Genomic DNA, 72,089 nt, shown 5'->3' on the forward strand with positions numbered 1-72,089 from the left:
CGGGGATGTGCTCCCCTGGCTGTTCCTCGTTGCCTTCGTCATAGGCTTCCGTTTGGTCCTGTGTTGTCAGGGGCCTCTCCGGGGCCGGAGGGGGCAAGCGCTGGAGTAGTTCTCGGCGGAGTTCATTGAACATCTCCATGGTGGGGACCATCTGCGGCGCGCTAGAGGAGGGCTGGCGTCGGCCCAAGGGCGGTGAGTTGGGTTCTTGGGAGCTTGAGGTGTTGGTTTGTGCGCGTTGAGCCTGGCTTCTGGTCATTACCCCTATCTCTTGTTGTTGGGTGTGGTTTCTCATCGCCATAAGGCGTTCAGTACTTGACGAGTCCCACGGATGGCGCCAATATGATGGCTTCTGAATCCGGGTCTGCGATCGCGCGGTCGGTAGAGGGCCTCCACGGGGTCTGCAATCACAAACAAAGGGGGTCAGGGGGGTCCGGGGTGGGTCCCGGACGACCGCTTCGACACCCAAGTCAGATCCTTCGACCAATCAATATAAAAAATAGCGAGAGGGGGGAAGGGGTTCCGATCAGGGTTACCAGGGGCAACGCGCGGAATTTTTCCTGGGTGCGTGAGTGAGTGGGTCGGAGGGGACTAGCAGGGAGAGTAGGATTGAGTTCCTAGCCTCCTCTGTTGTTGCCTCGCCTCTTTTTCCGGTGTGGCGGAGTGGAGAAAGGGTGAAAATCCTTTTCTTCAGAGGAAGGTCCTTTTTCGAGAGAAAAAGTTCATCCCTTTCTTCTTCCTTTCCCTTCCTTTTAAAGGGAGGTGTGCGGCCCTTTTCATCATTATGGAGAGAAAACCTTCCTTTGCAGGATTGGGCCGTTCCCCTGGCTTGCTGGCGCTCATGGCTTTGACGGCCTTTTCCTTCCATAATTGATGATGAGGCCTGGGCGGCGAGAGGGCGACACGTGTCATGATCGTGTGGTCTTTGCCGTTTTCCAACGCCTTTCTTCATGATGGTTGGGCTCTATTCGTGCATGGATGACATGTGGCGATTTCGGGGAGCGTAGCCGTACTTGCGCCCTATCAGCTCGTTAAAAGCTCAGCTCGGGCTCGTTTGTTTACTAAACGAGCCGAACCCGAGCCCAAAAATTAGGCTCGCCAAAATAAACGAGCCGAACTTGAGCTTTGTATAGTTCAACCCGAAAAGATCATGAGCTTTTTAAGGCGCGGTTCATAAACGAGCCGAGCTTTAAAGCTTGAATTATGTTTGTTTTTTATATATAAAATAAAAGAATGTGGGTTGTTTATCACAAATGAAGGTTTGGCCGAGTGGTTAAGGCGCTGGATTTAGAGGGGGCTTTGGTTCAAATCCTACAAACTCGGCTCGGCTCATTTGCAGCCCTACCTATAAATACACCCCTCCGAATCCACAACTCTCCTTTCGAGTCCATAACATACTTCCCAAAGGACATTTATGTATCTTCAACCAATCCTCATTTAATTCCTTCCCAACCAATTAATGTTCCCGTGCCCTTCACGGCTTCACCACCTCCTCTATCATCTTCTACCCATAACCTCAAACTCTCTCTCTCTCTCTCTCTCTCTCTCTCATGTCCACAAATTTCATTTCTACTCCTCCGCCGGGATCTGCCTCCGGCAGCGTCGGCCTCGGCTACGGCATCGCAATTGCGGTCGGAATCCTCGTCCTCGTCTCCACCATCATGCTCGCTTCTTACCTCTGCGTCCGCGTCAAAGGCGGAATCCCACCGGAATCTGACATTCCCGCCGGAATTCAGCCGGAATCTGACGTCTTCATACTCGTCACCGGCCTCGACGGCCCGACCATCGAGTCGTACCCCAAGTTCGTATACGGGAGAGGATCGCACGTGCAAATGGAGAATGGCACGTGCCCCATATGCTTGTCTGAGTATAAGGAGGGGGAGATGTTAAGGTGTATACCTGAATGTAAGCATTGTTTTCATGTTGGGTGTGTTGATGAGTGGCTTCGGATGAGTGCCACGTGTCCCATGTGCCGGAACTCTCCCGTGCCGACACCTGTCGCCACGCCGTTGTCTGAGTTGATACCACTCGCCGTTCACGGCAGATAATCCGGCCGTTTGCTGTTTTTTTTTATTTTTTTTGGGTTTTATATTTAGCAGATGATTTTTTCGCCCTCGGTAGGATGATGCGCCCCGCTATTAACGTCTTTAAAAGGGGGGCGAAAAATCATCTCCCTATTTTTTTTTCTTTTTCTTTTTCTTATAAATATTGGGTGGTGATTGGACATTGAGACGTGAGAGTGTGGCTTTTGTTCATTAATTAAGCCATGGAAGGATTATTTTTTTATTTAAATAACAATTTTTAAGAGTGGAAAAAGGTTTCTTCTGCTATGATCTTATTGTTAATTTGGTTTGGATGTACACCCAAGTTGAAATTTCTTTATTTTTTTTTTTCCTGGGTAGAAAACTATCAAAATTTCCTTGACTATAGCTAATTAACTTGAGTTTTCTTGATTTAAAAACCTTTTAAAGATCCTTTTGCTTGTTTTAGTCTTTATTTAGGCCATGTTAGGCAATCATGAAAAATTATTTCATGGAATAATCATGGTCGGCGCTGGGAAGATAGGAGTGGGAGAGAGCATCATCAATTCGTAAAAACTAGTGAAAACAAAATACTCTGGGCATGTTTGGTTACCATGAATTATTTTTCCCTTGTAATATAAGCTTACCCAATGGTGAGAGAGGGTGGGAGAGGGACAGACACGACTGAGCGAGGAGTGGGTAAGAAATGCTCGAAAAACATGAAAACAAAAGACTCCACTCAAAATTTGATTGACTTTTTCCTTGTTTTTTAACCACTTCATAGACTTCAATCCTCCTTGCCCTCTCAAGTCTCCCCTCATGCCACATCACCCTCCTTACTCATCAGTCATCTCTCACCATTTGAGAAACTAATTTACTACTCATCTCTCACCATTTGAGAAACTAACTTATCATGAACGAAAATTCATGGTTGCCAATCATGGCCCAACTTAAACTTGGATTTTACTTTCCTGAATTTTAGGAGCTTTACATGCCCCCTCACACTCCCACACTCAACTTTATCCCTTTCCTGCATCTGTTACAAGTGGCACAACAAATATTCCATGGAATATTTTTTTCAAGATTGTCAAACATGGCCTTGAAGTGGGTTTTGTGTTTTGGTCTCTCTTCCTTTTTTTTGTAGTTAACACATTTATGTCCCCATGTGAGTCCCAATGTTTGAGATTGATCCAAAAACCTACTTTCTGCAAGGTGGGGGCATGCATAAAGATTTACCCTCTTGTGGATTTTACCAATTGATGTTTCACACTACTATCCTTCCCCTATATTTTAACTGACACAGTGCATAGAACGTACGTAGGTCCAGGAAGATAGAAGAGTGTTCGGCAGAATTTTAATGGTTGATGTGGTTTACACAGAGAGAAGTAGTTGATACACAACAAGAAAATTGAAAGCAACCGAGTGGCATTTCCATCATTCCATGTGGGTTGGGTGGGCCTAATCGTACTAGTCTCAAATCCCACATTAGTCAATAAAAAAGAAGAAATTTTTTTAAAACAATCCTAAGGATATGTCATTCACCTCATGCATGATTGTTTTTTTACACCTCATGCATAGCATGGGGGAATCCATCATTCTACATCTTATCATTTTGCATAGCATGGGTGGGGTCCACCATTCTACGCATGATCAAGTTTTGATACAGAAAGGCCCACCATTTACACCCATGAATAGACGGCCCATCATCTCCACCCAAATTCATGTATAAGGCGGTAGGGTCACAGCAGCACTCAAACCATGCACCGAGTGGGACCCCCCATTTTACCCCGTGTTGATGGGCTGATCTCCACTGAAGCCCATGCATAGGTCGAAAGCACACCATTCTACACCTCATGTTTTCGTGGAGTAGGGCCCATTATTTTAGCATGGGCCAAAAAATGACTTATGGGCTCACTCAACACATAATTTTTTCACTCTTTACATTAGCCATCCCTACCCGTCTATGTTGTTTTTCTCTGTAGAATCTAGGACAATGTTCTCTCTTCCTCTCGGTTGCGTACAAGCTTTGTCTCGTCTCTCTCAATCATCAAACAAGGTTTTCCTCATAAAACTCATTTACTAATCGCCTCCTATATAGAGAGGGGTCTTCCTCATAAAACCCATTCACTAATTGCCTCCTATTTAGAGAGGGGTGACGACCCCCCAAAATAATCACTTAGATTTTGTTAGAGGCCTCCCTTTAGAGAGCCAAAAATTGAAACTGAGTTTTCTCTGTTCTTCAAAATATATTGGTGAAAAAAGTAACTGCACTTGGCACCCTGCAATTACATAATCCAATGAGACCCAACCAAACCCTAAAACAAGCAACAGAGATCCAAACCCTAAACGAAAAAATGCTCATGTTGAAGACAGGTCTTACCAAATTGACAATTCATATCCGCACCCCTTAACTGAGCAAAAAGAATCTCCCAGCAATGGCTCACCAAATCAATGGGATCGACAGTCACCGCAAATCTGTCACGAACTTTAACGATAAACCAATAATAAACAACATGTAGCCAAATCGAGAAAGATGTAAACCACCTATATTCTTGAGACTTAAAAGACCAATTGAAACAACAGAAATCAGTATAGTACAAACATTCTAGAAGAATTTGTATGAAAGCGTTTCATCTACTTCTCTTTCTTGGAAGTTTCATTTTCCCATAATGTATCCCAATTTTCGGCCTAATCTCTATTAAAAAAGATATACCTGTGTTATATTTAATCTCTTCAAGAAGTAATTTGGTGCACTGATTTTTAACATAGAAATGGCTCACGATTTTTTTAATTCACAAAATGTACTTGATACTCAATGTGGAACACCTACAACAGAATACAACTATAGGTCAAGCTGATCATCACGCAACATCACGGTTGGATACAGTGATAAAAGATTTTTTTTAATAGTACAGTGATAAAAGATTTATCCACAGCAAACCTTTATTATGGGTGTTTTATACTGGACTATTTATCTGATGCTGCGCATGATAAAAGATTCAGTGCATGTAGCATAGATTCCAGAGACTGCGGTTTGTATTTCCAATTCAGATGCAACTTCATTAACCATTTTTCAGCTCATGTTTGTATTTCCATTCTATTCAAATTTTATTCCCTAATTTTCTTTACCTGTGTTTTGGAGGCTGAAGTTTCCACAATTTTTACGTTCCTCTTGACGGATGTAGGGTCAATCCCCATGGCCAGAATTCATGTAACACCCCACGGTAAACAGGCATGATGGATCCCCTTCCATGACATGCAAGGATGCTGGGAGTGGCTCCATGTCAGCTGTCTATCATAAGCAAATGTCCCCACTTTTTCATGGCCACCCCCTTTTCTCTTTGTCAAATTAGTTGCGCAACGAAATGTACCTGAGGGCTTTTGCCAGTGTATTCACAACATCAAAGTTCCTCCAACCTACAAAGAACAAATACATGAGGGGAAAAAAATCAATCAAGAATCCAAACAGGCTTTCTGAAGAATTGATAAAAGAAAATTCAAAGTCGAACAAAACAATCACTCTTTTAAACAAAACAAAACAATCATTCTAACCAGCAAACAAAAAAAATCCCTCAATTGCAAACAAGTACAACATAAATCATAATGAAATACATAATAGAATGACTAGATAGAAGCATTAAGATATGTTATACATACTAGAAATCTAACACATGATACATTAGTAACTAGGATTGATCTTATTGGTCCCTAGTGAAGACTCGACCCAATTCATAGTCCGGCAAATTGCATTGTCAACCTTGGTTTGGCAATGTGAAAACTTTGGAGTCCAAAGGCAAGAAAATTTCACAAAAAATAACCAATCCATCCCAACCCCATACACATCCAAGAAACCTGATACATTTTCACATTTCAGCTTCCACTTCCTCACTTCGTACCCATGAATATTTCCACCAGCTAGATCGCTTTCTATTGTCTACTGTCTGTCTACTTCATTAGTCAATGGGACACACCACTACTCAACTAAGATCAATGTTGCAAATATCAGCATCAAACAGTATTGGGATGGTCCCAAGTTGCATGAAGTTAACAATCTGGGAGTTCTAATTCATCTTAGGTTTATGTTAAATAAACCACACCTCATGGACTCATCTTGTGTGAGACACTTATGATGAATCATAAGTATAGTCTGGACAAGATGAATCAGAAGTGTCGATTTTGCCACGAGTACCTGATAGCAAACTCAAAATCTACACACTGAGGTCCATCCATACATAGAACTGAAAAACCAATTAAAACTATAATAAAGAATGGTTTAGTAAATGAAAACTCTAGACAAGAAACAAGAGATTTTTCATTTAAAACAAAAAAGCTTGTAATTTAGAAACCTGCTTGATTAAGTGTGTAGTGGAAATTCATCCGGCAAAGTTCAAACAGCGAATCACCAGAAAAGCTACACTAGTAAATATGATACTCAGATCCTTCTAAACCTGGAGTGTTGTCTCAACCGGGAGTATCATCTCTCCCCCTCTCTCCCTTCCCCGCTTGCTACTTGCTTTTATTTAGTCTCAAATTTTTTTTTGAGTATACTATGTTACTAACTAAACAATCTATGTTTCGCTCCTGACCTGAACCAGTGATCCAATAACTGTCAACCTTAACAGTTGGGCTATATCTCACTTGCACTTTAGATGGAAATCATTGCTTACAAAACTAAATTTAAAATTAACATAGTTTAACCGCAATTCAATTTCCTTTCCTCTCTATTCAAATAGTAATAAGCTACAGTATTGTTTCTAATGCCTAATTAAATTAATACGATATTGCATATTGAGTGTTCTGGTTCTTCGTCACTATAACAGTTTGATAGGTTAAACTTTCGAATTGGAATCAGTAAGACGGAGAACTATTAATATAGTTGAAAAAAATACCCCACATGTTCTAGGGTTTAATAATATTTACACGTATGTTAAAAACGGGCACATGATCCTTGTTGTACCTGTATCCTAATATGTTAGGGTTCAAGAGAACCGCCATAACATGTTCCCTTTTCAAAATTGGATACAGGAATCCATACAAGGAAAAATGCTATGGAGATGAATATGTTCCCATGCAGTAGTCAGGAATTCTTGATGGTATTAACTCCCTCTTGCCTCCTAGAGATAAAAAGTAGCGGTCGTCTAACCGAATTCACGGATCAAACATGGCATTCCAGTTGCCATGACATTGACTTGCCGCTATGCCACTGCCTGTTTACTAAAGATCATCATAGATTATTAATGTGTGCATTCCATTATTGTGGAAACATTTCTCCAAACACTCACCTATTATCAATCTGACGTATAGTTTCTTCTACTTGTGGTGCTCAATTTGGATTCTCATGATTCCCATATGGTTTTTTTTTTCTTTTTTGAAAGATAATTATTCCTATATGTTTTGGGTCTTAAATAAATTAAATTCTAATTCTTTTGGTCAGTAGAAGCATACACAACAATCCAACTCTTGTTCTGCACTTGAACCAGTAAGAAAGAGATGGCATACCACTAGATTTGATTTAGTCAAGCAAAGAGAATTGGAGTTCTGGATTCAAAGAGATAGCAGCAAGGGGGTCTGCCAATTGAACCTCGCCGGTAGAGGCAAAACCCCAACTGAAGGCTGGTAATGGCCAAAGAATAGTATTCAAGAAACTCATAAGACAGAAAAAGCTATTATGAGACTCGTGAGGGAAAAGATGAAAATCAATTTTCCGAGTATGCTCTGAGGACTGTGGTTTAACGAAGAAGACGGCAGACTTGTTCAAACTTTCAAAAGAAATAATTATGGCAATAGTCTAGACTCTAGAGTTGGCAGATTTTCACGTTAAGCCACACCTTTTTTTGGGTTAAATTAATAGTGTAAAAATATATAATATTTGAAGTGAGAAGAACTTCTAGAAGCTTAAAAAAATCGTTAAAAGCCAAACTGCATGGAGGTGCTTCAATTTGAAGGCCAATGGACGTATGGTTGAAAAATGGAGACAAAAATATCAAATTCTTCAACAGAATGACAAATGGTAGAAGAAGGATTAATGCCATAAATTGCCTAGTGAAGGAGGGCGAAATAATGGAGGAAAAATAGAGCATCAAAAACCTATTGTAAGGCATTTTTCAAAGCTCTATTCCGAGGAATGCAGTTGAAAACCTCGAGGGGGTGGGGGGAGGGAGGTTGAATTTCAAGAAGCTAAACTAGAATAAAAAAAGCATGGTTGGAAAGAGAGTTCGATGAGGACGAGGTTAGAGGCACCACCTTCAATATGAAGAAGGATAAGGCGAATCGAACGGATAGGTTCCTAATGGCATTCTTCCAGCTCCACTGGGAGGTGATAGAAGAAGATGCCCAAGCTTTCATTGTGGAATTTGATAAAAGAGGAAGACTAGAAAAAAGAAAACAACTCTAGGCTCGTGATCCCGATCCCCATAAAAGAAGGTGCAATTGATCTTAAAGACTTCAGGCCTATCTGCTTAAAACATAGCATGTACAAAGTGCTGGCTAAGGTCCTTGCTAGAAGAGTTAAGGACGTAATGGAGAGTATAATCTCCCAATTTCAGGGCGCTTTTCTAAAGGGAAGGCAAATCCTAGATGGGATTTTGACGGTGAATGAAGTGATTGACACTTGGAGCCAAGACAAGGAGAAGGGTGTAATCCGTAAAATAGATCTGGAGAACGGATATGACCATGTCGATTGGAATTTCCATTGCTCAAACGGAATTAAACCAACCGGGCGCCGGGGGGGAGGCGGGGGATGGATTATTTTTCAACTTTGAGCTCAGCTCAAACCATAGATTGAAGGAGGGCAAAAATGCAAGACCGCCCATTCACATGCAATTCACAGACGCCACTCTGATATTCCTTCATGCATGCGTGGAGTAGGCAAGAAACTTAAAGAGAATCTTCAGAGGGTTTGAACTGAGCTCAGAGTTGAAAAATAATTTCTACAATAGCTGGCGGCAGGAATAAAACTTACAGGAAGAGGTAGTGGAACTTCATGCACAAACCATTGAATGTAGAAAGGGGAGCTTGCCCATAACCTACATCAGATTACCACTTGGATATGTCATTCCCAAAGCGGCTCTAGATGGGATTTTGACGGCAAATGAAGTGATTGACACTTGGAGCAGCGACAAGGAGAAGGGTACAATCCGTAAAATAGATTTGGAGAAGGTGTATATGGCTGTGTCGATTGGCATTTTCAAGAGTCCATACAGGAAAGGATGGGATTTGGATTCAAATGGAAAAATCAGATTAAGGCTTCCTTATCCTCTTGATCTTTTTTAGCAGCTCAAAAGGACCTAATTTCTCTGTACCTTCTCATCGTGGCAGCGGAAGCTTTGAGCCTCCTCTTATTTAAGTCGGAAGAGAAGGGATTCATTCACGGATTGGAGCCAAGCAAAAATACAAAAATGCCCACTCACTTGCAATTCAGAGACGTCACTGATATTTCTCTAGGCAAGCGTGGAGTGGGCAAGAATCTTAAAGAGAATCTACAGATGGTTTGAACTGAGCCCAGAGCTGAAAATTAATTTCTACAAAAGTCTGGCGGCAGGAATGAACTTACAGGAAGAGGAACTGGGGCTTTATGCACAGACCACTAGGTGTAGGAAAGAGAGCTTACCCATAACCTACCTCATAACCTACCTCAAATTACCACTTGGATGTCATTTCCAAAAGGCTCTACGGGAGGGGAAAGAGTTGAAAGGAAGTTGGCCACATGAGAAAAGCAATATTTATCGTATGTGATGAGGATCACACTTGCAAAAGGCGGCATCACAAAAAATGCCAATATACTACATGTCCTTCTACAAAATTCCGACAAAAGAGGCAAAGAGACTTCCTATCGTAGGGAGCAGAGAAAAACAAAAGGCTGATAGTTTGAACTGAGCTCAGCGCTGAAAATTAGAAAAAGGCAATAGTTATCCTTTGGGGGAGGATCACACTTGTAAAGGCGACATCGTGAAAAAATGCCAGTATACTTGATGTCACTCTACTCTACAAAATTCCGAAAGAAGTGGCAAAGAGGATAGAAAAAAATTCAAAGAGACTTCCTATGGGAGGGGACAGAGAAAAATAAAAGGCAGAGACATTTAATGAGGGGAAAAAGTACGCAGATTAAAATCAAAAGGTGGACTACGAATTGACAAATTAAAATTGAGAAACATAGGCTTGATGGGTAAAAAACTCTGGAGATTTGGAGAAGAAAAAGAAGCTTTGTGGCACAAAATCATTATAGGGGGTGTCAATTTCTCCCTACCTGTTCATCGTGGCGGCAGAAGCCTTGAGCCTCCCCTTATCTAAAAGGAGGAAGAGAAAGAATTCATCCATAGATTGAAGCCGAGCAAAAATGCAAGACCGCCCACTCACATGAAGACTTGGAGAGGAAAAACCATTGAATGTAGAAAAACCTACATCGGATTACCACTTGGATATGTCAATCCCAAAGCGGCTCTAGATGGGATTTTGACGGCAAATGAAGTCATTGACACTTGGAGCAGCGACAAGGAGTAGGGTATAATTCGTAAAATAGATTTTGAGAAGGTGTATATGGCCGTGTCGATCGGAATTTTCAAGAGTCCGTACAGGAAAAAATGGGATTTTGATTCAAATGGAAAAATTGGATTAAGGCTTCCTTATCCTCTTCATCTTTTTTAGCAGCTCAAAAGGACCTAATTTCTCCGTACCTGTTCATCTTGGTGGTCGAAGCTTTGAGCCTCCTCTTATCTAAGGTGGAAGAGAAGGGATTCATCAACAGATTGAAGCCAAGCAGAAATACAAAAATGCCCACTCACTTGCAATTCAGAGACGCCACTGATATTTTTCTAGGCAAGCGTGGAGTAGGCAAGAATCTTAAAGAGAATCTTCAGATGGTTTGAACTGAGCTCAGAGCAGAAAATTAATTTCTACCAGCAGGAATGAACTTACAGGAAGAGGAAGTGGGGCTTTATGCACAGACCACTGACTGGAGGGTCCAAGTGGGCCTTTGAATTATATAGCCTATCCGATGATAAGTCCAGTACAGTCAACGCCGATTGAAGCATACTATGGAGAAGACCGACTGGAGTTTAGCATTTCAACCTGTATGAAGGAGTCACCTGCTAGTAGAAGTCATCATGAAATGCTTGATAATATGGAGGGTATAGCTAGGACTCTCGATTTCAATTCTGAAATTAACGAGAGCCTACTTGTGAGAAGGAGCTTCTATCATCGTAGGCGATGGTGATTTAGATTCGGAAGTGGATCATCCATCTTTTCTGCATCGGGGTGAAGCTCTTACCATCAGTGGTGAAGTCGGATGGTTCTAGTCTTCCGAGTATTAAACAATCTAAGTATGAAACTAGTCGGAATTGTGCAGTTTATTCTCGGAGACTCAAAAGTTTGTATTGCTTTTCTTCTGGGATGAAATCATGCTCTACAAATAATTGTTACACTTTCTTCTGTCCACCCAGAATTTGCCTTGCCTTTGATCCTAAACCATATTTATCAGGGTTCTTTGAAGAATCGAAGGTAGATGCGAATGAACATATCGATGAAAATCAATGGGAAAGAGAAGAGGGTGTGAAAGATACAGAATCATGCAGGGAACTGATACCTTTTCTGGGAAATAATAATTTTGATGATGTATGGAGAGGATCAAGGGAGGATATATTGTTGAATTCTTGGTCAAGAAGACCTTGGAAACTAGTAAAAGATTGGGGCTGGTTTTTTATGGCTTGAAGACAACCTAAGAGCATCTATCAGAATAGCTGAGGAGAGGGAATTTGATAGCTGAAAATCATCATCATCAATTTCAGTAGGTCCGATAAAAGCACCGTGTGAGCTAGAAAGATTGAAATGTGGGATTAATTACGACGGGGAAGTGGAGAAATGGGCTTCATCAATTTCTGCTAGGGGGGGTGAATGAAGTGGGTGGAAGGGGAGGAGGGACTCGGAAACACAGTTCCTCATGAAGATTATTTCCTGGAATATCAATGGACTAGGCTCTTCGGAGAAAAGAGCTCAAGTGGAGTTCATTTTTTTTGTTTACAAGAAACTAAGGTGGGTTCAGTGGATAGGGCAGTAATTAGAAGTTTGGGTGTTAGTTCGAATTGGGACTTCTCGTTCTTGGAAGGATAGTGGTTGCATGGGATGACTCTAAGTGGGAGGTCAAAGAATCTTGGAAGGGTTCTTTTTCGGTGACGGTAGTTTTGCACAAGAATGGAGACAATTCACACTGGATGTTCACAGGTGTGTACGGTCCTACACAGAGGGAGGATAAGAACTTGCTCTGGAAGAGCTCTCTTTGATTAGAGAAAAAAAGGCCTTATCCGTGGTGCATTGGAGGAGATTTTAACGAGATTCGAGCGACTGGAGATAGAGTAGGCTATCTTAGAGCTAACCAAAACACGGCGGCTTTTGCAGACTTTATTGTTGAGTTTGAATTGATTGACTTACCGCTATCGGGAGCTAAGTTCACTCGGTCCAGAAATAGTATCCATAGAAGGATTAAACATTTCCTTATTTGCTCTAATTGGCTTGATTTGGTCCCTGAGGTGTTTCAGATAGCGCTATCTCATTCAGTGTCCGATCACTGTAGTCTTCTTCTTGATCCTCGGTTGGAGTCTTGGGGACCATCACCGTTCAGATTTGAGAATGCATGGCTGCAGATTCCAAAAATGGAAGACAAAATGGGGGAATGGTGGTTCGGTCAAAAGGTTGATGGACCGGCTGATGTGACCATTAGAGAAAAGTTGCGATTTATCAAGAAAAGACTGACAGAGTGGAATGCAGAAAGAAAGAAAGATGCTGGAGGCGAAGAGGAAAGTGTGGTTCGAAGATAGAATTACGGAGTTGTCCATGGAATGAGTCAAGGGCTGAAGAGGTTAGGGAAGAATTGGGTAAAACAAAAGAAGAAGATAAAAGAATCTTGCTTCAGGAGGAGATATCGTGAAGACAGAAATCAAGAGTCAAATGGCTGAAGGAGATAGAATTGATTCATTGGAGGTGGATGGTAGAACCATGAGAAACAAAGATGAAATTCTTAAAACCGTTATGGATTTCTACATATCTTTGTACTCTTCAGAAGGTATTGTGGGACCTGTTCCAGACGGGGTAGACTTCAGTAGATTGAGCATCGAGGAGAGTGCAGCCTTAGATAAACCTTTTCCGGAGGAACAGATAAAGGTGTATTCTCGCTTAATAATGATAGAGCCCCCAGTCCTGATAGCTTTTGCCTAGCCTTCTTTCAGGCTTGCTAGTCGTGGGTCAAAGAGGATCTCTTGCAGTTTTTTTTCAGAAGTTTCATGCAAGAATGGATTTGGATATAAGCAAGGTTTTAAATTTCAATTTCGGAATGAGTTTTGGTCCTCACCAAAAAACGAAATTTCAGCCGAAATTTTGAAATTTCGGACAAAATCTATCGAAACCAAATAATGTGATATTTCCCCCCGTACAAAATTTTGTTTCGGTAATTTCAGCTGAAATTTCGGGATAATATTAAATAATGACTAAAAATCAGATTTTTTTGGTGATATCCCTTAAATTTCGGCCCAAAATTTCGGTCGAAATTTTGTAACATTTCGATTTCACCCGATTTCAATTTCGGTCGACATTTAAAACCTTGGATATAAGTACAGGTGCGACATTCATTGCTTTAATCCCCAAGAAGAAGGGTGCTTCTAAGGTCTCTGATTATCGCCCTATTAGCCGTGTTGGATGTTTGTATAGAGTTCTGGTGAAGATACTCGTTGAACGGCTTAAGTTGGTCCTTCCTAAAATTATATCCGACAGTCAGAGTGCATTTGTTAGCAGTAGACAGATTCTTGATTGCTCTCTTATTGGAGATGAGGTTGTAGACTCTTATTTGAGAAATGGAAAGGGGGAATATTTTGTGTAAATTAGATATGGAGAAAGCATATGACAGAATAGAATGGGGATGTCTTGAATATTTACTTAGTAGAATGGGATTTGGTCATAGGTTGAGAGGGTGTATTAGAAGTTGTGTATCTTCAGCATGGTTTTCGATTGTTATTAATGAATCGCCAAAGGGTTTCTTCAAATCTTCCAGGGGGCTAAGGCAAGGAGACCCTCTCCTTTCTTATTTGTCATCATTGCCAAAACTCTGAGTTGACTCGTATTTAAAGGAAGGAATTATAATTTGTTTGAAAGCTTCATAATCGGAAGTAAGAATGTGAAGGTTTCTCATCTACAGTTTGCTGATGATACACTTTTTTTTTGTGCTTCTCAAATTCCAAAGATTTTAAACTTGAAGGCTTCCCTAAGGTGTTATGAACTGATAACGGGTCGGAGATAGAAACTTTCACAAGTCCAGAATGTATGTGTTGAACATTCCAATTCACGAGGCCTCATGTTTAGCCAATACTATCGGGTGTCAGCTAGATTATTTGCCCTCACCTTATTTAGGTTTTCCTTTGGGGGCGGGGAGACCTAAAAAACCTTTCTGGGACCCTATTGTGGAAAGAATTGAGAGAAGACTTGACACATGGAAGATAAACCTAGTTTCTAAAGGGGAAGACTTATTCTTGTGAAGGCAGTGCTGTCTAATATCCCTATATATTATCTCTCCCTTTTTAAATGCCCTATTAGTATTGTTAATCGTCTCGAGCAACTACAATGCAGATTTCTATGCGGAGGTTCGAATGAAAAGACAGGTATCCCTTTGGTCAAATGGGGAAAATGTTTGTTTGCCTATTAAAATAGGAGGATTGGGATTAGAAGGATAAGAGAAATGAATCATGCTCTTTTGGGTAAATGGTTATGGAGGTTTGGTGGAGAACAATCTCAATTGTGTGTTAGAGTGATTGATAGTAAATATGGGTCTAAACTAGGGAACTAGGATTCGGATGACATATTTAGTAAGACAGGTGTAACTCTGTGGCGTGATATTATGAGGCTGAGATATGGTTTCAAGCAAGGTATTAGATATAGGGTGTATTCTAGAGATCGTATCAGTTTTTAGAGTGAAGCATGGTGCTCTTCCGAACTCCTGAAGGACGTATTCCCTGACTCGTATGTTGTTGCAATCAATAAGACGGCTCTCGTGAAAGACTGTTTTGAGCGCAGAGGGGATGGAGTGGTATGGAACGGAATTTCTTAGGAATTTCTTAGATAGGGAAATGTATGCTGTGATTAGATTTATGGACCTGTTAAATGGTTGCTACATCAGTTCTACTGGGGTGCACAAAAGGATATGGATATGGGAATCTTCTGGAGAGTTTTCTATTACTCATGCCTTGTGCCTTGTGGTGCATCATCCATAGCAGCTAAGGTATGGAAATTTTATGCCCCCTCCAAGAGTAGATTTCTTTGGTTGGGCCTCATGAAAAGGACGGATTCAAAGGATCAATTTCCTTCACAAACAGGGAATGTGCCTTATGGATCATTGTTCGCTTTGTCTTGAAGCTGGAGAAACTATAGATCATTTATTCATTGCAAAGTAGCTAGGCAGATTTGGAGCAGAATATTATCTAGGTTTGGAATTCATTGGGTATTCCCATCTACGTTACCCACTCTGGTGCAGTGTTGGGAGACGATTCCTTGGAAAAGGAAAGGCAAGATGCTATGGAGAATTTGTCTGCTCGCGACAATGTGGGTAATTTGGAAAGAGAGAAATTGCAGAGTGTTTGACGGTCATATCAAAACCTCGTATTGCCTATACTTGAAAGTGATTGTGTTGACCATCGCCTGGACTAGAAGTCTTCCTATTTTTTGGTTCGTGTCGGCATACGACCTTTGGGAAGGATGGCAAGAAATATGATCTAGTATGGAGAGGAGACCTGCAATTGTCCAAGAATTGGAAGCTCCTCCTAGTGGCATGATTAAGAAAAACTTTGACGGCTCCGGTATGAGAAATCATAGCCCTGCAGGTATCGGTCGAGTCTGTCGTGACTCTTATGGATCGGTCCTTTGGGGTTATTCTGGTTCTATTGGAAATTATGATGCGAATGAAGCGGAGGCTCGGGCAGCATACATGGGGATCAAAAGGCTGGATAAAGACGCTCTTGATAAAGCGATAGTCGAGGGTGATTCAAGAAAGGTGGATAAATGGCTCAGTGGGGTTTCAATTCCTCCATGGAGATTCGCTCCCTACTTTGATGAGATTTATGACATCACCCTCGGCTTGTACAGACACGTTAGAAGATCTGCTAACAGTGAAGCGGATAGGTTAGCAAAGGATGGTGTAGGGAAATTGGGAGTTGAGTGGTTTGATTTTCTCTCGCCGTGATCATATCAGTTGTAATAGTGTTTGTATTTTTTTTCATTAGGGTTCTTGCTTTCCTCCGCGTTGGGCCTCGCCGGTGAAAATTGTAGGTCGGTACAAATGTACCCCGGAGATTTTCCCAAATTAACAGAAAAAGAAATGTGAAGTCTCATATATTGGTAAACTTAGGATTTCTTAGCAGAGTCTTGTTGTTTAGTATTATACTATTATATGCTTAATTTGTAATTTAATTTCGCTTAGGATTTTGTTTGGTTCTATCTTGAAGCTTTTTTGTACTTTTTCTGCTTTTACTGAATCACTTGCTCAAATATGTATAACATGCTAGTCCAAGTATTAAATGCAAGAGTAATATGCATTTGTTTCTTTTTTTTAATGAAAAACTAAGTGTGACATTTTATATACAGTACAAAATTTCATAGTTTAAAAATCTTATTTTAAGGAGATATATGGGAAGATTTTAATCTGATTCAAGTTGTCTTGCTTAATCCAAATTAGAAACTATTCTTAGCTAATATAAGTATACATGTGGTATCTCATGAGACCATATCTCATCGAATCTCTCCAAAACCAATTGATTTTGAACAGTGTTCTAAAAAGCGTTGGCCGGAGCTGGGCAGCTGACTGACCTCCCAGCGCCCAGGCGTTTTAGGAGTTTTTCATTTTTTTTAGATATTAATATATTTTCATATTATCTTGCATTTTTTTATATAAAATATAAATACTTGAATACATAACAATCCAAACCATTTTATGCATAAGCACTAAACATTAAATAATAACAAAAAGTCAAAAACATAATAAGAAATTAAGCACAAAGTACTTAACAATTTAAGTATTTAACAATACAACACAAATCCATGACAAAAAAAAGATTAAAATCCAAGCACTTCTTCAGTCTTTACCAATCATTGTCCTCTCCCTTCAAGACCAAGACTCTATCTTCATCTAAGTCTTCAAACCCGCCCCGCCCAGGCCCACGCTCAGCACCCAGGCACCGCCTCATCGCCTGGGCGGCCGCCTAATAACGCCCAGGCGGACCTTTTTTTAAACGCCCAGGGCCTGGGCGGTGCGTTTTTTCTGCGCCCAGCGCCTAGACGGCCGTCTTTTAGAACAGAGATTTTGAATCATCACAGATCATGTCCTACTTCCTAGTGATATGTCAATTTATCATTGTGTAATATGGATTTATTAACTTTAATATATCATTGCTCCATATCAACATTTGCTCATATTATTCGTGCTATATATTGTAATAAAAAGTATTGCTTGTAATATTTACTCATTAGAATTCAAAGAGGAAAATAGAAGTTATCAATGCCAAAGCCCATAATGAAAATACAGAAAAAGTAAGATTGAGAGAAATTATTTAAAGTTTAAACCTACTTAACTATGACAAAATAAACATCTCACCCCATCCCAACCCCATGGTGCACGCGACTCATATAGAAACACTGATCACTTGAGACAAAATCAAGTGAGATTTATAGCAATTATCAGTAGCAAGAGATGATCATATATGAGGTCAAGGACAAACAAAGAAACAATAATCAACTATCTAATTTCTTTTCTAAAGCAAGAGATTATTGTGAAGATAGATAAGAAGATCGATGATTTGGGTGACAAAACTATGCATCAACTTTAAGCATGTAGAAAACAGATAGCTGTTTCAGACAAAACAAAACCACAGTCAAGCTCTATCAGACTACGACGAAGGGTGATTGAACAGGGCAATCAAACTTCCTAAGATATATATCCATGGCTTGTAAAGAAATAGGAATCCCACTAAAATGTTATATACTTCATATTCATGTCATACAATTGCTAACTTTGACCAGTTTAACTCTGTCATTTATAAAAGTCAATTTATGAAACATAGTTGTCATTCAAAAAAAAAATTATGAAACATAGTTATACCAGCAGAACGCTACCAAAATCATAATTGCTTGATTTTGCAGTTGTCACATTGTTTTTTTTTTGGCAGTTGTGACATTGTATACATCAGTTTTTTTCGAGGAGGTGCAACCAGTGTTTCAAAATGCAGGTGTGGGTCAAAACGCGGCTAAAGCAAATCCTTGCCGACTCGGCATGATGGGGTCGAGCACTCGGTTGATGCGGGTGAGTACTCGGTTGACGCGGTCATAACTCAGGAGAATCAAAGGAGTTTTGATTGACTTTGTAGGGAAAAATGCAGATTCGGATAAAAACGAGGGCAAGGTAAAAAGGAATCAACTCAGGGGAGTTCACGATGACACGGGGGAGTTTTGAAAGAAGGGGTGCAACTGCCAAACCCCATCATCTAGGCTTTAGTATTTATAAAGAAAATCACATCACGTTGATCAATAATGTGAACTTTGGCATACTTCATCATACATGAAGTTCATCAAGCGGGGAGAAGAGAACTTACGTGGAAAACACCAACTATAGTAGGTGAATCCCATCTGCTCTAATTCAAAAAGTATTATTGCTCACCTTCAACTCAGCCTTGAGCAAAACTAATAGCACCAGTGCATGTATGGACAAAGGGATATCAATTGTAAGCACATAGCAGCAGTGACCCACAACCATCAAGTATGGACTAAGGTCAACAGTGATTATGTGCATATTGCTAGCTCTCACATGAGATTGTCCACCTATAGCACACGGTTAGGTTCCAAACATCAACTTTTGCCATTAAAAATCATGATATCGTGTTTCCAATTTTCTTTTTATATCCAAACAAAAAAATTCAATGCTTACAGAAATAGGGAAGGGTACTTGCGTAACCTAGCCAGTACTTAGCGCATGAAGATATCTCTTTGGTTCCCAACGAAAAATCCAAATTAAATGCATTGAGCATTCCATTCAGCCAATGAAAAAACTACTCTTATCAAGGCAAGATCTGAAATGGGAAAAATAAAGTACCAGATCAAGACGAGGAACACCCTCCAGCATGATTACCCATTTCAATAACCAAAATCATCTATAAGGTGTTCCTATCAACCAGTGTTGGCATCACAATTAGTTCAATCGTACTAATCTCAGCGACGTTGAAGGAGCCCATCTTTTGTTCCACATTCAAATAGTTACATAGAAGGTCTACCTGAAGGACAGATCTGTTCCTTACAACTCCAACCCCACTTTCAACCAGCCGAGCACCCCCGAACTCCTCGAGCCTTGTCAAGAAAGGAAACCAATCATTCTCCAACAGGATTCTCAAGAAACTGCCTAACCGAGTCTGTAACTTCGAGGGCAAAAACTTACACCATAGGTAACAATCAGTACCTAAATTCCTTTTAATGAAAAATCCATGAAGCATCGTAAAAACCATCCTTTCAATGTGACTCCTACGCAACATTTATGTCATTCAATGCTGTAGAAGTTCAAAGTCATATATTTCTGGCTCAACTGTGCAGAAATGAACATCTCTAAGGATAATGATCCATCTCATACCGGGATTAGCCAGGGATGGTGTAGCATAATGATCCATCTTATCCTGGGATTAGCTAGGGATGGTGTAGCGAGGGAGTTCTTGGAGTTATTTGATTTTCTCCCCCCTTGATGTTCTTGCCTTCCTTTTTAGTTTTGGGAGGTACCTCATGTTCTCCTTTATAATTAGTATTGTATTGACCATCTGGTCTCCTTTGTTTTTCAATGAAATCTTCTTTCAAAAAAAAATGATCCATCTTATAAATATGTTCTCTTAAATCTCATGTGGATCAGAAAACAAGTGAAAATTGAAAATAAATGGTTACAAATAAGTCTGTCAACGGCACAGTATAGCTAAGATAACAGAGAATTCTGCTTCGGGGGGAGAAAATTATATTCTCTTCACCAACTTGTCAAACCTCATGTAAGAATAAACACCCATTGCTACCAGTGCATCGTTAATAGCTAAAGTGACAAAATGAATTCCGCATAAAGTGTGACCAACAACAATCCCATCCCCACCAGCCTGGCCAACACATAGTATAGCCAGGAACACATAATGGTTACGTGGAAATTGTTTGTCGGCCATACAAACTTTTACAGTGGCACATAATTTTGAAGCACACTCATGAAAAAACTCGTAGGTTAGAGGGCAGTACAAGAGGCATTATACTTCCTAATCAAATGTGGTCATTAAAAATTATTAACATGACCAATTTGCAAATTTCAGAAGATATGATATGGCCAACTGTCAATCCAACATCTACCAGAGTACACCAGGACGATAATAAGCACATAAGATGCAAAGTCTATATCAAAACATAAATTACAAAGAGGGAAATAACAGAGAAGAAAAACTTGCCTATGAAGTTAAGACCAATGATCGCCGAACTGTCACCAAATGGTTGTCATCGCCCTCTTCAGCTATTCCAGGATCATCTCAGCTCATGCAGAAGCCACTTATTACCCATGTAGGTGGCCAGACTATTTTGACCACTGAATTACAAAAAGCAAAGTACGGATTAAGTAAATAATAATTAGTAATCTATAAAATATGAACCTTCAGCATACTGCATGAGTATTAGCTAAATATGTTGAAGCTCGATAAGAAGCCCTAATGGCCAACAATTGAAGTGCATTTTACCCACCACATCCAAGATTCCACTGCAGGACATATAATGCATGTTGCAGAATATTTAATCTCAAAGCTTGCCTAATCATCCTAACCACAGAAACTACAAAGCTCCATTTACTATCTCATATGATCCAGACAAGCCTGCTCCAGACCCACGTTACTAGTACCGTTCTCCTCTGTTAAAAAGTGAATTACTCTTAGCTTCAATTCACTTTCATTTTATCTGCAATCCTGCCAATTATCCCTACCCATGCCTAAATAGAACAAAGAAGAGGTTAACCAAGAAAGTGGAACAAAACCGGCATGGACAACTCTGCATAAAATTCCACTAAGATCCAAAATATCCAATGCTTCCAATATGGCACTGGTCAATAAAATTCATTAGATCCTCGGGATAGAGGGAAAACTTGTGTTATCCACGATACAAAGGGACAAAAGAGAACGCCGGAATCCAATTTCCCAGAAACTAACTGAACTAGAAAACCAGAACAGATCAATCTAAAATAAAAATATGTTGTATCCGTGATCTACTACTCCTCTATTGCATCCTTGGAGAACCTCTAAATAGACATTTGCAGCTTAACATATGTCAGCAACACTGATCATAACCAAATCACTTACAGATATGATCCATAATGCCTACATGTATGGCATTGAAACAATGAAAAAGCCCCAATATGATTAACGTGGTCTACAACATCTTGTACTATCAGCGGTGTATCCTTTGAAGAATGAAACTAAAACGAGAGTTTTCAATTCAGCATATTCAGTCAAACTGTGTGACCATAATAAATATCAAATACAATTAATTATACCCACAACAGATTAAGATTGTATCGATATATAATGATCCTTAATTGAAGGTACATTATTTGTACCAAAAAAGGGCACAGGAAATACATGCAAGCACCCAGTCATCTCCAATCCATCGACAAAATCCAATAGATATTGGCCATGATTCACAGAGTCTAGCACCCATTGCATGACTTACGCTCCATGTAGGGTAGCGAACACGGAATACGAAGAGACATTGGCAAGGCTACCAATCACACATGTTATAAATACCATTCAAATATATTCTCTCATTTAGACCGATTATAGCAGGGCCAAGAATACAGACAGAAGTGCATAAGAAACAATGGCATCCATGTTTCACAGTCAACCACCTACCAAAAATTCTGTTTCGCAGCTTGCCACAGCTGAGCCAGATAGACTAAATGATTAATCGTCAGATCTCAGATAAAATAACATATTCCAAACTTCAATCAGGCTGAAATTCATTATACTTCCATCAAAATTTTAAAACAGTTAAAAGGGATAAATTCATATTTTTCATCAAACCAAACATACTTATAATCCCTGAGGTAATCAATTTTTAGAAGTCACACTTGCTAAGAACTGCTTTAAATAAAATAATTATCAGGAATAATTTCAACAACTCAAGAATAATTGGAATGAATACGATCCAAATGATTAAACATCTCCAAGACAACTTTTCTGAGAAATACAGTCTACCACTGAAGGCTGATCACTTTATCACCAAAAAGATGCTCTCCATGCTTTCCTTGAATGTTACACAGGCATCATTAAGCATGTTAGCCAGTCTGATAATATTGAAAAAACTTGGGGAGAAAGCCTTCTTTCCATTTGGCCTTATATTCCATGTAAGATTTCTCTCCATAAATTACTTGTGTCCCAATTATCTAAAGTCATCTGAGGAAATGTTAGAAGCGTGCAAATTATAAGCAATCATCCCCCGCACACAACTTGCATAAAATAATTCCAATCCAAGGTTGTGCAATATCTCCTTTTGTTCAACAGCAACGTAGTCTAGTGGAACTGTATGGTACCCATACCAATCCAACTCTCCTAGCGAGTGTTATGCACATCTTCCAAAAATTCCGACATGCGTGAAGTAATATATCACCTCCAAGAACTTACACTTAGTACAATCCATGTAGCCTTTCCTCAAAAGAGATAGCACCCACTATCATGCTTATCTACGGGAAAATGCTTGTAAAAAAGGAAACTTTAAACTAAAAATTAGAGAAAACCGCAATAAGCAAGAGATTGTTTTTAAGATAAAATAGACACAAGGCATTGCAACTCAGACTACATACACATGCCGCGACATTGTCAATCCCTGTTGAATCCAACAACTGAAAGTGGCAAAAGTGAAACATACATATACCAGTTAAAGAAAACTAATCTAAATCGCTGTAGCAGATAAACGCTAAGTTCTTACGGTTGAAAACTGTGCCACTCGACAGTAAAATGCAAATATATTCTACGAGAATCATCTACTTTAATCTACACCTAAGCCGCCGAGAATAGCAACAAATTTTCACAAGCTCATGACAAATATTATCTCTTGAATAAATTCCAACAAAACTGTCAAATAAAAGTTTTTAACTTCAAATTTAGAAGACTAAAGAACAAATGTTATGTCTTCATCCATTAGAACTAAAAGAAGTCCTGCACCAAATTTAGCTAAGATGATTAAGAAGATTCTGTCACTAATACCGCACACATAAATCTAACACTTCTAACCCTTTGAAAATTAAAGCACCAGCAGCCAAAATATGTAAGGGCGTGCTTTCAGCATTTCAAGCAGAAAAGCAACTGGACTCAGCGACGTGAAACGCGAGACTTCTCATATGCACTCCATGAGCCAGAACCCACACCATACAGAGGACCCTTGTCAACAGCACCCTGACAAGAAACATAGGGAACGCGATAAACTAAACAATATAATCTCTTCACTGATAAGAATTAACAGCACCAAAATTGAAGTTCGGAACTAGAATTGAATTTCAAGTATATGTATGTATATAACATTATACATATACATCACACACACACACACACACACACACACAAAAAAACAAAACATACCGAATGAAGCCCATATTTATCCCCATATGAAGCAGGAAATCCCCCTTCAGGGCTGCCAAGTTTCATACCATAAGCTCCACCTTCAGCAACACATCAACAGAAAAAAATTAGAAAGAAGTAAGAACATAAAATAACCAATCCAATATACATGTATACACATATTATATGTATATGGGAAGATGCACGTATACATATGCATTCTATTTATAATTAGGCAAATGGTGGACAATAATGGGGGAACTTCTTGTAAATGTTAACAAGAAGGATTAAGAACAAAATTAACATGTGCCACAACATGGAACACATGCAACTGTGTGTGTATGATCTGAGAAAATCAAAATACTTCTGCTGAAGAATCAGTAGGGAAGTTACGACACCATCGAAAGATTAGCACATACTACCCCCGTCCTCCCAACCAAAAAAGTTGATCACCGCATCAAATACAAGCAACAAGACATGGTGTTATTGTGAAATCAGATTAAATCATCCAAATAAGATTATAAAGATATATGTTACAGAGAGATTACCAGCACCCCATGGTCTAGCATCAGCGCTATTATACTCTGCCCGTAGCTTTTCAACTTCACGCGCCATGGATACCAAGTTTTTCTCCATTGCTTGCCTCTGTTCCATCAGTTCAGCATTCGCTTTCTTTTCAAACTCAAAAGCAGTCCTACAAAAGAAAAATTTTCAGAATTGAAATGTCCAAGTATTTGGATTTACCCCTTAACTGATTTTATGGAAAGTGATTTTTATTTTTATTTTGAAAATGATTTTATTGAAAATGATATGCAATACGAAAGGGTTATTCTCATAACATTACAAAACAAAAACTTGAAGAAATGTATTTCAATAAAGAATATAGAGTATAACCTAGCGCGCACAAGCTCCTGGCGTAAACCGTCAATCTCTGTCCTCCAAAGGGGAATTTGCTGATTATCAGCTTGTAACCTATTGAGATCTTGAGAAAGACTCTGAATTTTCCCAGCCATTTCTTGTCTCATGGCATTCAATTTCTGAACTTCCGTGCGCAATTGTACAACCTCATTTCTCAAAGGCTCAGTTGAGCGTAGATCAGCTTCTAGCTTTAACCCTTTCTCAATCAACTCCCTAGAATGAGCTTCTTTATTTGCTCGAATATCTGCAATGGCCACATTCATGCGATGTATTTCCTCTTTTGCCATAACTAGTTCCCGCTGCAAACCCAAACGATCTTCAGCAAGCCTCCTGTTTTCACCCACAAGCCTCCGGATTTCCACATGCTGGATTTCAAGCTCTTCCTCCAACAATGCAGGATGGGGTGGGCGAGGTACAGGACCCCGAAGGAATGGAGGACCTTCAGGAACGTCAGGATAACCATGCCTACCATCAATGCGTCGTGGTCCGCGATTTCTCCCTGCCATTTGTGGATTATCTGTAAAAGAAAATAGAGAAGCAATGACCCAACATATACCACATACAAATTGTACTGAATAAATAATTTCAACATGCTTCAATTACTACAGAGAAAAGGATAATTGAGAGATGTATAGACAGGTGAGAAGAAATTTTATCGCTATAAAATATGAATGCACACTTTCTTAGACCAGATATGTGTTGTTGATTAAATACTAAGAGAAAAGGGAAATATCAATGAATGAAAGCATAGTTCTAAATATCCACCAATAGGTGTTTATTGGTGGATATTTAAATGACATAAATGTTTCAAATTCCATCATACAATATGTGTTGGGAATGTAAGGCCTTTGGGCCTTAGCAATTGCGTATGTTGGGGCACTGCACGGGTTTGTCAGCAAAAAAAATAAAGGTTCATGACACAATTGACATTTCATCATATCGATAGAATTTGACTTTGGTGCTTCCTCCTTTTGCAGCAATTCAAATCTCCAAGTTCTCTTCTAGCTAGTTCGTGGTTTTTCAGTGTGTGGGAAATTTCTTCTTTAAAGATATACAGTACATAAGAAACTATTGTCTCTCCGAGCTAGTTCGTGGTTTTCAACCTTGGATCCTCTTGGCTAAATCTCTCTAGAGGTCGGGTACGGTCTAGGGCCTTCCACTTCCAATTATCTCGATTAAATCTCTTTAAAGATATATAGTCACATAAACTATTGTCTCTCCTGTAACCCAATTCACGGTTGCAAAACAAATCTTTTTATGTCACTAACCTGAATGGCTTCTCACATAATTTACAGATTTCATAACCAAATATAAAACTAGTTAATTTAATTAATAAAGATCTAGTTTCAGGCTTTAGTTTGATAGATTAACCTTTCGTGGACGATTAAATTTCAGAAATGGTTATTGGAATTGATCACCTTTCAAAAAAAGATGGTTATTGGAATTGATTACTAGATATTAGTTAATCAATTTCAACATTACTATAGGGGAATGGAAGCAATCGTGGAAAATGAGTTATTTATCATTTAGAGATGCATTACGTAATTATGGAGGGTAAATTTATCCCTACACAAGATACCAAGCAGTCATGGATAAGCCAGACCACTAGCTAAGAGATTTCTAATGGGAGGGAGAGAGGGAGGGAAGCAAAAAGATTTTCTAATCAATGGACTAAGAGTATTCTTTCAACTCCAAGTGTTATATTGGGAATAGCAATGTTGGATAAATGAGTAGGCAGCTTTGGAGATAAAGTGAAGTAAGCTTCTGAAGCAAATTTCCGAGGAAGAGAGTTTCCCATCCAACTAGGAAGTTTCCGATAACTATGGTTGTAACATCTCATGAACAAGTATGCCATTCAAAAAAAATCTCATGAACAAGCAATCCTGGGTTCGAGGCGTTGAGAAATGGACATGAAAGGGTGATGCACAACAATGAAAAGATGATTTTTTAGTAAAAGGTGCAACTGTCATGAGAGGCTTCTTTTACAAGTCACAGAAGTATGGACTGACTTCAATTATATAGGCACGTATACATCACAATCACAAGGATAATGACAGGGACGTATTATTATAAGATAGGGGGAGTAATTGTTAGGGGAGGAAAAGATGGGAAGTGATAAAGTTCACTAATGAAGTAAATCTAGGTTAAAAAAGCAGGTCGATCAAGGAATAAGCAATGGGCTAGTGGTTGCTAGGGGATTTTGAAATGGCAACCTGGTGAACCAATGGCATGCATTGGACCATTGATAGTACTCGAAGCAAATGAATAAGGGTAAACAGAAAAATGAGTCAAAGGCTTTTCCCTTCCCAACTGTGAGCATATTATAAAATTTCTCATGTTACACTGAATAGTATTTGGATAGGAAGAACCATGAGGATGTACATGTAAGCTAACAAAGGTGTCTCATGGATTTGAACTGTTCCACAAACTTGATTATTAAAATGAATTCCATTATTCAATTGGGATACACTGGCATACGAAAATTAAAGCCTGTCCGCAAACTAGGCAAACAACATGGTTGCATCTAGGACTGCACACGGTTCGGACCGGTTCGATTTAGGGAGATTTTTTGAACCGAACCAATCACATCGGTTTGGAGAAAATCCAAAACCATAACCAAACCGATACGGGGTATAACCGAACCAAACCAAACCGATTTTGACCTGTTCGGTTCAGTTTGGTTCAAGGTTTATCCAGTACAAGTCCAAATCAAATAGTTAAATACATTTATCTAAAAAAAAAGGTTTCTCTACCAAATCGACCATCAACGGTGTCCAACGAGACCGGAAAGCTCTCTCTGCCTTCCCTCTCTCTCTCTAAAAAAAAATGAAGAGACCTCTCCCTCTCTAACCCTAATCAAGGGCCTTATAAAGGGGATGATATATTCGCCCCCCTCCCTTTTTCTTCTCCTGGACAGCCCCTCTAAGTATTTAGGACTATTCTTTTTACACTTCTAAGGGGTGGTCTAAGGGGAAGTGGTGAATGTATTTGAATACAGGGAATTGATATAGGCACACCTCCCTTGTTTAAATCACCCCTCTTCTCTTCGCAAATGAAATAATTCACCTTAGATTTGATAATGACACAAAATCAGTTCATCTTTTCTTCCATTTCTCGGTTCGGTTCGGTTAATTTTCGATTTAAAAATCTAAAACAGTGAACCAAACCGATGGGATCGGTTCAGTAAAATTCTAAACTGTGACCGGACCAATGCTAAGAAAAACCGAACCAGACCAAACCGAAAGGCCCGGTTCGGTTCGGTTTATCGGTTTGGCCAGTTTTATGTGCAGCCCTTGTTGCATCCATGTTAATGGAGATGATATGGAGCAATGTCAAGTACAATTAAAATCAACCCAACTCTATTTTCCAAGAAGATAGGAAAGGATAACTGGTTTTGGGATTTGGAAGTAATATAAAGTGTGTAAAACACACTAATGTGCTTAAAGACTGAACCTTCTAGAGAAGCCTAGAATAATGAAATGTAAGCCCATCCCAATTCAAATGAGCACCAATGGAAAACCACTAGTTTAGGCCAGTGATAAGTAACATTCATCCAATGAAACTTAACTATTGACGTACTATTGTGTCATTGATACAATTAACTATCACAAACTGCATATCAAATGTGCGACATAGGTCTTAGATTGCTCAGCAGTGGGTGGCTCCTCCTATTGGGATGTTCAAAATTAACTTCGATAGGTCGAGTTTTGGGAACCCGGGCCCAGCCGGCGTAGGCAGGTTATGTCGAGATGATTGCAGGGGAGTTGTGTGGGCTAATTCTGGCCCTCTTGGGGTATGTGATGCCTCGGAGGCCGAGTTAAAGGCGGTATATCATGGTATTAAAAGACTTGATAGAGAGAGCATGGATCACATTATTGTGGACGGTGATTCACTCAATGTAATTCGATGGTTGAAGGGGGCGGTGTTGCCTCCTTGGAGATTTTTCGTATATCTTCGGGCTCTGCTATTATTTTCAATCATGTGCGGAAATGGGGAGGCGGATTCTTCGGCTAGGGGTGGGGTAAGTCGTATGACATTGGAGTGGTTTGACTTCCTCCCTCCTTGAGAGTTTTTTTGTATCTTTATTTTTATTTTTTCTCGTGTACTTTCGGGAGTGGTCCTCCTCGGCCCGATCCCTTATCTAATGAAGTCATTCTACCATTTCAAAAAAAAATGTGCAACATAGGTAGCTTTCTTGAATAGATCTTGGAGGTCTCTAATGGAAATGAAAAGAATTCCATAAGAATTGGACTGGATCATCTACACATTTATGTTGTTCGAGAAAGTAAGAGAATTGATTCCAATCCAGCAGTCGCACAAATCCTTCCCAGACCCACTTAAATTCTCTTAAACGTTTAAAAGGCAGGTGATAGAAAGGTCTCACAAGGTCATCTCTAGAAAGTTCATGACTACCCTAAAAATTATCAAGAGAGCCAAAATAAACATCCGTCAAGGGCATCTTTTACCATTGTTCGCCAATTTTGTGTGATAATATTTTACCCGAGGATAAAATCAAAACCCTAGCTTCCTATCCCCCTGAAGAAGAGCCTAATTATGTTTCTGATTTCTTCACATAAAAACAAAACCATCACAATAATCCAATAACAGTTTCCAGATTGTATCATTCAGATGGATTAAGCTCCAAATCAATATTCGTGAAAATCATAACAAATTTTGAAAGGAAAAACCGAAAAACATAGATTCATTCGATAGTACAACATGAAAAGAAATCTGAACAAAAAAGGAAAAGAAGATTTAGAGTTCAATAGCGATAATCAAAGGGATTATTACGAATGGCAGATCTGAGATTTGTCAAAAAGAAAATGTTTTCTAGGGTTTTTTAGGCTTAGAGAAGGAAGAACGCTACCTTGTGAGCTTTGAGAATGAGAGAGAGATCGTGGTCTTTCTTGGCGTTGCCTATGGGTTCATTTTATTATGAGGAGACCGGTTAATGCCAGTTGTTACGGGTTTAGCCGGTATGCTAGCTGTAGATATTTCTGACCCTGTCGCAAACTCGCAATTACCAAAATCTCCAACTGGTTAAAGAAAGGGACCTGATATTTTCGCCCCCCTGTAGGATTATGCGCCCCCTTGGTAATATGATTTGTGGCCGACTTTAAATCTTTTTGACGTCAAATCATGTCATAAGGGTGGCTCATAATCCTAAAGGGGGCGAAAAAATCATCGCTCATTAAGAAATTATATGATGCATGGGCATACAAACACTTAGGCCCCTTTCGTTTCAGATTATTGCAACCGATTGTGCGCCCCAAACTGATTATTTTAAGCCCTGTTCGATTAAGATATCGATATTCCCCTCCCCTGTCTGATGGATATTTTCCCCCACTTTAACAGATATCGTTAGGATATACAAAGGGTGGAGGAGCCACCGTTAACTCCAAAAGGCTTAAAAGTCAACGATTTCTATTAGGGTTGGGGAGATTTCTATTAGGGTTGGGGGGGGGGAGGGGAATATCACTGCCCTTAAGATTATGGCAACCGATTGTGAGTGCTAAATCAATTATTGGACTCAAATTTAAATGTAATGTTGAGTCCAATAATAGGTTTAACACTCACAATTGGTTGTGATAATCTTAAATGAATGGGGCCTTAGTTTGGAGTCCAATAATCGGTTTGGGGTTCACAATTGGCTTCATCAATCTGAAATGAACAGGGCCTTATTTGTACTCTTATTTGTGGTACGACGGAAGCATGGCCCTTGAGATTTGATCCAACAGCAGCATCTTAAAAAGGAAGCACGGCCCTTGATATTTGATCCAACAGCAACATCTTAGAAAGGAGCACAGCCTTTGATATTTGTTCCAACAATAGCATCTTAAAAAGTGTGATGTTATTGGATCAACTATCGAGGGTGTGATGATAAATAAGTGTTTGTACGCCCATTCCTCATATAATCTTTATGTTATAAATGAGATTTGTTTTTATAAGCACTAATTATTTCACCAATGGTCGAGTAATTTAAACCCGCTAAGTCACCTAAACGAATCATTCGTGTACAGAAAAAAGAAAGGGTTTTTTGCAAATGAAGTCTTGTGCTTGCTTTATTTGCAAAATCTATCTTATATTTTTGACAATTTGCAAATAGAGTCATCACATTTGTGTGAAATTTGCAAATCAAATCACGTGATTAATTTGTGACCAAAATGCCTATGAGAAAAAACAGTTCTTCCAAAGATTTGCAAACCCTTTTATAGGTAAAACTTTCTAAGTTTCCGTGATAGAAAATTTTTGCCTTAAATAATATTTTATTGAAAAAGATGCATTACAAAACATAAGAATGATTCCCCACCCTATACTTGCCCGGTCAAAACATGAGGTAAAATGGTGGGCCCCACCTCATGCATGGGTTTGAGTTGAGTTGAGGGATCCACCCTATCAAAACATACCACTAACCATTATGGTGGTAATTTTCATCTTTTTACATATAAGGACATTTTAGTCTTCTACGAGTCAAAAAAAATCAAAAAAATCAAGTATGGGTATTTTGGTCACAAATTGATAGGTGAGCCGGTTTGCAAAAAAAAAAAATTGAAAGAAATTTATGCATTCCTCCACTCAAACCGAGTTTATTTTCCAATACTTAATATGCTCTAATATTTTATATAAAAAAGATGCCACCGGGAATCTACTACTATATAGCTAGAGAAAAAAGGAATTTCTTTTCTTTTTCTGTGAGATTTACACGTCAACATTACTCCTTTACCATTAACCCCTTTGCTGATATCTAACATTTATCTCTATGAGAAATTATTTGAGGGTAAAATCGTAATCTACATACGAAAAGTATCGACCCAAGGTACTTGTCTATGACAATTACGAAAAAAGACTACCAAGAAGAGGTAAAGACATATGACAATGACAAAGAACTACTTTATATTACTCATGCAGAACACTTGCAAAATATTGACGGATTCCGGGCACTTGAAGAGGAACAACAATTATGGAAACCTCTATCGATTGGAGGGCTAGGATCAGCCTATATTGATTGGAGGGTTAGGATCAACCTATGGAAATGATTTTACGGGCACAACTGATTGATGTTGTGTTCCATCACATGGACGGTTTGGATCAACCTATAACCCGCTATAGATCGGACGGTTCGGATCAACCTATGAAAATTATTTTTGGGGCACAACCTATGTAGGCAGTGGCCCATCTAATGAACGGTTTGGATCATCCTATGGTACGGGCCATACCATACATTTTAATAAAGTGAGGAGTGCGATCATCAAAACACTGTGAGTAGTGCCATTAGAAAATATGGTAGTGAGGACATTAGCACTATAGATAATTTGAAACCATCGTTGTTACTTGGATGTTCCCACGCGGGTCGGGTTCAACCCTAATTTGGGTTGGGTCGGCTTAAGCTTTTTCGCAAATCGGGTTGGGTTGGGTTGGGAAAAATCAACCCGAATTGGAAATCGGGTCGGGTTGGGCTGTCAGGCAACCCGACCCGAAACCCGAATTTGGGTTCCATCTGAAGAAGTTCTGTATATGTGTTTTTCTTTTTCAACATTGAAATAGTCTCCACAGTCCACAATGGACGGTTTGGATAATCCTATGGTGTAGGCCATACCGTACTTTAATAAAGTGAGGAGTGTGATCATCAAAATATAGTAGTGCGGATAACATTTCCCTTTGTTAATTGTTAGTCCCTGTTTGGTTTGGATTTTGAGAACCGGTTGTGAGTTAAAAACTGATTATTGGTGACTCACTATTGGTTCTCAAAATCCAAAACAACCCGGCTTGAGTTGAGGTGGTCAACAATTGGTACCATATCAAATCGGGTCAACCTGATCCACCCGAATTGGAAATCAGGTTGGGTCGGGTTGAGGAAATTGCAAATCGAGTTGGGTCAGGTTGAATCCAGTCGGGTTGGAAATCGGGAACTACTTTTCCTTATTCACTATGTGTTGGTCAAAGTACAGAAAGTTTGATATTACGAATGCAAGACACTTGTAAAAATATTGACAAATTCTGGGCACCTTAAGAGGAACAACAATTATGGAAACCTCTATAGATTGGAGGGCTAGGATCAGCTTATGGAAATTATTTCACGGGCACAATCTATTTATGTTGTGTTCCATCACATGGACGGTTTAGATCAACCTATGGAATTTCTTTTATTTTTCTGTGAGATTTACACATCAGCATTACTCTTTTACCATTAACCCCTTTGCTGATATCTAACATCTATCTCTATGAGAAATTATTTGAGGGTAAAATCGTAATCTACATACGAAAAGTACCGACCCAGGGTACCTGTCTATGACAATTAAAAAAAAACTACCAAGAAGAGGTAAAGATGACAATGAAGAAAGAACTACTTTATATTACTCATGCAGGACACTTGCAAAATATTGATGGATTCCGGGCATCTGAAGAGGAACAACAATTATGGAAACCTCTATCGATTGGAGGGCTAGGATCAACCTATGGAAATGATTTTACGGGCACAACCGATTGATGTTGTGTTCCATCACATGGACGGTTTGGATCAACCTATAACCCGCTATAGATCGGAGGGTTCATATCAACCTATGAAAATTATTTCTGTGGCATAACCTATGTAGGCAGTGGCCCATCTAATGGACTGTTTGGATCATCCTATGGTACAGGCCATACCATACATTTTAATAAAGTGAGGAGTGCGATCATCAAAATACGGTGAGTAGTGCCATTATAAAATATGGCAGTGACGACATTAGCACTATATATAATTTGAAACCATCGTTGTTACTTGGATGTTCCCACGCGGGTCGGGTTCAACCCTAACCCGACGGGTTCAACCCGAATTTGGGTTGGGTCGGGTTAAGCTTTTTCGCAAATCGGGTTGGGTTGGGAAAAATCAACCCGAATTGGAAATCGGGTCGGGTCGGGTCGGGTTGGGCTGTCAGGCAACCCGACCCGACCCGAAACCCGAATTTGGGTTCCATCTGAAGAAGTTCTGTATATGTGTTTTTCTTTTTTCAACATTGAAATAGTCTCCACAGTCCACAATGGACGGTTTGGATAATCTTATGGTGCATGCCATACCGTACTTTAATAAAGTGAGGAGTGTGATCATCAAAATATAGTAGTGCGGATAACATTTCCCTTTGTTAAAAACTGATTATTGGTGACTCACTCTTGGTTCTCAAAATCCAAAACAACCTGGCTTGAGTTGAGGTGGTCAACAATTGGTACGATATCAAATCGGGTCAACCCAACCCAACCCAACCTGAACTGAAAATCAGGTTGGGTCGGGTTGAGGAAATTGCAAATCGGGTTGGGTCTGGTCGAACCCAGTCGGATTGGAAATCGGTAACTACTTTTCCTCATTCACTATGTGAGAGTCAAATTACGGAAAGTTTGATATTACGAATGCAGGACACCTGTAAAAATATTGTCGAATTCTGGGCACCTTAAGAGGAACAACAATTATCGAAACCTCTATAGATTGGAGGGCTAGGACCAGGCAATGGAAATTATTTTACGGGCACAACCTATTTATGTTGTGTTCCATCACATGGACAGTTTAGATCAACATATGATATGGTATGTACAATTCTTTGTTGGCCCGTGCATCGCACGGGGTTTTTTGCTAGTATAAAATATAAGAGCACCAACTTTAAAGCATGGTAGAAGGCTTCTTTGGCAAAACAGATGGTCTGGCTCTTCCGATCTGTAAAATTCACTCAAATGCTCAAATGTAATGACTCTATTTGCAAATTGTCAAATTAGAAGACTGTTTTTGCAAATAGAGTTGGGGCTCTCTGATGCAGGTGCATCTCGATGGATTGCACGATAACTAGATCAACGGCTCATGTTATTAGGAGTTTTACTTTTTGTAGGATTTTTGGAGAAATTTTAGGAAAAGTAGAGATTTTAGAGATTAGAGAGAGATTTTTAGGGAGTTGAGTTTTATTAGGAATCTAATTTATTGAGCATTTTCTTTATGTTTTTATGAATAAAATTTCATTACCTGTAGTCGCTACGGATTTGTTGTCGATTCTAGCAAATCATCCCCTACTTGCTCGCCGTTGCCGCCCAAATTCAACCACCTCCTGCTGATTGCTTCACATACAAGGTGAATTCGCCTCTAAATTCCTTTCTCATATTTCTATCTTGTTCATTGAATAAATTTCAGAGCTTTCACAATACGCCCCTGCTTTATTTGGCATCAGAGCATCAATCCGCTATCCTCCCCTGCAAGAACGACAATGGGTTCTTAGGTTGGAAAAGAGCTCAGGAAAACACCTATCTTCTTGTAATCTTGGGTCGGAAAAGTATTAGTAGTCACCATGTCTCCATCACAAGCTATAGAGAAAGATCAAATCGCCAAGATGTTGGAGATCATAAGCCATACGCAAGAATGACAACGGGTTCGAGATGAAGAACAACGGGTTCGCGATGAAAAGTTTCAAACTCAGATCAACACCCTTACTGCAAGTCAGGGCGACGAATGATAGATTAGATCGGCGTGTTGAAGAACATAGTTTGAAAGAGGCATTATCTTCAACCTTCATTGAAGATCCGCAAATGCCAGAAGAACCCCTACTTGAGGATTCCCTCGAGGAAGAAGATGAAATTGATGAAGATCCACATCATGTTGATGAACGCAAAGTGATTGATGCCGATCGAAGTGAAAGCTACTTTTTTGCCTTCGCCACCAAAGTTCAAAGATTTTATCGAGGGTGAGCTTTCTAATCAAATCAAACTCCACCATCTATCAAAGCATGCCAGAATAATTGCTAGATGGGAATATCTGGTCCGTTGGAAAGGCCTCCATTTCAAAGTCGGAGCGAGAACCACATCCAAAGTACCAATTTTTACTCTCAGCGTCATTTTCAACCTTGATCTAAACTCGTGGTCGAGTTCTTTTCAAGAAAGGGGGTCTAATGCAGGTGCATCTCGATGGACTACACGATAACTAGAACAACGGCACGATCACTAGATCAACGGCTCACGTTATTAAGAGTTTTACTGTTGGTAGGATTTTTGGAGAAATTTTAGGAAAAGTAGAGATTTTAGAGATCAGAGAGAGTTTTTAGGGAGTTGAGTTTTATTAGGAATCTTATTTATTGAGCTAGGTCGGAGCGAGAACCACATCCAAAGTACCAATTTTTACTCTCAGCGTCATTTTCAACCTTGATCTAAACTCGTGGTCGAGTTCTTTTCAAGAAAGGGGGTCTAATGCAGGTGCATCTCGATGGACTACACGATAACTAGAACAACGGCACGATCACTAGATCAACGGCTCACGTTATTAAGAGTTTTACTGTTGGTAGGATTTTTGGAGAAATTTTAGGAAAAGTAGAGATTTTAGAGATCAGAGAGAGTTTTTAGGGAGTTGAGTTTTATTAGGAATCTTATTTATTGAGCTAGTAAACTAGGAAAGTGGATTATGATATCTTTTAGAAATTTGTTTAGAGAACTTTTAGGAATTTTATGGGTGGACGAATTGTAGAGAATTTATAGGGATTTTTTTTTCATTTCCTGCTTTGAGTAGAAGTAGGAACCTCCATACAAGCCTATAAATATAGGCAACTTGTAATTTTTTCTTCATGTTTTTATGAATAAAATTACAGTTGCCTGTAGTTGCCTCAGATTTGTTGCCGATTCTAGCAAGTCATCCGCTACTAGCTCGCCGTTGCCGCCCAAATTCCGCCACCTGCTGCTGATTGTTTCACATACAATAAATTCCTTTCTCATATTTCTATCTTGTTCATTGAATAAATTTTAGAGCTTTCACAATACGCCCCTGCGTTACTCTCATAATTAATGCTCTATAAATTTATGAGAAACCAATTCTTGCGCTTGAGTGCAGAAATCAAGGGTGGGGCCATATTTTTTGGGTGATCCTAAGCATTCATTTGAAAGGCCCCATCATGGATGGGGTGTGTACCAAAAATCAACTTTATTGGATCACCATAGGGTGTTCATTTGTGTGGGTGAAAATGGACAGATAATGTTTGTCCATTAATCTGCCCATTTTTTCACCCCACAAATGGAAGGGTTAGGATGATCTAATGGAGCTGATTTTTGGTACACACCCAATCCATGATGGGGTCTTTCAAATGAATGCTTAGGATCACCCAAAAAATGTGGACCCACGCTTGATTTTTGCACTCCAGAGCAGATAAGCTTATCTGTGCTCGAGCGCAGGAACTGTTTTCTCTAAATTTATAATCTCTTATATTATATTGCTAGACCAGGAATTGGCATTGTTCCTACGTTGTTAATTTATAATCTCTTATTCCTAGTACTTAATAAAGAAAAATAGAAAAATCTAGTGATATAAGAGAGTACATTCTTATAAAATGTTGTTCAAAGTATGTATACTTTACAATACTATATGTACACACACCCATGGTTTTAAATTTCGATCGGTGGAGACCGACACTGAAATCACACTTACTCGAAATGGTATTTTTTTTTGGAATTTCGGAGGAAATTTCGTTTTTCCTTGAAATTTCAACCAAAAAACCTGTTTTTTTAAATTATTTTAATATTTTACCGAAATTTCGGCCAAAATTTTATATCAAATAAAATACTGTTTTTCTTGTTTCGCCGGATTTCGGTCGAAATTTCGTTTTTGGTGGGGTCTGAAACCGGTATCGAAACTGAAATTTAAAACCTTGCATACACCATATAGGAGTAGGAAGAGAAAAAAGATAATAGAAAATAAAAACGGTGTCGAAATTTACAAATCCTAATCGCATTTCATACCACTAACATCCTGATAGGATTGGAGAATGTGTGTATATAAAGTATGTTTCTAACCAAAAGAGTGTAAGACCATCAACCCATCTCTCTCAAATGACAAGAAGTGTAAGGCAACTCATCTTTTTCTTCTGACTCTCTCTCTCTCTCTAATATTAGATGCTAAAAAAGAAATGAAATTCATGGGTGGTATTGATAAGGGGCGATGAGATTGCAAGAAAAATCAGGTGATAGACTTATTTTCCAATACGTAATATGCTCTAATATTTTATATAAAAAAGATGCCACCGGTAATATAAAATATAAGAGCGCCAACTTTAAAGCATAGTAGAAGACTTCTTTGGCAAAACAGATGGTCTGGCTCTATCTAAAAGGGTGTTGCTACTGGAAACCGAGTGGAACAGATAATGGAACTGAAAAAATCCCATATGGCATAGGAGGGGTAGTATCAGGTAGTTTTGCCATTTTAAGGAAACAAAAAACCAGAACATAAAGAAAAGATTGCCAATCTAAAAAGGCTATTTGTTCAGTTCCACTCCAAAAATAAGTTTATAGGGACTTGGTAGGCAATTTCGTGGAAAGCCATTTCACGACTGGCTTTTCCATGTGAGAACAGCCACAAAAGGTTGACTTTTTTGGCAGATTTTGTCTTATTCATTTAATTGATCTGAGGTGGCTATTCTCACATGCAAAAGCCAGCCCATGAAATGTCTTTCTGCGAAATTGCCCAGCAAATCCCAAGTTTTTATATGGTGTTTGGGTGTAACCTCATGGTACGACCGATGACGTTTGATCCAATGACATGGCATCCTTGCCTTATAATATTCAAATGGACGGTTATTTGTACATCCATTAACACAAAAAATTGCACATTTTCTTGTTGGAAGGACTTTTTTTTATCAAGTACCATTTCCGTCACGATCTTTGAGCTCATTGGCAATGGTGGCTCACTCAGTGATGGTGTTGGACAGAGGAATTTGGTTCGTCGTGGGACCAAACATTAACTAAGAAGGCTTGTGTAGCTGGAAGTGGCGCAGCCCAAATACCAAGATCAAACAAAACAAAGAAAGAACAAGTAACAAGAAGAACTCATACGAAATCTCACGTATGCTGTGAAGATAAAATTCTATTCAATCTCAAAAAACTCCCCTAGCTCCAATCTTCCATCTCTTTTATTACATCTCTAAAAGATTTCCAAAAGATTTCCAAAATCTAAAATGTAGCTAAAAATGATATTGGCATATCTATCTAAAATATCAAAGTTTCCTTAGCTAAAAACTAGCTACAAATAAGAAAAGCAGCTAAAACCTATCAAATCTAGTAAATAGCAAAATTAGACAATGATAACTTTTTAGGAAACAAAATACTTAACGAAATAGGAAATCATATTTTTCAAATCTTGAAACTTGTTAAATCTCAAAGCTTATAATCTTGCAAGCTTTCTAAGAATGTAAGTTTCTCATATCTCAAAATCATGTAAGCTTAGCAAGTTTCCATTCGCCAAAACACCTCCTTATTCACGAAAACTTTCCGTATTTTTCACTTGTGAAACTTCCACTTATGAATCTTCCTAAAATAGCCATCCTCAAAATTTATTGCTAATTTTTGGATTGCATCAGGAAGAGAATTGATTAGTAGGAAAAATGGAGGAAATGAGATAGAGTGCACTTGAGGCAGAAGGCCTTGAAAAAGTTTGATTGATGGGAGTGGATGTGTCATGCCATGTTGCTAGTAGTACACCACTGGTGATGGTTTTTTGTAATCTACCATAGAAAATTCAATTAGTTTTTATTTAAAAAATAAATCAGCAATGGTTATTATCCATCACTATTTTCCTCAATTTGCAACTGATGCATAACAATCGCAAAATCCATCGCCAAAGATATTTATGATACTCGAGATTGTGGAGTGTTGAGAAAAATCCTTCAGGCAGATCCGATTCAATTGTGCACAAATAAATGGAAGAGTAAAACAAGAAGCTAACCATAAGCTGCATACCGAGATTTTATGTGGTTCAGCCAAAATGCCTACGTCCATGGACGAGAGCACGATCTTCCACTATGAGAGACAATATATAAGAGGATTACAATGGATTAACCCAAACCCACAAACCTGCAACACTTTCCTTGATTCTCAACCGGTACCCAACAGAACCATAAGAAAAATCCACCAGAAAATCCACGAGAGGAAACTCTCTCTCTCTCTCCCCATTTCTCTACTTCTCTCTCATTCTCTCTCCTCTCTCACTTTCTCTAAACTTGAGGTAGTCGACACACCTCACACCAAGGGAAAACAATCTTCTCATACTTTTATATTTAGGATTTCCTAAAACCCTAATTTTTTTTCTTCTCATTTTGCCTTCCTACCACAACCCACAATCCTAATTAAATTAGGAAAGTGATGGTGGGAAACAAGACAACAGGACGGTTTTTTAGGACATCAAATGTACATCGCGATGGATTTCGGTCTTTTGGCAACAAACTTTACTTTTCCAATGAGTGTATTTCTTGTAGTGCAAGTAAGCATGATAAAAGTACATAAGGCTACATTGTTGTAAGGCCTTACACCATATAATTTCTCTTTTTATAGAATCATTTCAAATTTTCAACTTTATGGAAATTCAAGAAGGAAGAAATAATAGTAATTAATAGAAATCTTTCATTTATTTCAACTAAACACCAAAGCTCGGTGTGTTGAGTTCTATGAAAAGTTCTACATTCGATCTTCCACGCTCAAACATATCTCTCTCAACTGTACTGGCAACCCTCCTTTGATTTTGAAGGTCAGAGACAACAGATGCTTAGTACAAGTGTCCTTATCTTTGACGTTGATCACAAATCTTTCCATCACACTCGCTACGACTGACTTCATTTGTATATATGCCATGTCCTTCCCGCGACACATCCTCGGACCGGAATGGAATACCGGGGAATGGGTTTTCCTGCCGAACACACCATTTTCTAACCACCTTTCCGGCACGAAACTTCGACAATCCTCTCCCCATATGCTCTTCATTCTCCCCATGGCATAGGCACTATAAATAACAAACCACCCTTTTCCGACAAAGGCTCCATCTGGCCATACATCATCTTCTAGACTCGCCACTTGGTCAACTGCCACCGGAGGGTATAGCCTCAATGCCTCCGAAATCGTCGCATGAAGATAATGCATTTCTTGTAATTCTTCGAAACTAAAAATCTCACCGCAATTTTGTTTTCGGGTTCTTATTGATTTAAGCTCTTCTAATATTTTTCGCTCCACATTCGGCCTAGAAGCAATGAGCCAAAAGAACTAGGCAAGATGTGAGGACGTCGTATCACGACCGGCAAGGATGAAATTTACGACAATATCTCGGAGGAATTCCTCTGAATTATCATCGTTTTCAACGAACCGTGAGAGAAAATCACTATCTTGATGTAAACCCTCTTTTTTTTCTTGATCGTATGATCTTTGTGGCGAAGTCATGGACGGTTGAGATCGATTCCCTCAAGCGCCTCTCAGAACCAATATTAAAAAGTTTCTTGATCTTCCATAGGAAAGGCAATGCATACATGAAACGCTCTGCGCTGAGGCTTGTTGCATCGTCGAATGCTTTGGCAAATTCTGGGGAGAGGTCTCCATTGCGGGATTCGTCACCTGTTGAAGTATAAATGATGAAATAACACCAACTCTAGTAGCTTAAGCTTTTGGAGTAATTGGTTGTTTCACATGGTATCAGAGCAATTGCCTCACAATAGGTCCTGGGTTCAAAACCCAACAACTCCTTGATAAATATCCATGTGTATGACCAACCAAGAAAAAGAGGAGGAGTGTTGAAGTATAAATGATTAAAAAACACCAACTATAACAACTTAAGCTTTTGGTGGGGAGATGATATTTTCACTCCCCCTGCATTACGCGCACGCTCCCCTTATAACGTGAGTTGAAGTGAAAAGTGGGTAACTTTAACACTTTTTGACGTCAAATCACGTTATAAGGGAGGCACATGCGTAATGTGGGGGGGGGGGGGTGAAAATATCATTGCCCTTTTGGAGTGATTGGTTGTTTCACATCACCTTCGTTGAGGCAAGCGGGATCCTCATTGAAGGCAACTTTACATATGTGGTCGAATGTGGAGCGTTCTAGAACACTTTGTATGTCTATGATTTCACTGTTTTTGGCAGCTCTATGTAGCAATGGTAGTAGCCGATTTCCTATCTCATCTTGGACATTCTCCACAACAAAATTCCGAAGTGATTTCGTGTTGAATTCATAGCTTGCTGTCTTTCTCTGTACCTGTTGAGTTGAAGGCACACGAGAGAATCAATGGAAAAATGCTGGTAATTAATGACATGAAAAATGTTGAAGTATAAATGATTAAATAACACCAACTCCAACAGCTTAAGCTTTGGAGTAATTAGTTGTTTCACATGGAATCAGAGCTATATCCTTGATATTGAAGTCCGCGTGTAAGGCCAACCTAAGAAAAAAGAGAGGCCGCACGTGAGGCGGGGTGTTGAAGTATCGTTGTTTAAATAACACCAACTCCAACAGCTTAAGCTTTTGGAGTAATTGTTTGTTTCACAAAAAATAATGGATGGGTTGCCACAATTGTTGTTTATATACATGTCTTCTAAAGATTTTATTTGTTTACTAGCATTCTTGGCCCATGTTATGCATAAGGGATGGACTCAAGAATTTGCTGGGGGTGGGGGGGGGGGGCAAAACATAGTTGTTATATAATAATTAATACAATTTTATAAGGTAAAGAAACTAAACGATCACACAAACTGTAATTCAAATTATTTTCAATCAATTTTTTGGATTATTGTAATCCGTGTTTAGTATACTGACATTGCATAAATCTAGGGTTCTAGATTTTTTAAAAATGAGTTGAGCATAGCCGAATTGATCCAATTCTATTTGATTTTTTCAAGCACTCTATTGAGTGTCTTACGTCGGCAATCGTCATCAAGAGATCGATGGAGGATTAGACGAGCAAGAGGATGAGAAAATTTAAGATGGGAAAAAACTTTAGATGCAAAAATGCAGTTTAAGATTAAAAAAAATTCAAAATACCTTAAACAAAAATAAGAGCAATCAGCGTTTAACTTCAGCTGTGTTTCTCCAATTCACTTGAAAATTTTGGAGTATTTTGTATCTTGTATTCTTTTCTTTTTTTTCACCTAAAGTTTTGATTTTTCCTAGTATTGTTGGTTTTTTCATCTTGGTTATTACTTCTTACTTTTAAAATTTTTGTATTGTTCTTCATTGATTTATAAGTTCTATGTATAAGTGAAAATATAGAAGATGAGATACTTATAATAGTTTTTGAAAAGATGTGGTAAGTAGTTTCCAAATAGGCCTTAATGTCCCATTTAAAAATAAAATAAATTAAGATAATCTTATTTACAAATAATACTAAATTAAGAGAAATTTTAGTTACATATCCCACCACAATTGGCCCTAATTTGCCAACAAAATTATTTTAAATTAATCTAATTTGCAAATAGGCAATTTGAAAACCATTAAGAAAGGGAAACTGATTATAAATGTCATTCATAAATAGTCATATTTAAATTTAAAACCATTTTCATATAAGATTATATACAAATTACTTTTAGGATTGCCAGTTGTAACTTACTGTTTCTACATATCTACACACGGCAAGTGCATTGCATCTGCAACTAGCATTTCACATTTTTAGTGGTAGCAAAAGTGGCCTAAGAGAGATATAAAACTATCATACCATTATTTGAATATAATATTAAATGAAAATATGACTGATTATCTATACTATCACTATATATAAATAGGGAAATGATATCAACGCTGCAATGTTTTATAAGAGGCGCGACGCATCTTGTCGTGTAGCATTAAAGGGCTGTTAGAAGAATATTGCATTTCTCAAAATGCTCTTTCAAGCCCTCTAAATAGTAAACGACAAGATACTTTCGCGCATCTTATTAAAACATAGGAGTGCTGAAATCATTTCCAATTAAATATTATTGCTATATATCAAGGGAAAATTTGGATAGCCCCAAGATTATGTAAAACCTTGAGAATATCAATTCCCTCTTAGCTATGAAATACCTTATATCTATGTAATATATAACTTTGATGGCCAAACCAAGGTCATTTAAAACCATTTAAAGGCAAAATTTCTCACAAGCTATTAGATATATACTTAGAAATGTAATTTTTGTCAATGTTGAATATCTTTTAAATGTATATTTCTCATTGATTATTAAATAACTTCAAGGGATTTGGTAGGCAATTTCATACAAAACCATTCCGCGGCTCACTTTTTCCCAAGAGAACATCCACCTCAGATGAATTACATGAATAAGACAAAATCTGCTGTGAGGTGGCTGTTTTGTCCTGAAAAAGTGAGCCACCAAAAGGTGGCTTCATGCAAAATTGCCTAAGAAGTCCCACATTCAAATGATTTCTAGAGGTATCCAAAGAGGATCTAAACCTTTTAGGATTCTACTTTAAGGTTTTCTCTAGGTTTCATCATAATATGAAATACAAAAAACATAGGTCTTTTCTATTTTGTTTTACTTTATTTTCTTGTTCAAGACCTCACAAATGAAAATATCACATAAGATTGAAATCTTTGAAGACATTATGTATATTAACTTTCTGAGAGATAAAACAAGAATACTATACCTTCCATATCTGGCTGTCGGAATTGAAGATCCCTTGGCCAAGGAAATCTTCTAATAGACTGGTGAATCGATTGCCTTTCGGGTAATTTTTGAAGTTCGTCTTGAGCATGGGTTCAACGTTTATTGGATTGGCTGTGATGACTCCTTTAACTGCTCCGGGGCGCCTGAGAGTTATAGTGTGAGTTGGATGCTTCTCAAGGTATTCTGTCACCCAGTCGAGAAACCGATGGCGGTTTATAATAAATCCAGGCAGATTCCCGATGAGCGGGTAGGTAGGCACACCTTTGGACATGGCTTTCTTTGAAGAGTTTTGGCTATTGAAGAAGATAAGGAGACAAATGGATAGAAGGAAGAAGATGAGGGATTGAAGAGAGAAGAGCTCCATGTTTCCTCTTTGGTTGTAAAAATGAAAGGTTGGTGATGGGACATAAATATGGCACGACTCTCAAATCTCGCCACGTGTCGTCCATGCACCAATGAAGCTTAATCATCATTAAGAAAGGTGTTTATGAGCGGCAAGACCATGCGGTTACGCCATGTGTCACCTTCTTGCCGTCCAAGCCTCATCATCACAAATTATGGAAGAGATTACGCAGCGAAACCACGCGCGCCGTCAAACCAGGAGAACAGCCCAATCCTGCGAAGGAAGATTTTCTCTCCGTAATGATGAAAAGACCTACATGCCACCCCTTAAAAGGAGGAGAAGGGGAGGAGAAGAATCAATCTTATCTCCCTCGAGACAACCCTCTAAAGAGAGAGGCGAGGCAGCAACAGAGGAGGCCAGGAGCTTGGTCCTACTCTCCTTGTTCATCCCCTCCGACCCATCCACCCACATGCCAAAAGAAGAACTTGCGTCTTGGCCTTGGTAAACCTGATCAAACCTCCGCCTTTTCTTGCTGTTCTTTATACTGTTGGTCCAGAATCTGACTTGGGTGTCGAAGTGGTCGTCCAGGACCCACCCCGGACCCCCTGACCCCTCTGTTTGTGATTGTAGACCTCGCGGAGGCTCTCTACCCACCACGCGATCGCAGACCCGGATTACGACGCCATCATATTGGCGCCATCCGTGGGACTCGTTGAGTATTGAACGCCTTATAACGATGAGAAACCACACCCGACAGCAAGAAACAGGGGTAATGACCAGGAGCCAGGCCCAGCATGCACAAACCCATGCCTCAAATTCCCGGGAGCCAAACTCGCCGCTCTCGGGCCAACATCAGCCCGCCTCCAGCACACCGCAAATGGTCCCGACCATGGAAATGTTTAACGAACTCCGCCAAGAGCTACTCCAACGTTTGCCTCCACCAGAACCTCCGGCCCCGGGGAGGCCCCTGGCAACGCATGATTAGACGGAAGCCTGTGACGAAGGCGATGAGGAACCGCCGGGGAGTGTCATCCCCGGCGAAGGCGAGTACCAGCCCGACGGACGCCCTCCCCTTCGACAAATAGCCCTTTGCCTCCCACAGCTAGGGGGCACCAGCAAAATAATGGAAAGCAAGCTACGCTAAGCCGCGCTCCCCCTACCCGGACGACTTGATTCCAGGAACTACCTCCAACTCGGACAGAAGAGGTAGCGACCTCATCACAGCCCCCTGGGCAGGACCCGCTAGCCGACCTGCAAAGGCAAATCCGAGAAGTAAAACGGAAAATGAAAAAACCTTATGCCCACGACATCCTCGACGAATGGGAAAGGGAAATGGCGTCCCCATTCACCTCGAAAATCTTAAAAACCCCCGTGGAAGCAGGAGTAGACCTCTCCCGTTTCGATTCTTACGATGGGAGCACAGACCCTTTTGAGTTCCTCCAAACTTTCAAAAGGGTAATGACGCTCCGGGGCGCGTCGGATGGATTTATGTGCAAAGCCTTTGCCTCCCTGTTAGGAAAGACCGCCAACGACTGGTACATGCGGCTGGAGCCAGACTCCATCGCATCCTTCCACGAATTCGGGAGGAAGTTTAGCGCAAGGTTCGCCAACAACCACCTCCGCCACGATCTGGCAGATGCCCTCTTAGCTCTCTAGCAAGGAAGAAACGAGACCCTAAGAGACTTCATGTTGAATTTGAACGCCGAGCTAGCCCAACTTTCCAACATCGACGTCCAAATAGCGGTCGCGGCACTAAAGCATGCTACCACCGACCCGAATCTCAAACTGCACCTCACCCTCAAGCCACAACGGGACCTGCAGGAACTTGAATCCAAGGCTAACAAATTCGTACAAGCGGAAGAAGCATGTGCACGAGAGCGGAACCGACCCAGCCCCGATGAAAGAAAAAGGGAAGATGGCTGAGGGGCCATGAGGCAACGGGCCGAAGAAAGACAGGCAAGCCGGAACCCCGTCCCCGTCTTCGAAAGGCTGGGAAGCGCCCCCCTGAAGGTTCCCCTCTCCCATGTCCTGCTCGCCATCAGAGATCAGGGTCTCCTGACCCCTCCCAGGAAAATGAGCACGGACCCGAAGAAGCGCTCCACCGGAAAGTTCTGCGATTTCCACGGGGATCACGGCCATGAAACCGACCATTGTTTCCACCTTAGGCTCCAGTTAGAAAAGCTGGTCAAGGAGGGACATCTAAATCAATACCTCAGAAGCCCCGTCGAAAACTCGCACGAAGCCCATCACCCCGCCGACGGACCAAGAAGCAGGCGCCGGTCTCGTAGCAAGCACTGTTCCCGTAGCCGACGCCGATCCCCCAGCAGGTATCGCTCCCGGAGTAGACACTGATCCTGCAGCAGACACGGCATGCGCCCCCACCAGCGCCTCAAGAGAGGAGAGCCCTCTGAACGGCCGCCTACCATTGTCGGAAAAATCAACATCATCGCCGGTGGACCCGCGGCAGGGGGACCAACAACAGCTGGTCGGCGAGCGTACGCGGAGCGGGTGTTCTCCCTGGAAATACCTTCCAAAAAGGCCCGAACGAATCCTCCCCACGAGGATCAGATCATCACTTTCTCCTCCGAAGACCTCAACGGGCTACAAGTTCCACACGATGACGCACTGGTAGTCAGGCTAATCATCGCCAACTTCGACATAGGAAAAATTTTGGTGGACACAGGGAGCTCCGTCAATGTGCTGCACCTCGGAACCTTTGAAGAGATGGATGAAGCTGGGCGAGGGAAGACTAGGACCCGCAGAGTACTCCATCTACGGATTCTCCGGGGCATCGGTGCGGGTCAGTGGCAAAATCGACTTACCCGTAACCTTTGGAACGTACCCTCTCCAAAAGACCATTTTGACCACCTTTATGGTCGTGGACATACCTTTCATCTACAGCGCCATCATAGGACGCCCTGCTCTGAGAGACTTGAAAGCAGTAGTTTCCACCCCCCAGCTCAAAATGAAGTTCCCCACTCGAACCGGGATAGGAGAAGTTCGGGGGCAGCAGATGACGGCACGCCAATGCTACGCGGCAAGCTTGAGAGGGAGCAATGCCCCGGCCAAAAACTTCACGATCGGGAGTGAAGACCCCCGAGAGCGGGCCCGTACGATTAGAGGGGAGCCCACCGAAGAACTAGACTCCATCCCTATAGACGAAGACCAACTAGAGAAGTAAGTCCGGATTAGTTCCTTGCTAAAAGGCACCTTGCGAGACCGAATGATCAGTTTCCTCAGAGCCAACAAAGACGTGTTCGCATGGTCCGCTCAGGACATGCCCGGTATACCCCCGGAAATGGCCGCTCATAGGTTGAACGTAAATCCGACCTTCAAACTCGTCCGGCAAAAAAAGAGGAACTTTGCAGTAGAACGCCAAACTCACATAAAGCTGAAGTGGAGAAACTGCTACAAGCCGGATTTATCAGAGAGATCCGGTACCCCGAGTGGCTGTCCAATGTGGTTATGGTAAAAAAGACCAGTGGGGATTGGCGAGCCTGTATAGACTTTACAGACCTAAACCGAGCCTGCCCAAAAGACCCTTACCCCCTCCCGCGTATAGACCAGCTCATCGATGCCACATCCGGGCATGAGCTCCTCACCTTCCTAGATGCCTTCTCCGGTTATAATCTGTAGACACCCCCATTTTGCTACGCCTGTATGAACCCGTACAACTACGATGTCTCATTCTCTTTGTTGAATTCATTAATTCATCTCAACAGAAGTTGTCTTATCTCTTTTGAACCCGTACAACTACGATGTCTCATTCTCTTTGAGTCCATATGACTATGGACTCTTATCCTTTTAGGCCTGTATGACTACAGTGTCCTATTCCCTTTGAGGCTGTATAACTACAGTGTCTCATTCCCTTCAGGGTCCGTATAATTACGGCGTCATGTTCTTTCCGAGTCCGTACAATTACAGTCTCATTTCCTTGGAATCCGTATAAATATGGTGTTCCATTCTCTTCGAGTCCATACAACTATGGTCTCTTATTCTCTTTGAGCATCATACAAATGTGATATCCCATTTCCTTGAAATCCGTATAAATACGGTATTTCATTCTCTCTGAGTCCATTAAAAAATGGTCTCTTATTCTCTTTGAGCATCATACAAATGTGATGTCTCATTTCCTTGGAATCCGTAAAAATACGGTATTTCATTCTCTCTGAGTCCATTAAAAAATGGTCTCTTATTCTCTTTGAGCATCATACAAATGTGATGTCTCGTTTCCTTGGAAACCGTAAAAATATGGTATTTCATTATTTCTGTGTCCATTAAAAAATGTTCACTTATTCTCTTTGAGCATCATACAAATGTGATGTCTCATTTTCTTGGAATCCGTATAAATATGGTATTCCATTCTCTTCGAGTCCATACAACTATGGTCTCTTATTCTCTTTGAACATCATACAAATATGATGTCTCGTTTCCTTGGAATCTGTAAAAATGTGGTATTTCATTTTCTCTGAGTTCATTCAAAAATGGTCTCTTAATTCTCTTTGAACATCATACAACTATGATGTCTCGTTTCCTTGAAATCCGTAAAAATACGGTGTTTTATTATTTCTAAATCCATTCAAAAAATGGTCTCTTATTCTCTTTGAGCATCATAAAAATGTGATGTCTCATTTCCTTGGAATCCGTATAAATACGGAGTTTCATTTTCTCTGAGTCCATTCGAAAATGGTCTCTTATTCTCTTTGACCATCATACAAATATGATGTCTTATTTCATTGGCATCCGTATAAATACGGTGTTTCATTTTCTCTGAGTCCATTAAAAAATGGTCTCTTATTCTCCTTGAGCATCATACAAATATGATGTCTCATTTCCTTGGAATTCGTATAAATACGGTGTTTCATTTTCTCTGAGTCCATTCGAAAATGGTCTCTTATTCTCTTTGAGCATCATACAAATATGATGTCTCATTTCCTTGGAATCCGTATAAATATGGTATTCCATTCTCTTCGAGTCCATACAATTATGGTCTCTTATTCTCTTTGAGCATCATACAAATGTTATGTCCCATTTCCTTGGAATCCGTATAAATACGGTATTTCATTTTCTCTGAGTCCATTCAAAAATGGTCTCTTAATTTTCTTTGAACATCATACAACTACGATGTCTCGTTTCCTTGAAATCCGTAAAAATACAGTGTTTTATTATTTCTAAATCCATTCAAAAAATGGTCTCTTATTCTCTTTGAGCATCATAAAAATGTGATGTCTCATTTCCTTGGAATCCGTATAAATACGGAGTTTCATTTTCTCTGAGTCCATTCGAAAATGGTCTCTTATTCTCTTTGAGCATCATACAAATACGATGTCTTATTTCATTGGAATCCGTATAAATACGGTGTTTCATTTTCTCTGAGTCCATTAAAAAATGGTCTCTTATTCTCCTTGAGCATCATACAAATATGATGTCTCATTTCCTTGGAATCCGTATAAATACGGTGTTTCATTTTCTCTGAGTCCATTCGAAAATGGTCTCTTATTCTCTTTGAGCATCATACAAATATGATGTCTCATTTTCTTGGAATCCGTATAAATATGGTATTCCATTCTCTTCAAGTCCATACAATTATGGTCTCTTATTCTCTTTGAGCATCATACAAATGTGATGTCCCATTTCCTTGGAATCCATATAAATACGGTATTTCATTCTCTCTGAGTCCATTAAAAAATGGTCTCTTAATTCTCTTTGAACATCATACAAATATGATGTCTCGTTTCCTTGGAATCCGTATAAATACAGTGTTTCATTTTCTCTTAGTCCATTAAAAAATGATCTCTTATTCTCTTTGAGCATCATACAAATATGATGTCTCATTTTCTTGGAATCCGTATAAATACGGTATTTCATTCTCTGAGAGTCTATTAAAAAATGGTCTCTTAATTCTCTTTGAGCATCATACTAATGTGATGTCTCATTTCCTTGGAATCCGTATAAATACGGTATTTCATTCTCTCTGAGTCCACTAAAAAATGGTCTCTTATTTCTCTTTGAACATCGTACAAATATGATGTCTCATTTCCTTAGAATCCATAAAAATACGGCATTTCATTTTATCTGAGTTCATTCAAAAATGATCTCTTAATTCTCTTTGAACATCGTACAAATATGATGTCTCATTTCCTTGGAATCCGTAAAAATACGGTATTTCATTTTATCTGAGTTCATTCAAAAATGGTCTCTTAATTCTCTCTGAACATCATACGAATATGGTGGTGTCTCATTTCCTTAAAATCCGTATAAATACGGTATTTCATTCTCTCTGAGTCCATTAAAAAATGGTCTCTTAATTCTCTTTGAACATCATACAAATATGATGTCTTATTTCCTTGGAATCCGTAAAAATACGATGTTTTATTATTTCTAAATCCATTCAAAAAATGATCTCTTAATTCTCTTTGAACATCATACAAATAAGATGTCTCATTTTCTTGGAATCTGTAAAAATACGGTATTTCATTTTCTCTGAGTCCATTAAAAAATGGTCTCTTGATTATCTTTGAACATCATACAAATATGATGTCTCATTTCGTTGGAATCCATAAAAATACGGTATTTCATTTTATCTGAGTCCATTAAAAAATGGTCTCTTAAATATCTTTGAACATCATACAAATATGATATCTCATTTCCTTGGAATCCGTAAAAATACGGTATTTCATCTTATCTGAGTCCATTAAAAAATGATCTCTTATTTCTCTTTGAACATCGTACAAATATGATGTCTCATTTCCTTAGAATCCATAAAAATACGGCATTTCATTTTATCTGAGTTCATTCAAAAATGATCTCTTAATTCTCTTTGAACATCGTACAAATATGATGTCTCATTTCCTTGGAATCCGTAAAAATACGGTATTTCATTTTATCTGAGTTCATTCAAAAATGGTCTCTTAATTCTCTCTGAACATCATACGAATATGGTGGTGTCTCATTTCCTTAAAATCCGTATAAATACGGTATTTCATTCTCTCTGAGTCCATTAAAAAATGGTCTCTTAATTCTCTTTGAACATCATACAAATATGATGTCTTATTTCCTTGGAATCCGTAAAAATACGATGTTTTATTATTTCTAAATCCATTCAAAAAATGATCTCTTAATTCTCTTTGAACATCATACAAATAAGATGTCTCATTTTCTTGGAATCTGTAAAAATACGGTATTTCATTTTCTCTGAGTCCATTAAAAAATGGTCTCTTGATTATCTTTGAACATCATACAAATATGATGTCTCATTTCGTTGGAATCCATAAAAATACGGTATTTCATTTTATCTGAGTCCATTAAAAAATGGTCTCTTAAATATCTTTGAACATCATACAAATATGATATCTCATTTCCTTGGAATCCGTAAAAATACGGTATTTCATCTTATCTGAGTCCATTAAAAAATGATCTCTTAATTCTCTTTGAACATCATACAAATATGATGCCTCATTTTCTTGGAATCAGTAAAATACTGTATTTCATCTTATCTGAGTCCATTAAAAAATGATCTCTTAATTCTCTTTAAACATCATACAAATATGATGCCGTATTTTCTTGGAATCAGTAAAAATACGGTATTTCATTCTTTCTGAGTCCATTTGTGCATGGTCTCATGTCCTCCTTGAGGCTGTTTGTGAACGGTGCCTCATTGTTCGAGTCCATTTGGGAATGCCTCTTATCCTCCTTGAGCCCGCTTGTCAACGGTGTCTCATTTTCTTCTAAAAACCGTTTGAGAACGATCTTTGTTCCTTCTCTTCAGAATCCATTCGAAAATGATATCTCATTCTCTCATTGCCCGTTTGTGAATGGCGCCGCATCAAGATTATTTTTCATTCTAAGTTGCGCGATTTTCTTTCTTAGATTGAATTCATTTCTCCATTTTTTCTGAACTACCAGCTCATGGTAGCAAGAATAAAAATGATTTTTTATTACATTTCAATTCTAGGACTTCGTTTAGGGTCTTGCATTAGGTACTATATGTTTGCGTCTAGGTTGCATTTTGTCTAGAGTCCTTTGTTGATTAAAGCTGCGCAAAATGGCTCTGTCACTTTTGCTTTGGTATTCGATGACTACGTCATCTCTACCAAAGAGGGGCATCTGTAGACACCCCCATTTTGCTACGCTTTAAAAAGCGAAAGATTCGGTAGTATAATCGAGTCTTGAGTCCGTATTCAACATTAGATTAGGCATCCATGCATTTTAGGGTATATTTCACCTCATTATGGGAGTTTTCTTGTTGATTCGTGATCCTGAAGGTCTCTAGGGGGTTCCTTTAGCCTCCGGAAGATGTAAAATCAAGTTTCCAAGCAAGTGAAAAAACCTGCTATTTTTAGAATTTTAAGGATTTCCCTCATTTTTGCCCATTTTGCACTACATGGGTATTTTGGTCATTCCTGATGTGTCCCATTTGAACCCCAAGCTGTGTCCGAGAGATCTTGAGCGATTACATGAATTTTGAAAAAGCTGCTATTTTTAGAAATTCATGGGGCTTCCACATTTTCATCATCTTATGGATGTTTCAATCATTTCTCATATATCTAAAACCATCTCGAGGGTACGACTGATGGATTAGGAGTAATTTCGTAATATTTGGGAAACATGCTAAATTTAGATCTCTCAAGATTTTCTCTTAGTCTTGCATTTCGGGGTATTTTTAGACATTTCCAATACATCATATTTGGTCCCTAAGTTGTGTCTAACAAATCGTGAGTCCGTTCATAAATTGTCGGAGATCTGCTATTTTTAGAATTTCTCAGGGTTTTCCCTAGTCTCGCCAAATTCTAGCACCTCGGGTAATTTGGTCTTTTCCTTTGTAATTCTTTTGATCCCCGAAATATGTTTGAGAGATTATGAATGATTTCCTGAATTTTGGAAAACCTGCTAAATTTAGAATTTCTTAGGGGTTTCGCTTGACTTGGAAATTTTATGTGTCAAGGGCATTTTGAGTATTTTCAGGGGTACCAAATGATCCTGTTTGATATTGCTCATCAAAAGGACCCAACTTTAAAAGTTTCTATTTTTGAAGTTTGATCACAAAGACTTTCCATTTTTAACTTTTCCCTTTAGGGGTGAACCAATTTAAGGTTATTTTGGTCACATTTAGATGTGTAATTGTCAAATAGAGGCATTTTGGTCAGAAAAATTATTTTCCCAAAAAAGATGGTTCGATCATGTGTGAGGGATGCACCATAAATGTCAAATGGGTTGGGTCCATATATAGAATGTTGAATTTAAAAAGATTTTATTGATTTTTTACGGAAAAACCCGAAACTCATGTGAAATGGCCCATTGGGCTAAAGCCCGCAAAGATGGAGCTCATGTGGGTTCACCCATATGGGTCTACCACCATGGTGGGCGCCCCACATGGCTGACCCACATGAGTTGAGCACCCAACCTTCATGATGTCACAATGGTGACATCATATTTGTTAAAAGAAAAATAAAAAGAATAAAAAAAGAAAAGAAGGAAAGAAGGAAAAGATGAATGATTGCTTAAAAAAAGTTTTCTTCTAAAGAAGCAATGTGGAATACAGAATAGCATGTCTTGATTGACAAGAAATTATGATTGGAATCAAATCCAATTTGGAAACAAGAAAGAAAGAAAGCAAGAGGGGAAAATTAGAAACAAGCCAAAAAGAGAGCTCTCACATTGGAAACTACTATTTCACTCTTAACCCTACCTTTTTTGTATAAAAATCAAAGCAAACAATCTTAGGAAGGATCTAAAAAAATCCAAATTCGTCATTTTTCTCTCTCCTCCCAAAAAAAAAAGAGAAAAAAACCTCCTCTCTCTTGAAGTGTGTTCATCTCTCTCTCAAGTGTTCTTCACAAAAGGAATTCTTGAATTCCTTCTTCTTCTCCAAGGCATAACACAATCAAGGATTATTGGAGTGTTCTTTGGATCTTTTTTAGCGTATAAAAGGGTTGGACAAAGCGTATATCTTAGATCACCAACCTTAGAGACAAGGATCGCGATCAACGGTAAGGATTTCTCATCTTTGTGAAGTAGAAAAAGCATGCTAGGGTTTTAATTTTGATAGATCAAATCAATGAGTTTTTCTTTGAAATTCCAGTATGTTATAATATAGATTATGAGTTTTCAAAATCCAAAATTTGATCCAAAAATTAATTTTCCTCCATTTAAAAATGGTTTTCTTTTGTTTTTATTCAATACGGATTTAAATTAGATTATCAAAGCAAGTGTTTGAAAACATGGTTTTTTTTTAAAACTGATATTTACTAGGTTTTATATAAAATACAAAACTACTGGAAACTTAATTTCCAACCGCGGTTCGGCCGTTTTATTTTTCATTCTATTTTTCAAAGGGTATTTCTTGATGAATGGAGCCTAAAGTATATCAAATCATGTCCAAATTTAGTGAAAGTTTGTTTCCAGTAGTTTTACAAGATTTTTAGATCACCTAAAAATTTTCATATCTTTTGGAGTTTATTTAATCGGATTATTAATTATTTTAAATTTCGGCTATTTTTAATAAATACCAAATCATTTTAAAAATTGATGAAACTTTCCAGAATTAAAGCCTAATAATAAATGGAAGTTCCATTGAAAAGTATCTTAAAAAAATATGGTTTTTACTGTTTTTTAATCGCTTCCCCGTTTTACGTGCCATAATTCTTTTTCTTATTAAATTAATATATTTTAAAAAATTTTCTTTACAAACCAGTAACTTAGGTTACTGGAATGTTAGAGTAATATTTTCAATTAATATTGCAAAGATTTGATAAGGTTTTACAATTTATTTTAATAAACGGGTTTTAATGCCTAGGAAACAAATTGATCTCTTTTATGGAGGAGATTTAATTTTTAAGTTTTGAAATTTTGATAAAAAATTTATAATTTATTATATATTTACTGGAAGTTTTTATTTGATTTTAGGATACCATTAGGTTTGCTTTTTAAGTAATTCTTTGGTTTCATCTGATTTTTGTGTGAATTTAAATGGGCATCAAATCGTAATAAAAATCCATGAAAGTCATACAGTAGTCTAAGATTATGATTATTTTTATACTATAAGAGTTTCAGTTGATTTGAAATTGATATGCTATAGGTTGCTGTGTTAATCTATAATCTGATTTGAATTTTGAAAAATCAGAAATTGACATCCAATCTTAATGATAATTCATGAAAATTTTCCAGTAACCCACAATCATCCATATCTTGTTACTGGAAAAGTTTCAATTGAGTTGGAGTTTGATTGCTTAGGGTTACTGTGTAATCCTAACAATCTGGTCTTAATGATATTAAATTACAATTTAATAGCAAATCAATACAAAAGTCAGTAAAAATCTCCAAAAAAACTTAACTTTTCATCATAAATTCAATCCCTAACTTTTTTGAAACAGAAACCTTAGGGTTAATAGATTGCCTTTGTAAATTGGCTATGCTGTGACAATTTAACTGCCGAGATTGTAACCATAATCGTATACTAATTGCGATCGATCTAGCATAATTGGAGTGCATAAATTATAGTATGTTATTGGCTCCGAGGTCCACTGTCTACGGAAATCCTGAGAAACATGCCAGGCAATAAGATACTATAACTTCGTGCTAAATTATACAAGGGTTGAGAGTACGATTCCCTTCCATGGTTGCGATTTGAGGCCGAAACTTGCGAACCATAGAGCCTTTGGTATTCCTTAGATGTTTAGGAATCGAAAATTCTCAAAAATTGAAAATCATTAAGTTCAACAAATCGAATTAACTCGATCCGCGTCTTAGGAGCCGTTGGATTACGGTCTCCTATCGTAGGAACCTTTAGGGCCCCTTAGGAACACTTACGTCACGTTGTGTCCTAAGTTTTAGGGAGTCATAGAGTTAAGAGTCCAGCATCATCACGGGTAGCAACCGTGCCATAGATGTAGTTACACTAGTCACCCAATTTCCCCCTAGGACAAACCTAGTTACCTAGGATGTAGGTTAACCTGCATTAGTCTAAGGGACGTCTTGCACTTAGATAGGACCATATAGCATCTTAGATGAAGTCCTAGGATAATAAAATCTTCAACTTGAATTAAATAATTTCTCTTAAACTGTTAAAACAGTCAATCCAGTCTAGGTCGGTGTCCTAGATGAGTTAGGCATAAGTAGCTTAGTTCAGGTGCACCGAACTACGATCGACTTTGATTCCAGTGAGGCTGGGATACGTAGGCAACTTGGATACTTGAGTGGCATACCAAACTCGAGTCGGCTCCACACATAAGTGGTGGGGTTTTGTACATTAATCCTTAAATTAAAAGTAATTAAATCAATTAGGACTTTCCATGAAATTAGAATTTTAGGAGAACTTTCACTTAGATTGAATTCAAACAAATCAAGAAAATCAAGATACACATTTAGGAATTACACTGAAATTAGATCTTAGGATGCATGTCATGTAATTCGCACATTAATATAGAGTTAAATGAGCCATTTAAAAGAAATTCAAAAGAGTTAACTTTTGGAATTGAAGACCGATTATCGGGCAGGAATGGTGCATGTGGTGGTAACTCCCCATACCTTCTATTCTCGTAACCAGGTAACGAGTCTAGATTTCTGGTCAATTATGGGTCCTTGATCTCTCATCTAGGTGGCGACTCTGTCACTCTCTTTTGTGTGAAATTCGGATTGCCATAGTGATCCCAAGTTCACGAAAAAGATGAATTAAAGCACACCTTGCTAGGCTCGGCGTCTTACCCTTGCCCTTATGGGTACTGGGTTGCACGTTTGTTTGCACCCTATAGCTTGGTTGCTGCCTGCTTGGTTGGGTAATTAAAATCAATAATAAAAAGCACACGCCATTCGCGTGGGTACGAGAGACCAAGAGAGAGGGAGACGGCTCGCGCGTCATACCTCTCTCCCGGGATCGGGTCCCACACAATCAGATAAAGATGCATGAACCAGACATCCCAAAAACTGCATTCATCACCGATCAAGGCGTCTACTGCTATACTGTCATGCCCTTCGGGTTGAAAAACGCGGGGGCCATGTACCAGCGGCTCATAAACAAACTATTCCGGAAGTAGATAGGTAGAAATGTGGAGGTATATGTAGATGACATGCTAGTAAAAAGCTTAGAAGCCTCCAAACACATCTCCGACCTTCAAGAAACCTTTGACACCCTATGACGAGCCCCGATGAAACTGAATCCCGCAAAATTCGCCTTTGGGGTAACTTCCGGGAAGTTCTTAGGATTCATGGTTAGCCAGAGAGGCATCGAGGCCAACCCTGAAAAGATCCAGGCCATCCTGGACATGGAGCCCCCGGCAACGGCGGTAGAGGTGCAGCGGCTCGTGGGACGGATCACCGCCCTCGGCCGTTTCATGCCCAAGTCGGCGGAGAAGTGTCAGCCCTTCTTTAAGCAGCTAAAAACCATACAAGAATTCGAATGGGCCCGGCCTGTCAAGAAGCTTTCGACGCCTTGAAACAATACCTTCAAACACCGCCCGTACTAGCCAAACCCGAGCCTGGGGAAGAATTATTTTTGTATCTAGCCATCAGCCCTACGGCGGTGAGTGCGGTACTGGTCAAGCAGAGCGACAAGAGGGAACACCCGGTGCACTATGTAAGCAAGACCCTCCACGGTGCGGAGGTCCGGTACTTGAACATAGAAAAATTTGCCCTCGCAGTTGTCAGCGCCGCCCGAAAGCTCCGCCCCTACTTCCAGGCCCATCCCATAATACTTTTGACTGACCAACCCCTCAGGAAGATTCTCCAAAAATCAGAGACCTCGGGTAGAATGATAAGCTGGGCCGTCGAGTTAGGAGAATTCGACATACAGGTCCGACCAAGGCCGGCCATTAAATCCCAGGTCCTCGCCGACTTTATAGTGGAATTCACAGCCCCTGCCACGGAACCAGCAGTAATGGAGAAGACCAGGGCCCCCACCGGGCAAACGGCTCACGAAGACATGGGGCCCAACCCGCCGGAACAGAGCGGCGAGATTCACTGGACCCTGCACGTGGATGGCTCAGCAGGTAAAGCAGGACGCGGGGCAAGAGTGGTCCTCCATGGCCCCGACGGATTCACAGCAGAGTACGCCCTCCGGCTAGACTTCAAAGCTTCCAACAACGAGGCTGAGTACGAAGCCTTATTGGCAGGGCTAAGAGCTCGGCGCAGGAAAGTTGAAGGTCTATAGCGATTCACAGCTGGTCGTCGAGCAAGTAAACGGGGCATACGAGGCCAATGGACTCAGGATGAAAAGATACCTCTAGAAGGTAAAAGAGAAGCTGAAAAGAATGGGGGAAGTTGAGATTCTCCAGGTACCGCGAGGCATGAACAATCGAGCGGACGCTTTGTCAAAAATGGCCTCTGAAGAAACCCATGACTTCGGTACTGTGGGACCCGATCCCGCGAGAGGGGTGGGGCGCGAGCCGCCACACCTTCTCTTTCGGTCTCTCGTACCCACGCGATTGGCGTGTGCATTTTTATTATTGATTTTAATTCATCTTTTATGTGAACTTGGGATCACTAAGGCAATCCAAATTCCACACAAAAGAGACTGACAGAGTCGCCACCTAGATGTGGGATCTAGGACCCATGATTAACCAGAAATCTAGACTCGCTACCTGGTTACAAGAATGGAAGGTATGAGGATTTATCCACCACATGCACCATTCCTGCCCGATAATCGGTCTTCAATTCCAAAAGTTAACTCTTTTAAATTTATTTTAATTGGCTCATTCAACTCTCTGTTAATGTGCGATCTAAGGGACATGCATCCTAAAATCTAATTTCATTGTGGATCCTAAATGTGTATCTTGATTCCTTAATTTGTTTGAATTCCATCTAGGTGCAAGTTCTCCTAAGATTCTAATTTCATGGGAAATCCTAAATGATTTAATTAAGAATCTATAAGAAAATTAATATACAAAAACCCCACAATTTGTTGTGGAGCCGACTTGCGGTTGGTATGCCCTCAGACATCCAAGCTGCCTACGTACCCAAGCCTCACTGGGATCAGAGTCGACGTAGTTCGGTGCACCTAAGCTAAGCTACTTATGCCTAACTCAACTTAGACACCGACCTAGACGGGATTGACTGTTTCAACAGTTTTAGGAGAAGTTATTTAATTCAAGTTGAGGATTTTATTATCTTAGGATTTCATCTAAGATGCTATATGATTCTTATCTAAATGCAAGTTGTTCCTTAGACTAATGCAGGTTAGCCTACATCCTAGTTTACTAGGCTTGTCCTAGGGAAAGATTGGGCGACTAGTGTAACTAGACCTATGGCACGGTTGCTATACATAGCAAACGTCCGTGATGAGGCTGGACTCCTAACTCTAGGACTACCTAAAACCTAAGACTCCCTAAAACCTAGGACACGTCACGACACCAGTGTTCCTAAATTGGCCTCTAATGGTTCTTACGACGGAAACCATAATCCAATGGTTCCGAAAAACACGAGATGAATCGATTTAAGTTCTTGAAGTTAATGAATTTCAGATTTCAAGGATTTTCAGTTTCTGGACATTTAAGGATTACCAATGGCTCTAGGGTTCATCAATTTCGGCCCAGAACAGCATCCAAGGAAGGGAATCGTGCGCTCTTTCCTTGTGCAATTTAATACTTAGGTTATAGCACCTTATTGCCTGGCATATCTCAGGATTTCCGTGGACAGTAACCTCGGAGCCAACAACGTGCTATAGCTTAAATATTCAAATTGTCAAAGATCGGTTGCAATTGGGATACGATTATGAATGCGCTGGCCATTTTTCCAGGGAAATCTAAAGGTCCTAAGATTTCTGTTTCAATGGATTAAGGAGTTAAAATGTGACAGAGATTTAAGATTCTTTAGAGATTTTCAGATGATTTTCAATTAATTTCGGATTTTCAACGAATTTTACCAATTTTAAACATATGAGTGATTTTACAAGTGAAACTGTTGTAAACGAATTCGAAATGAGTTGAAACTTCTACAGCAGCAAGATATGATGAAATGTAGCTTACTGAAAGATTTTTACAATAAGCCCATATGTAATTTTGATTTAACAATTAATTAATCAGATTGCAAAAATAACACAGAAACTACTAGAAATAGAAATCTAAATTCAATGAAATTTCTACAGAAATAAGATATGAGTAAATATAGCATACTGTGAGATTTTCATGAATTGTAGAAACTATATACTATCAATTTCGGATTTTTCAATTTCCAGCCTAGATTATGAATTAACACTACATCCCATATGAAAAAAGATCCAAAGCACTTGAAACTTTTACAGAAACTAGAAATATGTAATATAAGACTACGGTAAAAATTTTGGGAATTTGTTCTGTGATCTGATGTCTGTAAAAATTCTCCCAAAAGCTGATAATTTTCAAAGAAAGCATAAAATAATATACCAAACCAATTCCAAAAATTTTCAAAAATTCATGGTAGAATGTATCAGCATTATATTATTTTCCTACGAAATTTCATTAATTTTGGAGTATGTTTAGTATATATTTTATTTTTCTTCGTCGAAAAAATATTTTTGAAGAGTTTTCTATTTTTAAAACACGATTTTCGAGAAAATTACGATTCTGGAAAACCTCCTCGAACCTTGTTCTGATGTGATGAACACAAGAAAAATTTTAAATTCCAAAAAATAGATCATCCTGAGATGGCTATTTTTCGAATTTCGTAATTTCTCAGCCAATATTTTAAATAAAATTCTACTCTTCACTCAAATTCTAAAAAACCGTTGATCTAATGTCCGATCTGATCCGATAGTTATTTTACTCTATTTAAGTAGAACATCGTATTAAATTTTGGGACGAAACGGATTTGAAACACTCATGCAGATCATGATTTTTTAGTTCACACATTTAATATTGAATTAAATTTAATTAAATGCTGAAAACCATGCAAAATTCATAAAAAATGCCAAATCATTCGGGAAAAATTCGAGAACAGTGTACCTACCTCTGGTGGAGTTCCTCGCCGAATCTAAAAGCTGAAAATTTCGAAAATCGCGCCGCCGCTCGATCCGCTCCGTTTCCTTCTTATTTTTTTTCTTTTCTTTTTTACTGTGGATGGGAGAGGGAGGTAACTGAGAGAGAGATAGATGAGAGATTGGCAAGGAGGGTTCGAGGGAGTGATAGAAAGAGTGGGACAGACAGAGTGACCAAGAGAAGGGGAGACATACAGAGACTAAGGGAGATAGAGAGTTCGAGAGGGATAGAGAGAGGTGAGTGAAGAGACAGAGAGGTAGGGAGATGAGGGGAGTGGTTGAGAGAGAGGTAGAGAATGGGACAGAGAGAAACTGAGAGAGAGAAGGTGAAACCGAGAGGGAATAAGAGAGAGAGTTATAGAGATGGAATGAGAGGAAAGAAGAAAAAAATACAGAGGGAGAAATGAAGAACAGAAATACTACGCACTCTGTTTTTTATCGTTTTTTTTTTTTGTTTCTTTCCGTATTTTGAAGAGGGTGATAGAAAGAAGAGTTGGGCCAAAGATGAGGAGGCTGCGGAGGTAGATATCTGTGGAGAATGGTGATCGAGAGAGAACCAAGTGAGAGCCTCTTCCCACAGACCAACCTTAACAGAACTGTCTGTTCTTTTTTTTTTCTTTTTACCAAGGCTCTGTTTTTCCTGTAATTCTGCTAGAGAAAATATAGGTGAGAGAGATGGAGGAGTGATAGCTCAGAGGGATGAGGAAATGAGAAGATAAAGGGGTGTAGAGGATAGGCACTCTGTTTTCTTTGTTTTAATGAGAGAGGATGAGATGGGCAATGTGAAAACAGTGGGTGAAATGGCAACGAGAAAAATAGAGGGTGAGAAGGGAAACACAACGGATAGTGAGGAGAGGGAAAAACGTGACCTTGGAGTGGGGAGATGGAAGAACAGAGTGGTGGGTGAGAGATAGGAGAAAACCGTGATGGGTTTGGTTTTTGGAAACGAGAAACAAAGAGCTTGAGAAGGCTAATGGTGATGAGAAACAGAGGGAGAAACGTTGAGATGGAAAAAAATAAAAAAACAGAGAGAGGGTGGAGATGGACAAACTGATGGAACAATGGGAAGATAGAAAACAGAGTGAGAGGGGAGGAAGGAAAACCCACGATCCTCTGTTGCCTCCTCTCTCTTTCTTTCTCTTTTTTTTTCGTTTTTTCCTTCCTTGGCTGCTGGTCGAACCAAAACAGAGTCTCTGTAGTTTTTTTTTATCTTATGAGAGAGCTCCTCCTTTCCTACAGAGTTCCACCTCTCTTCCTCTTTTGTTGCTCCTCCCTTTCTTCTCCTCTCCTGGGGGAAAAGTATCGCCTCTCCTTTTGAGAAAACCCGGCCTGTTTCCTCCCTTTTTTTCTTTTTTTTTTAGAGAGATCTCCAAACTATCTTCCGTAACTCTTCCTCCTTTTTCTTTTTTTCTGGAAATTCACAGCTTGCTTTCCAAAAACAGATGATGAACCACGAATTTTTTAGAATAGATATCACAACCTTGCTTTCTTTAAGAGAATGTGTGATTTGAGCTTTCTAAAAAAACATAACCGACTTACCTTGTTAATGCTTCATGGATATTTCTCTTTAGAATCCTTTGCGGAAAGCTCCATTCCTATTTGACTCAATATACACCCCAAGTGGGTCCCGCTAAAATTAATCACACTTCCCTAAATCTCCTCCATTAGATGATCCTGAATCGCTTAATTGGATGGGCTGCAATGAGAACGGGTTAGGCCCACGAACCATTTTCATGGGAAGATCTAAACCGTTCAACTTGACGAGCCACAACTTTAAATTTTTAATTTTTCATAATAATGGGCCCACGCCAGATTTAGCAAAAATACACTACGCCCATCGCGGATATTGATCTTGTTCATTGGATCCAAATAAGTTCAAAACCCATATTCTTCATTAAAACAATGCAGGGCCCCAGCTCAATCCAAATATAAACAAATGCTCAATGCGGGCCCACCAAACGGGTCCAAATTCTCTCTTGCTCGGATTCTTGCGAATAACCCCTCTCAACACTTAGCAAGACAACACGAAGCATGACGGAAATGACCGAAAAGATTTAAAAATGTAAGAGATGGACGCGGAAATGGGAAACACTGAAAAAGACCGATAACACGAACACTAACTTCTTTGTTGATTAAGGCGGAGCAAAATGGGGGTGTCTACAGGTACCTTGCTCACAGAGATACTGCTCCACCCCAGCATCAACGAGGTACAAGTCTTTGAAATTCCACCAGGACCAAACTGGATGGACCCCATAATGCGGTATCTGAAAGACGGAATACTGCCCGAGGATAAGCTGGAAGCCCGACGCCTAACCGCAAAGGCCGCCCACTACGTACTCCACGGACCCAGGCTGTACAAACGGTCGTACACATGGCCATACCTCTGATGCCTGGTACCCTCCGAGTCGGAGTACGCACTACGAGAGGTACACGAGGGAATCTGCGGAGACTACGGAGGCGGGAGGACCCTAGCCCAAAAGATCGTAAGGCATGGCTATTTTTGGCCTACAATCCTCAGGGACGCTTAGGAATTTGTCAAAAAATGTAGCCCATGCCAGAAGTTCGCTACCACCCCCCGTCGGCCGGCCACCCCATACACCTCAGTGGCGGGGCCACTGCCTTTCGCCATGTGGGGCATGGACCTGCTCGGGCCGTTCCCAAAGGCCCCGGGGGGGCACACGATGTTGCACGTTGCCATCGATTACTTCACCAAGTGGGTCGAAGTTAAAGCCGTGGCGAGGCCAAATTCGAAGGCAACAGAAAAGTTTTTCTATCATGACGTGGTCTGCCGTTTTGGCATTCCGAGAATACTCGTAACAGACAACGGACCCCAGTTTGCAAGTGCTGAGTTCGGCAGGTTCTGTGATAATCTGAGCATCGAACACCGTTTCGCCTCCGTAGCGCACCCGTAGGCCAACGGGCAAATGGAGGTAACTAACAGGATCCTGCTCTAAAGCCTCAAGAAGCGGTTGGGAGAAGCTGAAAAGTACTGGGTAGAAGCACTCCCCAGCGTCCTCTGGGCCTACCGGACAACGCCCCGGGCCGCAACTGGGGAGTCCCCTTTTAGTTTGACTTTCGGGGCCGAAGCTATCATTCCATTGGAAATCGGCCTCTCCAGCTTCCGCACGGAGAACTACGATGAACATGGAAATTCCGAGCTCCTCCGGAACGCTCTCGATCTCGTGCTAGAAAAAAGAGAGCAAGCCCTCCTCCGAACCGCCTCCTACCAACAAAAGGTGGCGCGATACTACAACGCCCGCGTAAAAAAAAACGCACGGTAATGCCCGGAGACCTAGTACTACGGCGAGCAGAGGTATCCGACCCCCGAAGCTCTCCAGAAAACTCGCACCAAAATGGGAAGGGCTCTACAGGGTCGTTCTAGCGCTCCGCCCCGGAGCCTACCAGCTTGAGCACCTCGACGGGGCCCCAGTCCCTCGAAGTTGGAACATGGACAACCTTCGAAAGTTTTACCAGTGAAAAGGAAGGGTAAGAGCTGTGCTTTCTTTTAAGTTATAACGAATGTTTTGTTTGTCTTCTTTTTGTTATTTCCAGTGCAGAGCTATGTATTCCCCTTAACAAATTAATGAAATAGCATTCCAGCCTGAGCTATGCGCATCTCCACTTTCCGGCCCATGATGTATAAAGGACCGAAAGAAAACAGGGAGTGGGACAGAGGTAGCATCTAGGCTGATCCCCCCGAAAATACCGTAAAACGCTCCCCAAGAAAAAAAGACCTACCCTTTTTAAAGGGCAGGCAGGACCCATCAACTCCAAGCTGATCACTCGAGAGGAAGATGGCCCTTCCACGAACAAGACGCCCTAAGGTGACACCCTACAGATGCGCACTAGAGGTATTCTCGCCAACCAAATTAGAATTTAACAGCAACCCGTCACAAAGAAACCTACCAAAGAGCTCAACTAGCCCACGAAGCGTTATATATAAAAAAAAAATGCAAAAGGCAGGCAAGCCTTCCCTTCAGGGCCCTTACAAAAAGAGGGGGGGGGGGGAGAAGAAAACAAAAGAAAGTTCAAATAGTTATTATAGACCGAGCACATTAGCCTCAAATAGAACCATAAAAAGTCTGGGGAAAATCCCAAGGCGTCCGAACCTCATCGACCCCCTGCAGAGGTCTCAATAACAGTAGAAGCATCCGGGGCAGCCACCGGATCATCGACCGGTCTTGTGATATCCACTGGTCCCGACAAAAGGTCCTCCGGAACGGCTTCCTCTGCTTCGTGCACCAACTTCTCCAAGGGGAAAGAAGGATCGACATCGCGAACGCGCCGCCGGAATTCGACGAAAGCATCTATCTCGATGTCAACGCTGAACGAGGCCGCAGCCTTGAGGAACTCATCGGAACCTCACCATCCCTCCCGCGCTTTCACCAGCTCCTCAGAATACGTTTGTCGGGTCACCACCAAGTTATTTTCCGCACGGTTCCACCCGTTCTCTGACATCTGGAGTTCCCCCCGAAGTTGAGAAACAATGTCGTCAAGCGCCGCCTTTTCGGCTTGGGCCTTCTCGAGATCCTCGCTTAGCTTGCGGACACGTTCCTCAAAAGCACCGATCTCGGACTCGTCCTCAACCATGTACTGCAGCATCTTCCTGGCATAACCTTGAACCTACAAGAGCCCCCACCACAAGCGAACCATTAGAGGATCGCCGCATGCAGTCTCAAAGACAACAAGAAAAGGGAAGAAACAAACGGAAAAGCCAACTACGCGATACTTACGCAAAACATAGAATGAAGGTACCGGGCCCCTAGGGCCCTGCGGGGGAATTTTTCCAACTCGGCCTCATCACCAGGAAGGGCGGTCATCAACCCAAGCTCCACCCCAACCCGAGGATTCCCGAGGACGCCATCCTCAACACCGATCTTCCAGTCCGCCTTAAACAGTTCTCCTTGCGCCTGGTAGCACTGCGGGGAAAACTCCATTTTCTCCAAGAGCAGCTTGGTCATAACCGACCCTTCCAGCCGGCTCGACATGTCCTCCGCAAAGGCGGCAAGAGAACGGGCCGCACGATCGGCTTTCCCCTGTTTGGCGCAAGAAGGGGCAACCCTCTTGGCGGAAGGCTCCAACTCCCGAGGAGGAGACCTAGCCGTATCCTTCACTCCGACCGATTGACCAGAGGAACTAGATGGGGCGGACGTGGGAAGCCTAGTTTGCGACCGATCCTTCCTAGCCGCGGCCATAAAGCCAGAGGGAATCCTCTGACGGCCAGTCGGACCCTTTGCCGCCTCCGCCATAACCCCCTTCCCCTAGCAACATCACCAGAAGAAGACATACTTGCTGCCAAAAATAGAAGAGCGACAACGGCTCAGAACAAAGAAAACGACAGCCAAAAAAAAGAAGAAGACAAACCCAGGGAAAAAAGCTCACCGCGATGACTGGCAGAACTCTCCCCCACCTCCTCGCCCGTGCAGCGGGCCCTCCTCTCCGCAGCACCCAGCAGACCGAACCTCCTCAAACCCCTCTCCCATCTAAACTCAGAAATATAAATAGCCTCCCCGGAGGCGAGCTTCTCCAGGTCAAACTTGCTACAATCGGACTCGTCGGGGAGGGATTTCCTTCGCCACTCAACGGAGCGCCTCCAAGAACTAGGGAAGCCCCAACTAGCATCCGATGGAGGAATATTAAACACATACTCCTCTTTCGACTTCTTAATGGAAGAGGGCAAGTTCGCCGCGATCTTCACCTGAGGACGCTGGGTCAGGTACAACCAGCTGTCCTCGCCCTTCACCAATGGGCTAAGGGCAACGCAACTCTTGAGCAGAGGCAGGGTAGGCCGAATCTTGTGAAGACCCGCCTTGGCTACGAAAGCCAAGAGAGTACGCCAACTATTGGGCGCCAGTTGGGAGGGGGCCACCCGGTAAAACTCAAGGGCCTCAACTATGATACCCAAAAGCGGAAACCTAATCCCCGCCCTAAAAGCCTCCACGTAAAAAGCTACCTTTTCCTCTGTAGTACCCTTGCACACCCCATCCCTAGAAGAGGGAACCCTAATCCCGTAATCCTCGGGAATGTGAAACTCCCTTCTAATCCTCTCCGCAGCCCCTTTTTCCAAAAAACTCTTACAGGACGCCACCCGACCGAGGCGGATGACAGCACGGGACAGAATGTCCCTAATCTCCGTCTCGCGAGTAGAAGAAACTCGAGTAGGGGATTCAGAGGGAGCGGCCCCCAACGACGACCCAGAAGCCCCGGAGCTATCTTCCAACTCCCCGGGCGTCTGTTCATCTCTAGAGCCGCCGGCCCCGCCTTTTACCAACCGCCTCCTTTTTCTTGGCGGAGCCCTCTCCACTACTTCTACTGACTTGATAGACGGACTCTGAGAACCGGTTACGACAGGCATCGTAAAATAATCAAATATCAGACGAAACGAAAAGCACAGAATTCACCGAGGCAGATAGTGAAGAAGGGCAAAAACCAGAGAGGAGTTGATGAAGAGCAGACACAAAAAAAAATCGCCGCAGAGGAAAGCCCACTTCACCCAAAGAAGACGAAGAAATAAGGCGAAAATAAATCCCAAAAAAAAAGCTTTAAAAGGAGCTAGGGTTTCGACACGCGTCGATTAACCTCCCTCCCTTTCTAATCGGATGGGACGTGCACACCTGGCGCCGATTGGGGAATTTGAGGAAACTGCTAGAAATCGAAGCTCCATTTCCCCCCGACTGAAAAGACGTTGCTACCCCTACCACTAAAACTTCCCCTAGCAAGTCATCCCTACAACGTCCCCACCTAATGAAAGGAAGGGCTCGGATTTCGAATCGCCCGCGCGTGCCCAGTTTCAAATCCTCCCCACCTAGTGAAAGGAAGAGCTCGGATTTCGAATCGCCCGCGCATACCCAGTTTCAAATCCTCCCCACCTAATGAAAGGAAGGGCTCGGATTTCGAATCGCCCACGCGTGCCCATTTTCAAATCCTCCCCACCTAACGAAAGGAAGGGCTCGGATTTCAAATCCCCCGCGCATGCCCAGTTTCAAATCCTCCCCACTAATGAAAGGAAGGATTCAGAGATTGGAAACCGAGCAAAGAGATCCGACCTCAAAGCCACTAGATGGAAAATACACGGCTGGACTTGAAGCCATGGTACAAGAGCTCAACATACGAATCCACAAGACAGAAGAAACTAAACACGCTAGGTAAAGGCTCGGAACCCCGTGCAGGGTCAGGCAAAGCCGTCGCAATCCCTCGAAATAAGGAAAACATATACCAAACTGTGGACCCCGATCCGAGAGAGGTGGGGTACGAGCCCCCACAAAAGTCTCACTCAGGATCATCCACGTGAATGGAGAGCTCTACCAAGGAACTCTCGAATGAATGTGCCTCTTACAGCATGAGTGGCGATATAAGGTGAGATACCTCTCGATTCGGGGACTAGCCCAGATTCGAGACATACCTTAAACAAAGAAGAGTCGCCATCCAAGGAAGTGGGCCCTGGATCCCATACTATGCTCTGTTGCAACGGATAACCAGAGATATAAAAGAAGATTCGTGCCTGGTTACGAATTTGGAAGGTCCGAAGAGAACCTCATTCGCCCAAGTGCAAACACCTGGTCTCTTATGCCATTTACTTATTGATTTTGAAGAGTTTTGGGCGAAAGTCATGTGAAATGGGAACATATATCTCCGAGAAGACGTCTACCTAATCATGCATGTCTCGGAGATGCATAATAAGCACACATAAAAGAAATGAAATAAGTGTCACCTAAGAATAACTAGGTTATGAGTGTCATACCCAATTGGTGTCTAAGTTCTGGTGTGCAAGCACATGCAAGCTACAGCTAAAGGTATAGGGTCTGTACATGAAAGTAAGAAAACACAGCAAAACACACAACACAATTCAACTCTATACACGACTCGACAAGACGAATCCTAAAACTCTAATGCAATACTTGACTCGGACTAGAATGGCCATCCACCCTGGCTGCTCTACGTATCCCGGCCTCGGGAAGACTCAGAATCAACGTCGTTCGATGACCTATTCTAAACTACGATGCCTAACCATCTAGAACCGCTATCCTAGACTCGATTCACTAGACTCGACTGATTTTTAAAGCGTTTTGTACAATTGCTTAAGTTCATGTGAATTGTAATTTTTAGGACTCTCTATATGCCCTAACTAATGCAAGTTGATTAGCCTTAAGTTAATGCAGGTGGGCTCTTAGATCATATGTGTAACTAGGCTGTGCATCCTAAAGAAATCCATGGGCTGATTATATGCTTCATAGTCTAGCCATCAATTCGACTAAATGTCTAATCGACCAGGACTCGAGGCCTCCTAACTCTAGGGACACTCACACGACAAGACACAATATATTAACACAAACAGGACAGCCTCATAACTCTAAAACACCCCAAGCATCTAAGACAGACTCCTAACTCTAGGGGAAGATCTTTTTGAAAAGGTTTTGAAGAATTTTTATATTTTTGGAAGGTTTAAAATATTTATTTTTAAAAGTTTGGCTGGACCTGGGATGTGGATCCCAAGCTGCACTACGTACCTTATGGAAAGGGATCAAGCTAACGTAGTTCATAACATAATTTCCTAACTATTCTCTTATTGACTCAGGTTTTTTGAGATTTTTGGTTTTTCAGATATTTTTTATATGTTTTTGTTGTTTTTGACACAAGAGGACAGAATCCTATCATCATAAGGAGAGGACAGACTCCTGATATCCCGCAAAGGTTGGACAGCATCCTGTGCTTTGCGGGGAGGATTGGATGGAATCACATCTCTGCAAGGGTTGGACAACATCCTATACCTTGCAAAAGTGATTAAAAATCACATGACCTGATGAGAGGATGGACAGAATCCTAACCCCTATGATGATAGGACTGACTCATGAAAGAAAGACTGAAGAACTGACTCCTATGCTAAAGAATGACTCTCTAACTAAGGACGGACTCTCTAGCTAAAGACTGACTCATATACAAAAGGACTGACTCCTAGTGCACAACCCTAAGAGGGGAGTGCCAATGAGACTAGGTTAGTCTCCTAAAAGAAGAAGAAATAAAGAAGGGTGCTAGTGAGACTGGGCAAGTCTCCTAAACACCGAGGTGGGCTCCAAGTATCCCTATCATTGCCCTTGCAATGATAGATAGGGTCAAGGTAACTACCAGACCAAGTTGGTCTTCAACTAGAAAAGGGTGCAACTTGTGAGACTTGAATAGTCTCCTATGGGTGAGTTATTAATGAGACAAAGCCTGTCTCTAAAGGGTGTGACTTGTTAATGAGACAAAACCTATCTCCAAAAGGGTATAACTCTTTTCTACATGAGACATAGCTTGTCTCCTAAAGGTTTGAATTTTCCTACTTGAGACATAGCCTGTCTCCTCAAAGGGGTGGGCTCAAGATGACTCTTTTATTGCTCTTATAATGAAAGAGGGGGTCAAATGTCTAGGGGACACACATCTAAAAGACTAGGCAAGTCTTTTAAATAAAAGAGAAGAGGGCTACTTGGACTGGGCAAGTCCCTTAATGATGGGCTTGGGCTAACGCCTTCATCACCCTTGTAATGATGAGGGCTTAACTTGCCCTAGATAAAATAATGGAGATAAGAAAAGACAGGATATCACCCTACAATTGTCAAAGAATGATTATGACTGATGCTATTTGGTATCAAAATGATGAACAATATAACTCCACAGCTAATTTTTATAAAACATGATGAGGATCAGAGATTCAATGCTACCAATTGAAATTGCAATCTATTCCAAAAGCCATAACGTATTCAATCCAATTTTTAATATCAAATGATTCCTTAACACCATTACTATCTAAACACAAACACATAGAGGATTTAAAGTGAAATAGAGCAACGAACAAATTTTGAGCATCTACACAGGTTAAATAATATTAACAGACTTGAGGAAACCTTACCAACAGAAGCATCCTAGTAAATCTAATCAGAAAAGGTCATCACTAATTTTGTAAAAGTGCACTAATAATGGAAGAAATTCAACTACAGTGAGATACATCTATCGATCTTAACCCCATTACAATGGCATAATAAAATATCCATCGAATTACATGAAGAAAAAGATCATGAAAAGGGTTATTAAAGAAGGCACATATTTGGACCAGTGGAATACTATCATGATCCAAACATTAATTATTTCTCCTCCTTATTGTAAGATAAATTCAAAATGCCTTTACCCAAGACCCATAATTAGCAAGAGAATAAAAAATAATAAAACCCTTTTCCAACCATGAAAATCTAATGAACCAGAAGAAGTAAACATTATGACTAGATTTTCACATTACTTTTTTTTTTGGCCTTCTATTTTATCTGAAACTTATTCCAGGAACTGAATATTATTCCCACAAGATAACATCAAACATTAAGGAAATGATAATATGAACATCTAAAAAAACTATATGACCAATTTACAAATCCATCTCATGACTCAATTATTACATATCTTATTGGTCAACTACAAAAATTAAATAAAGTTCATAGTAAAAGAATCAGAATCAATGCTATAATGCATGCCACTATGAAACCATATTTAAACGACCCTACAATTGTGCCTGTTCATCTACTAATAAGTACAAATGAAGCAAAATTATAGTATATTCTTATGGACAACACTGATATATTATTATTAGCACCATTAACCCATTTAGACCTTGATTGATTCAAACATCCACATTTCCAGCTCAAAACTTTAGCATAGATGCAAATATTTGGTGAAATAATGGCTTAAACAAGTAATAAAATCTACCTTAACAGAGAATGAAAGGAATAATAAGAAAAGCTTACCAGAAAATGCTAACAAGACTCCAAAATCCTTAGCTTTAGCTTCCAAAACTCTGATGAAATCCACTAAGGAAGACAAGAA

At 40.2% G+C, this 72,089-nt stretch overlaps 4 protein-coding genes across 5 annotated transcripts; 2 read left to right on the top strand and 2 right to left on the bottom strand.

Annotated features, from left to right (window-relative positions):
* Positions 1 to 1,360: 1,360 nt before the first annotated feature.
* On the top strand, positions 1,361 to 2,305 carry LOC143853033 (putative RING-H2 finger protein ATL69). The gene has a single exon (XM_077362735.1). It carries the CDS (start codon positions 1,548 to 1,550, stop codon positions 2,043 to 2,045), a length of 498 nt encoding a protein of 165 aa, XP_077218850.1. The 5' UTR covers positions 1,361 to 1,547; the 3' UTR covers positions 2,046 to 2,305.
* Positions 2,306 to 4,271: 1,966 nt separating this feature from the next.
* On the bottom strand, positions 4,272 to 29,565 carry LOC143853143 (DNA double-strand break repair protein). Of its 2 annotated transcripts, XR_013237029.1 has the most exons (7): positions 29,427 to 29,565; positions 24,536 to 25,076; positions 24,190 to 24,335; positions 23,663 to 23,742; positions 23,318 to 23,479; positions 5,148 to 5,435; positions 4,272 to 4,503 (listed from the first exon to the last, which is right to left on the bottom strand). XR_013237029.1 is itself a non-coding variant. In XM_077362879.1 (5 exons), exons 2-5 carry the CDS (start codon positions 25,063 to 25,065, stop codon positions 23,396 to 23,398), a joined length of 840 nt encoding a protein of 279 aa, XP_077218994.1. In that variant the 5' UTR covers positions 25,066 to 25,076; positions 29,427 to 29,565; the 3' UTR covers positions 23,160 to 23,395. The 2 variants fall into 2 exon arrangements, 1 of the variants encoding a protein (XP_077218994.1); XM_077362879.1 differs by lacking the exons at positions 4,272 to 4,503; positions 5,148 to 5,435 and having other exon boundaries at positions 23,160 to 23,479.
* LOC143852355 (uncharacterized) lies at positions 15,769 to 16,230 on the top strand. Its single transcript, XM_077361736.1, has one exon. It carries the CDS (start codon positions 15,769 to 15,771, stop codon positions 16,228 to 16,230), a length of 462 nt encoding a protein of 153 aa, XP_077217851.1.
* Positions 29,566 to 39,997: 10,432 nt separating the features above from the next.
* On the bottom strand, positions 39,998 to 44,320 carry CYP94D2 (cytochrome P450, family 94, subfamily D, polypeptide 2). Its single transcript, XM_077361737.1, is given in 4 exon segments — positions 39,998 to 40,717; positions 40,719 to 40,921; positions 41,341 to 41,560; positions 43,937 to 44,320. Coding segments are annotated over 4 exon segments (1,527 nt in total).
* Between the last annotated feature and the right edge of the window lie 27,769 nt (positions 44,321 to 72,089).

Source organism: Tasmannia lanceolata, unplaced genomic scaffold, assembly GCF_043159265.1.
Source record: "Tasmannia lanceolata isolate RefF3 unplaced genomic scaffold, GAP_Taslan_0.1 ptg000019l, whole genome shotgun sequence".
NCBI lineage: Eukaryota > Viridiplantae > Streptophyta > Magnoliopsida > Canellales > Winteraceae > Tasmannia > Tasmannia lanceolata.

Excerpts from the sequence above, each read along its gene's own strand:
- LOC143853143 (XM_077362879.1), bottom strand. The coding sequence starts at position 25,065 with ATGGCAGGGAGAAATCGCGGACCACGACGCATTGATGGTAGGCATGGT. Across the intron at positions 24,336-24,535 it reads CAGGAGCTTGTGCGCGCTAG|GACTGCTTTTGAGTTTGAAA; the intron begins GTTATACTCTAT and ends TTTCTTTTGTAG. Across the intron at positions 23,743-24,189 it reads TGCTAGACCATGGGGTGCTG|GTGGAGCTTATGGTATGAAA; the intron begins GTAATCTCTCTG and ends GTGTTGCTGAAG.
- LOC143853033 (XM_077362735.1), top strand. The coding sequence starts at position 1,548 with ATGTCCACAAATTTCATTTCTACTCCTCCGCCGGGATCTGCCTCCGGC.
- LOC143852355 (XM_077361736.1), top strand. The coding sequence starts at position 15,769 with ATGGAGAGGAGACCTGCAATTGTCCAAGAATTGGAAGCTCCTCCTAGT.